The 71,911-nt window shown below is 45.6% G+C and overlaps 5 long non-coding RNA genes across 6 annotated transcripts in view; 2 read left to right on the plus strand and 3 right to left on the minus strand.

Moving 5' to 3' along the window:
* Nucleotides 1-28,458: 28,458 nt before the first annotated feature.
* LOC309520757 lies at nucleotides 28,459-36,526 on the minus strand. 2 transcript variants are annotated; one of them, XR_014214381.1, is made up of 3 exons: nucleotides 36,485-36,526; nucleotides 31,358-31,628; nucleotides 28,459-29,361 (listed from the first exon to the last, which is right to left on the minus strand). It is a non-coding gene; the product is annotated as an uncharacterized lncRNA (long non-coding RNA). The 2 variants fall into 2 exon arrangements; XR_014214382.1 differs by having other exon boundaries at nucleotides 31,358-31,622; nucleotides 36,485-36,523.
* Nucleotides 36,527-40,318: 3,792 nt separating this feature from the next.
* LOC309520729 lies at nucleotides 40,319-41,181 on the plus strand. The gene is made up of 2 exons (XR_014214346.1): nucleotides 40,319-40,438; nucleotides 40,696-41,181. It is a non-coding gene; the product is annotated as an uncharacterized lncRNA (long non-coding RNA).
* Nucleotides 41,182-46,036: 4,855 nt separating this feature from the next.
* On the plus strand, nucleotides 46,037-50,367 carry LOC309521404. Its single transcript, XR_014214661.1, has 2 exons — nucleotides 46,037-48,410; nucleotides 49,674-50,367. It is a non-coding gene; the product is annotated as an uncharacterized lncRNA (long non-coding RNA).
* Nucleotides 50,368-54,753: 4,386 nt separating this feature from the next.
* LOC309520741 lies at nucleotides 54,754-57,167 on the minus strand. Its single transcript, XR_014214362.1, has 2 exons — nucleotides 56,567-57,167; nucleotides 54,754-55,079 (listed from the first exon to the last, which is right to left on the minus strand). It is a non-coding gene; the product is annotated as an uncharacterized lncRNA (long non-coding RNA).
* A 13,927-nt stretch (nucleotides 57,168-71,094) lies between these two features.
* The window catches only part of LOC309521288, a 2,447-nt gene continuing 1,630 nt past the window's right edge, over nucleotides 71,095-71,911 (minus strand). Inside the window, exon 2 of the long non-coding RNA XR_014214605.1 lies at nucleotides 71,095-71,638. This is a non-coding gene — a long non-coding RNA (uncharacterized lncRNA). The remainder of the gene's footprint in view (nucleotides 71,639-71,911) is intronic.

A 71,911-nucleotide genomic window follows, 5' to 3' on the forward strand; every position in this document is an offset into this window, starting at 1 on the left:
GGATGGCTTGGTGAATATGAGCATGGCGTGAATGGAGCGGAACGTCTCATGTGGTTGAACATCATAATCATCACTCAAAAGCGCATGACTGTTCACTCTTTGGTTGGCTGGAGGTCATTCTTTTTAACACAATCACTGCAAAGAGCAAAAGCACATGCATACCCCTATACCACAGTGAGAAAGGTGAGGTCAACAGTCCAGAATAATAATAATAATAATAATAATAATAATAATAATAATAATAATAATTTATTTATGCCCCAGCCATCTGGCTGGGCTTCCCCAGCCACTCTGGGCAGCTTCCAAAAAAATATTAAAATACTGTAATACATATTAAAAGTTTCCCTAAACAAGTACTACTACTTCTTCTTACAACAACTTCTTACAACAAGTACTACTACTACCTAGTTTTTTGGGGGGCGCAGGTTCCTCTCCACTAAATAGCCTAAGAATGCCATGTTCCTACCACAAAAAATGATGCCTCTGAAGTTGTTGACATCGCTCAACCTAAGAGCCATAGGCCTGCCACCTAAATCCACCACTATCTAGAACAAGAGTGCAGAGCCTGTGGCCCTCCAAATGTTCCTGGACTCCAGCTCCAACCATTCATGACAATCAGGCCTGCTTGTTGGAGTTGATGGGAGTCGGAGTTCAGCAACATCTTGAGGGTCACAGGTTTCACATCCCAGTCAATAATGCAGAAGTTGTGCTTTTTTTCTTTTTCTTTTTTGGTAAATTGTCCCCGCTTATGGCAATTCCTCTCAAGGGGGACTCAGCTTGACCCTTTCCTTCTCTCCTTTTGAAGACTGGTTAGGAAGCTGCCTTGTAGTAAGTCAGACACATTGGTCCATCTGAGTACTGACTACATTGACTGGCAATGGCTCTCCAAGGTTTCAAGTAGGGAGTCTCTCCCAGCCCTATCTACAGATGCCATTGGGGACTGAACAGGGGATGTATGGTGTGCAAGGCAGATGTTCTACCGTGGCAAATATGACCACTTCTGCAACCTCATCCGTACCTATTTTGGCTACTTTGGAACAGGCCCTGTAGCTGATTTTCCTTATCCCAATGCAACAAAATCAAACTTTTACAAATGGGAATGAAATGCATATTTCTAATTTTGCAGCATTTTTTTTGGAGACAGGCCAGTGGCACATACTAGACTGGTACATCATTACTAGTGATTTCCTATCTTGAACCAATCCCCTTGTCAGGGGATGATTAGCTGCTTGTGCTTAAAATTGTGCCCCTTCAGAGTTTGTGCGGCCCCACAAACCTCTGTGTGTGACAGAGCTCCTCAGACATGTCTGCTCTAGTCACTAGTAGAGTCTGACAGTGGCTGCCTGCGGAAGCGCTTCCAGCAAAGAAGTTCCTTAACGGAAACGCGTCTCCTGGACTCACGACGTGGCAGCTTCCGGCGAAGCATGGGTCTCCCTGCAGTTGCTTCTGACACCTCCCCGCTATTTTCGCTGGATGTGTCTCTCACCCCTTTCTCTCCCCTGCTGTTTCCTGCCTGGGCTGCTGCGTCTCTCTCAGCATTACTGAGATCCTCCTCCAGAGACCCCTCGCTCCCCCTCCTTGTCCCTGCTTTGGCTGCTGACTCTCTCCCAGTCTCTGGGAGCCCTACCAACTCCCTTTCCTCTGATGTCAGTTCCCTGACATCCACCTCCCCTCCAGGGCCCCCTTCTCCCCCGCCCCTACTCTCTCCTCTGGGCGGTGAGGAGCTGAAACCCCGAAAAGAATCCTCTTCATCTTCAGACGTCTCGAACATTTCCCTCCATCGGTCTTCGTTCCGACTCGCTGAATCCTCCTCCACCTCGGAATCAGAGAACCCCTCCAACTCTTCTTCTTCGTCGGTGGTGGCGAAGTATTCCCTCCGGAACCTCGCCACTGGCTGGGGTTTACGAGGGAATCTCTGATGAAAAGTTTCAATCAAAACCTCGTCATCTACATCCTCTGCCCTGACCCAGGTGTTTTCCGACTCCGGCTCCCCTTCCCACATTACCAAATACTCTACTTGCTCTCCCTTCCACCTGGAATCGAGAATCTCCGCTACATGGTAGCTGTGTTCTTTTTCCTCCATAGCTGGTCCCCTATTGACCCTCCCCTCTCTGTCCCCTTTATACGGTGACAGCAACGACCTGTGGAACACTGGGTGCAACTTCATGTGGTTCGGTAACCGGAGTCTGAAAGCCACTGGGTTGACCTGTTGCGTGACTTCAAATGGGCCCAACCTTTTGGGTCTTAACTTCTTACAACCTCCTTTGAATGGTAACCCTTGGGTGGACAGCCACACCTGGTCCCCCACCCTAATGCTTTCCCCTTCCCTTCTGGTTTTGTCTGCCTGCCTCTTATATTCCTCCTTCGCCCTGTTTAAATTAAGTTGGAGCTGGCGATGGATCGCTTCCATTTCTTCAACGAACTGTTCTGCGGCTGGAACGCTCCAGTTCTCCCCTTCCCCCCCTGGGAAGGCTCGGGGATGACACCCGTGATTAGCCAAAAAGGGGCTCATCCCCGTGGACACGTTCTCTGCATTGTTGTAGGCAAATTCTGCCAACGCCAGCTTCTCCACCCAATCATTCTCTCTGTCATTCACATAACACCTCAAATATTGCTGGAGGACACCATTAGCTCTTTCCGCCTGCCCGTTGGTTTCTGGATGACGGGCAGTTGAAAAATTCACCTCTACATGCAATAAGCTCATGAGCTTCCTCCAGAACCTGGAAGTAAATTGTTTCCCTCGGTCAGAAACCACCCTCAAGGGGGCGCCATGCAGCCTAAACACATTTTCCACAAACAATTTAGCGGTTTCTTCCGCTGTGACCGCATGTGAGCAGGCTATAAAGTGGGCCATCTTGGTTAACAGGTCTACCACAACCATGATGGCTGTTTTCCCTTTGGACCTGGGCAGATCAGTCATGAAATCTATTGCCACTGCCTCCCATGGCCTTTCCGGCGTGGGTAGTGGTTCTAATAAACCTGCCGGTGCCCGCCTCTCCCCCTTGGCTCGTTGGCATTGGTCACACCCTCTCACATACTCCCGCACATCTTCCCTGACCTTGGGCCACCAGAATTCCCTGGTAACCAGCCACATGGTTTTGTGTTGCCCAAAATGCCCTGCTGTGGGGCTATCGTGCAGTTGCTTGAGTACCTTTTCCCTCAATTCCCCTTCAGGTATGTATAACGCTCCCTTGTAGTACAACGCCCCGTTTCTCTCCTCAAAACCCCCGGGTTTGTCTCCCTCCCTCCTGAGACCCCTGAGTTTGTCCTGGGCGTATTCATCCTGCACCGTTCCCTCTACCAGTTCCCTTTGCCCCACCAATGCCGCCCCACACACCCAGCGGTCCTCGGGAATGACATGGGTCTCTTCGGGTGCACCCTCTCCCTCCAAATATTCAGGTTTGCGTGAGAGAGCGTCCGCCCTAACGTTCTCTGGGCCTGGTACGTAACAAATCTCAAAGTTAAATTTGGAGAACTCCTGGGCCCATCTCAACTGCCGTTGGTTGAGCACTCGCGCAGTTCTCCAATACTCTAGATTCTTATGGTCCGTGCACACTTGCACCTTCTGTTGTGCACCAATTAGCAGGTGCCTCCATCTCCGGAAGGCCTCATGAATCGCAAGAAGTTCCCGGTCGTACACCGTGTAGTTCCTCTCAGATTTGTTCAGCTTTCGCGAAAAGAAGGCACACGGTCGCCACTCTGACCCCTCCTTCCCCGGCTGCAGAAGAAGCACCGCCCCTATGGCTCTGTCAGAAGCGTCTGTTTCGACCCTCAGCTTTTTTTGTAAATCCACATGTAGAAGTTGTTCATCAGAAGCGAAGGCCCTTTTCAGTTCCTCAAACGCTCGCTCCGCCTCCCCCGTCCAAACAAACTTCTTTTTACTGCTGAGACAGTCCGTGATGGGCGCCGTCAGGTGGGCGAAGTTTCGGATGAACTTACGATAAAAGTTTCCAAACCCTAGGAACCTCTGCACATCCTTCTTGGTCTTGGGTGTTTTCCATTCCAGCACCGCTTGAACCTTGCCGGGGTCCATGGCCAACCCCTTGTCTGACAAGCGGTACCCCAGGAATTCCACCTCCTTGGTATGAAACTGACACTTCTCCAGTTTCACCCACAGCCTGTTGGCTTGCAGCCTGCTCAACACTTCTCTGACGTCTCTCACATGTTGCTCCTCATTCTCCGAATACACCAACACGTCATCTAAGAAGGCCACGCAATTCTTGTAGAGCAAAGGCCCCAGTACGTGGTTCATGAAGGCTTGAAAACACGCGGAGCCTGTTTGTAATCCAAAAGGCATAACGAGGTATTCAAATGCCCCCAAAGGGGTGAACATGGTGGTCTCCCATTCATCCCCTTTCCTTATACGTATCAGGTTGTACGCCCCCCTTAGGTCCAGCTTTGTAAAAATCTTTCCTTTCCGCACCCTGGTCAAAATATCATCAATCCTGGGCATAGGAAAAGCCGCCGGCTCTGTCACTGCATTTAACCGCCTAAAGTCACATACCAGTCTCGGCTTGTCCGTGTTTTTTTTATCCACAAAAAACACTGGGCTACCCCCCGCAGCCTTGGACTCTCTGATGAAGCCTCTCTTCAGGTTCTTGTCAATGAACGCTCGCAACTCCTGCAATTCCCTGTCTGACATGGCATACAACTTGCCTACAGGAAGCTGTGCTCCAGGGAGTAAATTGATCTGGCAATCAAAGGGCCTATGCGGGGGTAGTTGGTCAGCTTCCTTCTCGCTGAACACGTCGCTGAGATCAGCATACTGTGGTGGCACCTTCCCCTTCCCCATTACTTCAGTCCCTGCCAGGGTGGCTTGGGCCCCTGCTGACCCCTTTTCCCCCCTGCAGTGTTCTAAGCAATGTGCTGAACCGAAGGAAACCACTCTTTGATGCCAGCCCACCAGCGGATCATGTAAGGCTAGCCAGCTCATTCCCAAAATAATGGGAGCGCCTCCCAAGGTGGCCACATTAAACGCTATCAGTTCTGTGTGCCTTGCCACCCTCATTATCATTGGGACGGTCTGCAAGCTAACTCCTCCTCCCAACAGTTCCCTGCCATCGATCGTGGTCACCTGCAGGGGGTTGCTTAAAGGGATAGTCTGTATCTGATGTTCAGCAGCAAACTCCTTGCTCATAAAATTGCAGGAGCTGCCTGAGTCCAACAGCGCCTTTATTTTTAGGGGGTGTCCATTTTGCAGCTCTAGCGACACTTCAATCACTAGAGCAGGTCGAGGAGCTTCTGGCACGGGCACTTTCACTGCTCTTTGGCCTGGCTGCAGTGCCCTGACGGTGGCAACCAGGCGTTGGCTTTTACCTGCTCCGTTTCTCCCTGCTCTCCCCCCTCAACTGCTCCCACCATCCCTTGCCATTCCTTCCTCTGGGGGCAGACTCTGGCAAAGTGGCCTGGCTGTTGGCAGAGATAGCATTTCCGGGCTCCCTTTCCCTCCTTCTTCGCCCCCTCACTGGGCTTTGAAACTGCGCGCGCGCGGGCTGTTCCGATTTCCATCGGCTCTGCCGGCGGGAAAGCTGGCTCAGGAATGTCTGGAATGCGTAACTCCTTCCAACGTTCCCCTCTCCCTTCCCGCCTCTCCAAAGCTCTTGCCTCCTGGCGCGCTCCAATGGTCAGCGCAGATTTGGTCAGCTGATCCATAGACACCGCCCTGGGGCTCCTGGACAGCTCGTCCTTCACAGCCGAAGAAAGACCTTCTTCAAATAGCATCTGAATGGGTGCTGCCGATAAATCCCACCCCATCTGTGAATCAGCATGGTAAATTCAGTCCAGTACTCACGGACAGATCTGCTTCCCTGCTTGCAAGCCATTAGCTGTCTGCGCACCACCCCTTCCTCAATATCGCTGGAAAACATGATATCCATTGCACGAAAGAATTTCATAGTGTCCTTTAGGATATCGTTGTGCGTTGCCATCAGGGGTCGAACCCAGTCCCGCGCCCCCTTCTCAAGATGCCCAATTACGAAAGCAACTCGCGATTCCTCATCAGGGAACTCATCAAACTGCACATTCAGGGCATATTGCATCTCGGTCCTAAAGGCATGGTAATCCTTGGGGTCCCCCCCAAACTTCTGCACCAATCCTGGTACCTTTCTGGGGAACTGAGTGGTTCTCCCCTTTTTGTCAGCATCCTGAGCCCTTCTCTCCTCGAGCCTCGCCGTCTGCAGCGCAAGTTGGACCTCCAGAGCTTGATACCTTTCTTCCAAGCTTGGACCAGCTCCAACCCCTGCCTCTCCGGTTCCGGCTGGGTTGCTCATGATGCTTTCTCCTGCACAGGCAGCGTACAAAGACTGTCAGACTGCTGTCAGGGGATGATTAGCTGCTTGTGCTTAAAATTGTGCCCCTTCAGAGTTTGTGTGGCCCCACAAACCTCTGTGTGTGACAGAGCTCCTCAGACATGTCTGCTCTAGTCACTAGTAGAGTCTGACAGTGGCTGCCTGCGGAAGCGCTTCCAGCAAAGAAGTTCCTTAACGGAAACGCGTCTCCTGGACTCACGACGTGGCAGCTTCCGGCGAAGCATGGGTCTCCCTGCAGTTGCTTCTGACACCTCCCCGCTATTTTCGCTGGATGTGTCTCTCACCCCTTTCTCTCCCCTGCTGTTTCCTGCCTGGGCTGCTGCGTCTCTCTCAGCATTACTGAGATCCTCCTCCAGAGACCCCTCGCTCCCCCTCCTTGTCCCTGCTTTGGCTGCTGACTCTCTCCCAGTCTCTGGGAGCCCTACCAACTCCCTTTCCTCTGATGTCAGTTCCCTGACACCCCTTATGTCTCCTATTAAAAAAACAAAACTCTTTAATTGGCCTTACATAAGCAATCCACCTTTATAGATTAGCTAAAACAAGTTGTGTTCACAGAGAATGCTATTTTGAACATTAATCCTATTAGTGTGCTCAAATGTGAGCCAAACATATTCTTGTATAACTTGTATAACTTAGGTTTTTGATAAGCTGTTTGTGTAACTTGCATCCAGAAACTCCCTTTCAAAATATAAATGGTTTTATTAGATGTTTTCTTAAATCATTTTGCTTCGATGACAGTAAGCTATGTTTAATCAGAGGATTGTTATGATATCAACCTCTTTTATATTCTTTTCTGTAATGCTTGATTAAGTTCAACTAAGTAAAATAAATGAATTTGTTATGTGCCTGAAGACCAATATCTGAACACTAAATTTTCTGTCTGCTAATATGCCAGGTGGCTAGTGTTTCCCATCAATGTGGTGGTTGTTACAGAGGGAACTAACTTCACTGCAAAATTTGGTGTCTGCTACACAGAGATTTCCCTCTGAACAGAACTAAATTGTCACAGATGATGACCAATGTGTAAGGCTGAGTCTTTAGATCATAGTTCTGTTTTTAATAATGTGCTGAAACCCTCTCAGCAGGAGAATTTGTGTTGTAAATGCTTATATTAAAAGGGAAATGTACAAGGCCCAGAAATGGCTTAGAATATTATTGACAATTCATGGAATTGTATTCAACTTTAAGTTTCTGTGCGCTGCTCTGCTTTCACTAGAAGCAGCTTAGTCACGCTGGCCACATGACCCAGAAAAACTGTATGCGGACAAACGCTGGCTCCCTCAGCCAGTAAAGCGAGATGAGCTCCGCAACCCCAGAGTTGTTGACGACTAGACTTAACTGTCAGGGGCCCTTTACCTTTACCTTTAAGTTAGCAAAAATGTATAGGGCAAGTACAAATATCTGCTGGAAATGTAAACAAAAAGAAGGTACCTTTTATCATATGTGGTGGACTTGTATTGTAAGGTAATAAAAGCTTTCTGGGAGATGATATATAATGAAATGGAAAAAAATGTTTAAAATAACCTTTATTAAAACCCCCCCAGAAACTTTCCTATTAGGAATTATGGGTACAGACATTCCAAAGGAGCAGAAAGGACTGTTTATGTATGGAACAGCCACCCAGATGTTATTAGCCCAGAAATGGAAAGAAGACAAGGTCCTACCAGAGAGGAATGGCAAACCAAGCTGATGGACTATGCCAAAATGTCAAAACTGACTGGAAAACTCAGAAACCAAGAGGACAAAAACTTTATAAAAGAATGGGAAAAAATATAAATTATTTAGGAGACCACTGTAAGCAGATGGAAACAATGGCAGGATTTTGATTTCACTTGTAGTTTAACAAATACCATGGACAATACAGATTGATATAAAAGATAGAGTATGGAAATATATACAGTTGTAAATGTTTAAAACTGCAAGATCAAATGATCCATTCTTAAGGAAATCAGCCCTGAGTGCTCACTGGAAGGACAGATCCTGAAGCTGAGGCTCCAAGACTTTGGCCACCTCATGAGAAGAGAAGACTCCTTGGAAAAGACCCTGATGTTGGGAAAGATTGAAGGCACAAGGAGAAGGGGGCAACAGAGGAAGAGATGGTTGGACAGTGTTCTCGAAGCTACCAGCATGAGTTTGAGCAAGCTGCGGGAGGCAGTGGAAGACAGGAGTGCCTGGCATGCTCTGGTCCATGGGGTCATGAAGAGTCAGACACGACTAAATGACTAAACAAACAACAAAATGTTTAAAATGGGACCCCATGGAGGGGGTGGGGGTAAGTCGTGAGATTCGGAGGAATCTCTGTGTATGGACTTATATTTGGATTTTTGTAACTTTGTATTTGAAAAATCAAATAAAAATGATTAAAAATAAAAATAAAAAATTGACTTGACTAATGTTGGTCCATTAATGTCAATGAGTCTGCTATGAGTAGAACATAGTTTGATACCACTCATGGTTTTGCTCCAGACACACTCAAGTGATTATTATATCACACACATACTGTACCAGAGGGCACTTGGTTTTCTGAATATGAACGTTAGGGAGAATGGAACTGAACTTCTCATGTGATTGAACATCATAATTGTGAGTTAGGAGGTCTAATTATATGAAGTGGTGGGAAGATGGCCTCTGGTCTGAGAAACCAATTTGTCTGTGCATATCGCCAACAGCCAGAAGCCTCTGGGTGCTGGTAACAGCCTCTCTAGCCAACAATTCCCATTGACTTTCTTTTCTCGCAGACCTAAATCACAGACTCAGTCATCCCACACGGGTGTACCCCAGTGTGCTTATTTGAAGATTAATCCTCTAACAACCTTCTGATGAAGTCTGTCATTAGCTGAAGGTAGCCTTACAAATCCACAGTCTGAGGACATCTTCCAAATGAGGGGTATGAACTGAGTCAAAAAACCCACGTGTCGTATGGCTCTTATTTACCGTTCTATAGTGGTGCCTCACTTCCTATGAGAAGGGTTCGAGGAGCTGTATAAAAGACGCCTGGCTCTCCAGAGGTCTCCATTCACTTCGTTGGATTCAATCTTCCTTCCTCCTTCCATCACTTTGACAAGGTAAGATCGTGTTCCAGTAGAGTAAGCTGGGACAACAGCGGCAAAATTGTGGGATAGCTTTTGGGCTCTGTTTCCAACTGGATTCTTGCTTTAATAATTGAGTGGGTCACTGTACTTAAGAAGGCTGTCCAGCTTTTCCATTTTAAAACAGAAAATGTTTGATGCCTTTTATATATATATTCTAGAGATAAACAATTGTTTCTCTACTAAGTTTTTTTCATTTCAGTATTTTGGTGCATGGGTATATTTGAAGTCTTCCAAAACAATTTCACTGGATTTTTTTGAGGGTGGGTTGGGATATCTCCAGTAGCCTCTTTCAGCATAAATAATTTTTTTTAATTTTCTGTACAATGTACCAGAAGTAGCATCCTTTTGGTGGTTTTCCGGGAAAATGTTGATGATCCCTTGTGGACATCCCCAGGCTTTCAGAAGAGCTAAGGTCTTGGGCTATTGCTTCAACTAAACAGTATTTGCACTGAACTAAGTTTGGGCTATGCTTCGACTAAAGTTTTGCAATGCATTTCTTAAGTTATTTTGCAGAGTAGCTGAGGTCTTGCAAAGAGCTGTGCTCCGAGTAACAGGCATAATAAAAATAATAACTTCATTATTTATACCCCACCCATCTGGCTGGGTTCTCCAGCCACTCTGGGCAGCTTACAGAATATAATAAATAATAATAAAGCATGTCGCATAATTTGCCCATTCCACATTTGTAAGAACTTAATCCTTTCGTGTGGCAGCCGCTACAGTTTGGAGCTCCTTGCCTACTGATATCAGGCGGACACTCTTTGCAACATCTGCTAAAAACTTTTTTGTTTAGACAAGCCTATCCTGGTTGGTTAGACAGCTGATGCGAGTTTTAATCTGTTTTTATTCTATTGCTATTTTAACTTTTTGGAAAGCCTTATTGCTTGCATTCTTCCTAATGATAATTTTATTGTTTTATCTTTTTTTGCAAACTGCTTTGAGGCGTGTGTGTGTGTGTGTATTAACAATCTAGCCATGCATGCACTTTGTAAAATGCATAGATATATAAGCAGCCACCACCAAACTTTTCGAACTCACTTGTTGCATTATATTAATGAACATGGAGTGAATGTTATATTTGATAAGCTGCCAAATCCTGTTCTTCATAGATTCTATCTTCTGAGTTGCCAATGAGAAACCTTAGGTATAACTTTATTTATATACAGTATATGGACACGGCACTCATTCAGACAAGTGATTTGGCTTTTACCAATGTCAGACACAAATAAAGCAGTATCAGATACTTTGGAGTGGTCCCACAAGATGTTTCTCTCTTTCCTATAGCTTTATCTCTACTCTGAAAAAATGAGCTGTTCTAACTGCTGTGGCCAAAGTAGCTCCTCCTCCTGCGGCTGTTCCCAGGGCTGCTGCACCCCCTGTTGCTGCAACCAGGGCTCTTGCAGCCAGGGCTGCGGCTGCTCCTGCTGCAACCAGTCTGGCTGTTCCAGAGGCTGCTGCTGCCCCTGCCAGTGCCAGCAGTGCTGCTGTCCCTCCTGCTGCTGTCCCAAGTGCTGCTCCTCTTGCTGTAACCAGTGTGGCTGTTCCAACTGTGGCTGCTCCTCCTGCGGCAGCCAGTGTGGCTGTTCCCCTTGTTGCTGCCAGAAGCCTTCCTGCTGTTCCAAGTGTGGCTGTAGCCCCTGCTGCTGCCAGAAGCCTTGCTGCTGTTCCAAGTGTGGCTGTTCCCCTTGTTGCTGCCAGAAGCCTTCCTGCTGTTCCAAGTGTGGCTGTTCCCCCTGTTGCTGCCAGAAGCCTTCCTGCTGTTCCAAGTGTGGCTGTTCCCCTTGCTGCTGTCAGAAGCCTTCCTGCTGTTCCAAGTGTGGCTGTAGCCCCTGTTGCTGCCCCAAATCCTCCTGCTGTTCCAAGTGTGGCTGTTCCCCTTGCTGCTGTCAGAAGCCTTCCTGCTGTTCCAAGTGTGGCTGTTCCCCTTGCTGCTGTCAGAAGCCTTCTTGCTGTTCCAAGTGTGGCTGTTCCCCTTGCTGCTGTCAGAAGCCTTCCTGCTGTTCCAAGTGTGGCTGTTCCCCTTGCTGCTGCCAGAAGCCTTCCTGCTGTTCCAAGTGTGGCTGTTCCCCCTGTTGCTGCCAGAAGCCTTCCTGCTGTTCCAAGTGTGGCTGTTCCCCTTGCTGCTGTCAGAAGCCTTCCTGCTGTTCCAAGTGTGGCTGTAGCCCCTGCTGCTGCCAGAAGCCTTCTTGCTGTTCCAAGTGTGGCTGTTCCCCTTGCTGCTGCCAGAAGCCTTCTTGCTGTTCCAAGTGTGGCTGTTCCCCTTGCTGCTGCCCCAAATCCTCCTGCTGTTCCAAGTGTGGCTGTTCCCCTTGCTGCTGTCAGAAGCCTTCCTGCTGTTCCAAGTGTGGCTGTTCCCCTTGCTGCTGTCAGAAGCCTTCCTGCTGTTCCAAGTGTGGCTGTAGCCCCTGCTGCTGCCAGAAGCCTTCCTGCTGTTCCAAGTGTGGCTGTTCCCCTTGCTGCTGCCAGAAGCCTTCTTGCTGTTCCAAGTGTGGCTGTTCCCCCTGCTGCTGTTCCAAGAGCAGCTGCTCCGTACCCTGTTGCCAGCAGGTTTGCTGCAAGCCCTGCTGCCCCCCCTGCTGCAGCACCAAATCTCCCTGCTGTTCCAAGTGTGGCTGCTCTCCCTGCTGTTGCTCAAAAGGCTCTTCTCAGCAATCAAAGTCCTGCTAAAAGCTGAAGAGCAGATCAGTTTCCTCCATGCCATCTGCCTGCCAATCAACTCCATGTGACCTCACCAGCCCTACCAAAGCTGATTCCAAGTCCTCTTGATTAACCGCTCGCTTTCACAGCAACTCCTTCAATGCTTCATGATTTGCACCTCATTCGATCATTAACATCAAAACTTTGGTTTAAAAAAATCTAATAGTTTGTATTTGTCCTCTTTTAAAGCTGAAATGATCCTTGCACAGCCTCTTGGGTGTGCAGGATGGTTTTTGCTTCAGATAATTGGCCAGTCTTCTGTTGTCCCTTTCCTTGATTGTCAACACAGGAGTCAATAAAATCTTGAAATCAAAGATGTTACTAAAGTCTTGGTGTGCTTTTTCTCCATTCATCTTTGAACACTCAGTTATCAACATTCTCCTATGTTCTATGGAAGCAGTGGGGAGCCCTTTTCAGCTCAAGGGTCATATTGCCTTTGGGGTTTTCTTCCGGGGACCGCATTCTAGTGGGGGGCAGCACCAGAGGCCAATGGAGGTGGTGCAAGGAAGGTGAATTTTACCTGTGTGCCATAGACTATTTTCTATGCACATTGACACACACCCTCTATATTCTCCACCTGGTGAATTAAGAGGCATGATCAGAGTTCAGAGGCATGGTAGAGCCAGGTGGATAAAAACTGGGTGCCAAACAAGGCCAGGGTTGAGGACATTAGTTTAATGGCAAACGCATCAGTCGCTTCTTGATAGCCACAGCCGCAAAGTGAGTTGGGGTGAGTCTTCAGGGCTGAATAGAGAGGGCCATATTCAACCCTGAGATTCCCATTCCCTCTTCTACAAAATAAGTGCTTGGAGAATTTCACTTCACATAGAAAGGAGGAGGAGGAGGAAAGAGAGGGAAGAGGGTGGACACTTTTATATTCAACCTCACACACTGCAAGCAAGCAACCGCCAACAGATTATTCCCCAAGATCATGTGGCCATCAACAGGGGAGAAAATTGTAGCCCCATCCATCATTTAGCCCAAGGTCAGTGTGTGTGTGTGTGTGTGAGTGTGTGTGATGGAGAACAATCTGAAGTATTTTGCCTAAAGACCTTCTCATTCCACCAAAAAGTAGGAAACAATTTTTGCAGAAAATAAGCTCTTTGCACCAAAAATAATTGCTGGACAGTTGAAAGCCACACACATTTTTCTTCTTTTTCTTCAAGACACTACTACTAAGCACAATGGCTTTGCTCAGCCTCCACAGCTGGAAACAGCTGGAAGCTACAGGAAGGGAGAGGGCTCTTGTGGTCAGGTCTTGTTTTTGGGCTTCCCGCTTGTATCTGGTTGGCCACTGTGAGAACAGGATGCTGGGCTGGATGAATCATTGGCCTCATCCAGAAGCCAAGCTCTCCTTATGTTCTTATGATTGCGTCTTAGAGGAATCATCAAATGCCAAGGTTTTGTTTTACAAAGGCACTAAACCTAGATCCCCGGCATCGCTGGCAGAGACACTCACCTTCAAACCATGACTGCTATTGTTGATCCTGCCCTGCCGGTGGAGTTTTCTGCCCTCTGGCTCCCGACATTTCTAATGTCTATTTCTGTAAACCACCAGGTCCTTCAAGTTTCCTGGGAATGGCCTTAGGATGGGAGGCTGCTTGATGAGAGACCTGCCGTAATGGCAGTGATTAGGGAGATTCCATGGGATTCCATGAGATTCCTCATCGACAGTCATATTTGGGAAAAGGGTGTAGCTCTGTGGCAGATCACCTGCTTTTCATGCAGTAGGTCCCTGGCAACTCCGATTAAAGAGTCTAATGTCATGTCACGTTGCCGGCACTGGGATAGACCTAATTCTAAGACTCTGGAGAGCTTCTCCCAAACAGTATGGGTGCTGCTGAATTAAATGCACCAGTGTGAGACAGGAACATAAGAAACGCCTGCTGGATTAGGCCAATGGCATCCTATTCTCACAGTGGCCAACCAGATACCTAGGAGAAATACATCTGTGGTTTCCAGCAAGTGGTATTCAGAAGAATTGCAGCCTCTAACTGTGGAAGCAGAACACACCCATCATGGTTGTTGTTGTTTAGTCGCTAGGCGTGTCTGACTCTTCGTGACCCCCTGGACCAGAGCATGCCAGGCACTCCTGTCTTCCATTGCCTCCCGCAGTTTGGTCAAACTCATGCTGGTAGCTTCGAGAACACTGTCCAACCATCTCGTCCTCTGTCGTCCCCTTCTCCTTGTGCCCTCCATCTTCCCCAACATCAGGGTCTTTTCCAGGGAGTCTTCTCTTCTCATGAGGTAGCCAAAGTATTGGAGCCTCAGCTTCAGGATCTGTCCTTCCAGTGAGCACTCAGGGCTGATTTCCTTAAGAATGGAGAGGTTTGATCTTCTTGCAGTCCATGGGACTCTCAAGAGTCTCCTCCAGCACCATAATTCAAAATTCTTCATGGATCACTGCCTCAGAGAAGCTATGAACTATGCCGAGCAGGGTACCCAAAATGAACAGGTCATAGTGGAGAGTTTTGACCAAACGTGATCCACCTGGAGGAGGAACCGGCAAGCCACTCCAGTATCCCTGCCAAGAAAACTCCATGGACAAAGACAACAATCCATCATGGTTAGTAGCTGTCAATAGCCCTCTCCTCTCCTAATCTTAAAAAAATGCCTGCTTCTTGGGAGAAAAGTGATGGCAAACCTAGACAGCATCTTAAAAAGCAGAGACATCACCTTGCCAACAAAGGTCTATATAGTTAAAGCTATGGTTTTCCCAGTAGTGATGTCTGGAAGTGAGAGCTGGACTATAAAGAAGGCTGATCGCCGAAGAATTGATGCTTTTGAATTATAGTTGGGCTCCCTCTTTGCTATCCTTCTACCAGCAGGCTATCCTTCTACCTTCCTGTCCAAACAGGCCTTTGAAGTGCAGATGATGTTAATCACTGGCATGCTGTCAGGGCAAACTATTTTAATTGGTGGTTCTAGATGTGTTCTTATATATTTTGACTATCATTTTTAACTAGCTTGCTTTTATGACTTTGTATTTTATAATGATGTTTAAAAACGATGTTGGAAGCTGCCATAGGTGCCATTGAGAAGGGGCCCAGGTCTAGGCTAGTCATACGTCCAGAAAACTTGGGACATATACGGAAATAAGATGTCTAAAATTGCGACCGGGGGGGGGGGATTTTTTGAATTTTAACAGGATGTTGGGTGAGTCCTCCTTGGCTTCTTCCTCCCTGCCCAGCAGCTCTCAGTTCTGCTCCCCCATGTACATGCCCTCTCCAAGTACACTGGTACCTTAGTTCTCAAACACCTTGGTATTCAAACAACTTGGAACCCAAACACTGCAAACCCAGAAGTAAGTGTTCCGGTTTGCGAACTTTTATGGAAGCCAAACGTGCTCCGTTTTGAGTGTTATGCTTCCGATTTAAGTGTTGTGCTTCTGATTTGAGTGTTATGCTTCCGATTTGAGTGCCACACTTCCGTTTTGAGTGTTACGCTGAGGTCTGTCTGTTTTTGCTATTTATTTTGTGGTTTTGTTTTTGCGGCTTCCTTGTTTTGTTTTTGTGACTGTGTGCAACCCAGTTCAGCTACTGATTGACTGACTGTGTGACTGCAGTACATTGTTTATTGCTTTCATTTTATGGATCAGTGGTCTCATTAGATAGTAAAATTCATGTTGAACTGCTGTTTTAGGGGTTGTTTTTAAAAGTCTGGAAAGGATTAATCCATTTTGCATTAATTTCTATGGGAAAGCGCACCTTGGTTTTGGAACGCTTTGATTTTGGAATGGACTTCCAGAATGGATTAAGTCTGAAAACTAAGTTACCACTGTATTCTGAATATGCTGGCGTGCCTTCCACTCCACTTCCAGCCCTTCCCTTGGGGGGGGTGAGGTGTCCCCAGTTTTCCTTCATACAGTTTTGGCTCAACAACTTTGGGGTTGTTGTTGTTATTTAAAGTTCAACAATTTCAGTAGATTCCATAGCTAGCTAGCTAGCTAGCTAGATAGATAGAGTGGTATCTCGGTTTACAGATGCTTCAGGTTACAGACTCCGCTAACCCAGAAATAGTACCTCAGGTTAAGAACTTTGCTTCAGGATGAGAACAGAAATCATGTGGCGGCAGCGGGAGACCCCATTAGCTAAAGTGGTGCTTCAAGTTAAGAACAGTTTCAGGTTAAAAACGGACCTCCAGAACGAATTAAGTTCTTAACCCGAGGTACCACTGTAGAAAGATAGATAGATGATAGCTAGATGATAGATAGATAGATAGATAGATAGATAGATAGATAGATAGATGATAGATAGATGGATAGATAATTTATTACGGTCAAAGTCCAGCTCGTATGACACAATAAAAACAGCGTTCATAAAGATAAAAAATACAATCGGAGCAGATTGCCTCAATAGCTCATGAGTTAAAATTGAGATATATACATGCACCCGTGCAACTGAGATTTGGGCTACCATAAAAAATTGACCCTGAGGCACCCCAAAGGGCGATTTCAGCATTTCCCTAGTAAGCTATTTTATTCCAGAGGATGATCTGTGCCTACAAATCTGTGCACAGAATCTGGCTACCAGCCAGGTTGTCTGGTGATCTTTGCCTAAGAGGAGAGAATTAAGTTTAGACTTGTCTGAAAGATCGGCAAGCCTCTTAAGCAAAGGATCAATCTGGATGCGAAGAAATAGAGATATGTTGCTGGAGCGGCTATGTATCTCCCGTTTACTATGATTTTATAATTGGGGATGCCTTGTACAGTCCTGTTGTCTCTCTATGTCCATGATTCAGTGGTTTCCTTAAAAAAAGCTCATCCAACAACTTTGAGGATGTCAGGAATTTAATTTTTTGAAAACATGGCAAGCCTACCCAGGTCTTTTCAGCAACTCCTAATAAAATATTTGGGAGGGAGGGCCCCATGTTGAGAACAATCAGATGTGGAGGGGACCAATCACAGAACCAAGCATAGCCCAGCTTTGATGGCTGGCAACTCCTGCTACTGTGGAGACGCAGGAGGGGGCAGCAGCCCTGGGCCAGTGGCAGCAGCAGCAGGAAGAGGCTGAATGCCAGAGAGGAGGAGCTGCCAACCATTGAAGCCACACTGCCACCACATTTGACTCTACCCCCTGGCTACTCCCGGCACCATGTGCATGTCATGTGTGCATCATTGGGCCCCTCAATCTTCTGCTCAAGTTTGTACCTCTGGAAGCTGCTGGAACCCTAATGTGGGAAGGAAGGAAGGAAGTGTTCTGATGGTGTTTCCTGCTTGGCAGGGGGTTGGACTTGATGGCCCTTGTGGTCTCTTCCAACTCTATGATTCTATGATTCTATGATTCTAAGGAAGGAGGGAAGGAAGGAAGGAAGGAAGGAAGGAAGGAAGGAAGGAAGGAAGGAAGGAAGGAGATGACTCAAGCATGGTAGAGATAAGTAGTCCTGGAGTTCTAAACTGGATTTAAGACAGCGTAAGGGTGGTGCTGTGGGTTAAACCACCAGCGCCTAGGACTTGCCGATCAGAAGGTTGGTGGTTCAAATCCCCATGACGGGGTGAGCTCCCATTGCTCAGTCCCTGCTCCTGCCAACCTAGCAGTTCGAAAGCACGTCAAAGTGCAAGTAGATAAATAGGTGCCACTCCAGTGGGAAGATAAACAGTGTTTCTGTGCGCTGCTCTGGTTTGCCAGAAGCAGCTTAGTCATGTTGGCCACATGACCCGGAAGCTGTACACCGGCTTCCTCGGCCAATAAAGTGAGAAGAGTGCCGCAACCCCAGAGTCGGTCATGACTGGACCTAATGGTCAGGGGTCCCTTTACCTTTACTATTAAATGGTGATTATTAGACTACATAACTAGGGGTTAAATTTCTGAAGGTGAAGTATTTTCCTAATTTGTTCATCTGAGAAGTGGAAACCCTTTTGGATTTAAAATGTAATTGTGGAAAGGACAGCTTCAGGATCAAGGACACCAACACAGTGGATTGCTGCAGAAAAGTCTATTTTTTATTGCATTCTACACATACAATAAAAGCAAGTTAAGAGGAGTTTCAGAAGTTGGGATCTGGGGATTTGTTCCCCTCTACCAAGAAAGCATTTGAAAACAGTGCGATAGACTCAAAATGTGATCCTCTCAAATTCATCTCCCCCACCTCCTCTCAGAAGGATTCCAGCAGTTAAAGCAATAGGACAACCTGCGGTAAGATTACGGTAATCAGGTAGAGAGAGAGTTGGACATTTTGCTGAGCAGTTTGTTGGAAGGGAAAACAAAACAGCAGGCCTTGAATTGAGTGTTATTGGCAGCAATGTTGATTCTGCTGGGTGGATGCTCCTTTAGCAATTGCAGGTGAAGTGGGGGGACAGGCACACTCCCCTTAGCAGCATTTCTTGCTTGGGACACAACACTGCTGAATTTGAGCACAGCAGCCATGGGACTTGGGAGCACAGCAGGACTGCATGGATTGCATGGGTGAACGGCAAGAACAGCAGCAGGAGTGCATGGACTGGACACTGCTGTATGGCACGCAGCAGTAGACTACTCTGGTTCCTCCATGTCCATGGCAACCACAAGAGTCAGAATGGCCACAGCAGCCCATCTTTGTGGAGTGGAAGCAAAGCTGGGGAAAAGAGGAAGAAGAATGGGGCATGTCAGTGAGCGGCAACAGCATCCATTTCTCAGTGAAATTAGAAGTGCACTGAGAATACAACTAGGGCTCTCCTGAATGAGACAGAATGTCAGAACATAGGAAGCTGTCTTAAATGGAGACAGCTCTCCAGTGTTTAAAACAGATGTCTTTTCTAGCCCCACCTGGAGATGTCGAGAATCAAACCTAAGACCTTCTGTGTGCAAAGCAGATGCTATCCTACTGAGCTATGGTCCTTGTCATATGAATAAAGTAAAATGCCTGCTGTATACAGTGGTACCTCGGGTTACAGACACTTCAGGTTACAGATGCTTCAGGTTACAGACTCCCAGAAATAGTACCTAAGGTTAAGAACTTTGCTTCAGGATGAGAACAGAAATTGCACAGCAGTAGCACGTCGGCAGTGGGAGGCCCCATTAGCTAAAGTGGTGCTTCAGGTTAAGAACAGTTTCAGGTTAAGGACGGACCTCCAGAATGAATTAAGTTCTTAACCCGAGTTACCACTGTAGTTGCATAGTTACTTATCTCCTTGACATCTGATGGGAGTGCATTCCCACTACCAAGAAGGCCCTCTACCTTGTTTCTTGTACCTTCACTTATTGCACTGAGGGAACTGCCAGAAGGCCCTTGGATCTGGACTTCAGTGTCTGAGCTGGACGATGGGGGTAGAGACGCTCCTTCAGGTATACAAGGCCAAGGCCATTGAGGGCTTTAAAGCTCAGCACCAACACTTTGAATTGTGCTCAGAAATGTACTGGGAGCAAATGTAGATCCTTCAGGACTGGTGTTATATGGTCCTGGTGGCTACTCCCAGCCTAGCTGCTGCATTCTGGATTAGTTGTAATTTCCGAGTCACCTTCAAAGTTAGCTAGCTCAGTACTAGTAGCGTCGGTCCAGGGTTTCAAGTTGGTGGTATCTCCCAGCCTTACCTGGAGATGCTGGGGATCAAAGCTTTGTAAATCAGATACACTATCTCTGAGAAATCTACTCCAGGAGGCTGCTTGCTATGTAGGGCAATTAGCTGCCTCTAAGGAGATAAGGAAAAACCTTGTGGATAAGGCCATTGAGTCCACAGAGAGGCCTTTTCAAAATGGCCAACCCAAAGGGCAAGCCCAGAAGTCAATGAAATACAACTTAGGTTTCTTAGCTTTCTAGGGTGAGAAGGGGACCTTCAATCTCATCGATCCTGTACCAAATCCCTCCGCAGTGCAGGATCTGTTCAACCAGGATGTGATGGCAGCATCCCTCATGATTCTAGCACCACCTCTGCTTAAATCTCTCCAGTAAAGGAGAAAATAATATTATAAGAAAATACTCCTGCTAGACCAGGCCAAGGCCTCATCCAATCCAGCATCCTGTTCTCACAGCAACCAACTAAATGCCTCTGAGAGAGTCCACTCACCTCGTTCACAGGTGGGAGATGGTGATTCTGGTGAATCCAAGTGTATGACTAGAGATCGCTGGGACAAGGGGAGCTTTATATATGCTGCCCGGAACACTTATCACCTAGGAAGTGTGAGGCTCCACCCAAGCATCGCAAACTCTTCATGAACCATGAGGGCACATGTCACATTGCTGTCACCACACCGTCTTCCGGTTTATGCTTCTTGTCTTTAATAGACATGAATTGTCTATTAAAAAATGATTGTAATCGCTGGCTTAATGACAACCTAATGCACAGGCCAGCCCAAGAAAAGAGTTTATTGGGGTGTGTGGAATTTAATGGCGGTAAATCATGGGTCTTGCCTGGGGCGTTATGGAAGCTGGTTCAATCCTTCCTAGTCGAATTCCAATAAGTGTCTACCAGTGCCTCAACGTTTCCATTGCTTGGTGCTTTAGGATTTATGTAACCTAAGTTTCCAGATCTCTCTGATGCATTTGTCCAGGGTAGCAAATATCAAATTGGCATAACTGTACAATTAAAAATCAAATTGATAAAAAAACACATTTTTTTAAAAAAATCTAAAACATTTGAAAACATTCAGAATATCTAAAACCAAACCAAACCAAACCAAATCAAACCCATACCCTCATTGTTTCACAGTCGTCACCACTGGCACCTGTCAACCACTCAATGGTTATGTGTTGATTGCTACATCAGAAAGTTCTGACCAATATCTTGAGTTGAGGCACCTGTTTGGCCACTAAAAAGGTAAAGGTAAAGGGCCCCTGACAGTTAAGTCCAGTCGCGAACGACTCTGGGGAACAGAATTCTGAATCAAGGCTTCTTTGGTATTATCCAGCAGTACTCTCCTTATGCCATTCATGAATATGAGGACCAATGCAGTTTTAATATAGAGTGGAACCTCGGCTTTCAAACTTAATCCATTCCGGAAGACTGTTTGACTTCCGAAACGTTCAAAAACTGAAGCCTGCATTTCCGGAAGCATTTGTGTCTGGAAAACTCAGTACAGAAGCCATGTAGCATGTTCAGCTTCCGAGAAGCATTCAGAAACCGAAGCAATTACATCCGGGTTCTTGAGTTCGAAAGACGAAACATTCGACTTCCGAGATGCTCAAAAAACGAGGTACCATTGTAGTTGGATATGTTGTTAATTTTGTTGAAGGAAGTGATGGGCTTAGAAACCTACTCTTAGTCCATTGCTTCCTTCACCCAATAACATGAACTAGCAATGTAGTCTCTTTCTGTGCTAAGGCCATCCATAACTTTGCCATTATACCAGTTACAGATAGGTAGCTGTGTTGGTCTGCCATAGTCAAAATTAAAAAATTCCTTCCAGTAGCACCTTAAAGACCAACTAAGTTAGTTCTTGGTATGAGCTTTCGTGTGCATGCACACTTCTTCAGATACACTGAAACAGAAGTTGTCAGATCCTTCTATATAGTGAGATCCTTCTATATCCTTCTATATATACTGTCATCAGGCTCATCTCAGCTATCTGCCAATCTCCCATTCCCACCACCCTTCTGAGTAATACCCCTCCCCACCTTCTCACTATATAGAAGGATCTGGCAACTTCTGTTTCAGTGTATCTGAAGAAGTGTGCATGCACACGAAAGCTCATACCAAGAACTAACTTAGTTGGTCTTTAAGGTGCTACTGGAAGGATTTTTTTAAATTTTGCCATTATAGCAGTAGAATCTTAAGAGATGGCCAGAGCACTGTCTGGTCCTGTTTTGTTGGATGAATTTCAGTTGGTGTAGTTTGAGGATGTGGAAAAGGCGCTTGGATCAGTTCAAGGAACTACCTGCACTCTGGGCCCTTGCCCTTCTTGGCTGATAAAACCTAGCAGGTTGTAAACAGCTGTCTGGGCCAGGAAGGTGGGGCATGCCTTTTTACAAGAGGGGTGGTTCCCACCTGTTTGAAAGAGGCAATGATAAGACTGCTCCTTAAGAAACCACCCCTAGATTCTGAGATCCTAAGCAACTACTGGTCACTTGCCAGCCTACCTTTTGGGGGCAAGGTTCTTAAGTGGGTGGTCACTGACCAGATCCAGGCACTCTTGGAGGAGACTGATTTTCTAGATCCATTTCAGTCAGGGTTTTGGGTTGGTTTTCCCATCCAAACTACCCTGGGGATAGGGGTAATATATCCCTGTTAACCCCCCTTGACTTCTCAGCAGCTATTGATACCATTGACCATAGTATCCTCCTGGAGAGGCTATCCAAGTTGGAGGCGAGTGGCACCACTTTGCAGTGGTTCCAGTCATACTGCGATGGTTGTCTTCAATAGGTGATGCTTGGGGAAGAGTTATTCAGCACCATGGGGCCTTCATTGGGGGTTCCCCTCAAAGGTTCAAATCAATTGCCCTGTGTTGTGTATATATATAGTCATCCAGAGGTTTTCTAGTGTGTTGTCAGCTGTATGCTGAACTCTGGGAATTATAGTTTTGAAAGGGGAATCAGGGACCTACGGACAACTCTCAGCCACCTTAGCAAAGTGCAGTTTCCTAAGATTATAGTTAACAAACTATAGTTCTGAGCCACTTTCATTTCCCTTGTCTTTCAAGTTGTCTCAGATGGTATCAGGCATCTGCCAGCAACTCCCACAGCTGGTTGTCCAAGAATGGACAAAGACAATGAAATGTTTCTTACCACCTGCTTTTTGTTCAGTATTTACAGAGAGAGGCTTTGGAACCCAGCCTCTTGGATAATGGCGTTGTCCTGAGTGAATCTGCCCCACCCCCGCCATCTCTCCCACTTCCTCATTTGTCATCTCTACGAGTGCTGATAAGTGCCATCTGCCTTTGAGCTATTTGCTCTTCTATTTTCAAGGCTCACCAGGTTCTGGGAGGGGGAGGTCTGGAATGCTTTCTATGTGTCCATCAGCTGTCATCCTCCTGGTGCTTCTTTTTCCTTCTCCTTCTCTCCCATTATTTCCCAAGTTTCCCCCTCATCTGCCTCTGAGCTGTGACCTCCCTCAAACCCCTGTTGTGATTCTGAACTGTCTTCCTCTTCTCTGGAAAAATCAGGCTGGGAAGACGGTTTCCACCATTCCACCTCTGCCCTGTCCCTAACATCCAGTAAGGTCCTTTTTGTTTTGTGCTTCTCTTAAGACCATTGTGTCTTTTGATGGTGTTATCATTATGGTTCATAACCAAACTAGGACTGGGGAGTGTCAAACCTTGTTTCGTACTGTTTGAGCACAGACTAATCTCTCAGACTAATCTTATCTCTCAGACTCATCTACCTCAGATGATTGTTAGGAGAAAGGTGGGAGGCATTCCCGCTACCTTGAGGTCCTTAGAAGAATGGTGAATCATAAATTAAATAAGAAAAAATAGGGCTCTTCTATATTGGTCTAATCCAGCACTTAGGTGTGGCCCCAACCCCATGTGATCTGTAGCAGATCCAACCTGATTTGACAGCCCTTGATCACTGTAAGTAGGCCTGATCCAATCTGGGTGAATCAGGATCACCTCAACTTGCTCTGGCTGAATCCCTGGTTGATCCAAATTGACCACAGACCTAATAAATATACACCAACCACATGTTTATTGATCATATCAATTGCATCCCAGACATGAACCCCAGAAGTCTTGTCATAGAATCATCTTCTGGTGTTATGGCTCTCTGACTCAGCTTTCAGGGAAGAAAGAATTAGTTTTGCCCTGTAGATGATTAAAAACTATGCGTGGAAAATAATAACGATGTCATTCTGACCCTATCCCCAAAGGCAGTTTAGAGGCCTGTTGTTAAAAGAAGATTGCTAGGTTGTTGTGACCTCAGGTGATTTGCTGACTAGGTTCAAGATGAATTATGATACCTGGGACCAACCTGCCTTGTATTTTCCTGCCACATTCTCCAACCATTCCACAGTAAAGATAGCACAACTTAATCCACACAATTTGTGTGAGTCATAGAAGTTGGGAGGACCAGCTGAACCATCTAGTTCAACCTACTTTCTTAAGGAATGTCTATAAAACACAAGAAGATGCTTTTGGCTGAGTCAAAGCATTGACCGACCTTACCTGAGCATTGTCTACTAAGGTAGCATAGCACCTTTTCAAGGTGTCAGTCAGAGAGAGGATATTCATTTCCTTCTTTCTTTCTGGAAAGAAGCTGAAGTCCCAGCAAACGAAGATTGGATACAAAAACTTATGGAATATGCAGAAATGGCGAAACTTACCAGAAGAATAAGAAATCAAGATAACAAATTTTTCATATAAGAATAGAAATGGTTTATTGAACATTTACAGATAAATTGTAAACAGATTAAAACATTGGTGGGATTATAGTACTAACCTGCAGTTTCATGAGTATATATTTAAAGGAGATAAACAAATGAGGAAATTAAGTTAATTTGGATAGGTAGAAGATATTAAAAATAAATTTAAGGAACCGTAGAAAGAGGGGGAAGGAAGTCAATTTTTGAAATGTCAAAATGGTTGTAAAATTAGTGAAATGTATAAACTTTAAAAGTATAAATATTATTATTATAAAGGAGGACATTCCTATCACAAGTTAATCAATCATGGCCTGTAGACATATTAGGCTGCCATCTTGCTGAAACTTAGTGGGTCAATTCCTGGGAGGTTGATTACCTGTATGACACAAATATGGTGCCTTTTGGTTTCATGATGAAAGGAAGATGAGATATGAACGGTCCTTTTTGTGGGAGGGGGAAATACAGTTGATATCTATCTAATCTTAGCCCAACTCACAGTAGATCCACAGAAACCAATGGAACTCAGTTAACCATGGTCATTCATTTCAAAGGGTTCTACTCTGAGTAGGACATAGCTGGATACAACTTAAATGTCACAAAAAGGGGGTAAAACAAGTGGGAATTTCAAAAATCTTGAAATCCAGGGAGAAATGGTCTTGCTTTGTTTTATGCACAATCACAAGACAGAAACATCACAAGACTAGACACACATCAGAGGATGGCAGCCATGCTCACTCTGCTAGACATCCTTCTTACCTCTTTGCCATTCCCCCCACACCTGACCAACCCCACCACCCTTTACACACCACCCACCCCTCACTTTTCTCCCCACAGCTTACCCCAATCACCTCCCACTCCAAGTTCCACTCCTTTTTAAAAGAGGGGCAGGTACTTCACTGAGATGCTTGCTAAACCACTGTGTGAAGGCCCTCCCCTTTAGAAGAGACTAGGGCATGACAACAATACACCCCCCACCAATATTACCCCCCACCCCACCCCGTATACTTCAACTATCTTAACAAAACACTTCAATGTTTCTCTGATACTTCATGTAAGAAGGAATTCTTCAGTTTGCTTTGGGTTGATTTTGGATAGCTCCCCTTTTCGCAACAGAAGCGGGCAGAGGCTAGATTGGGATTCGGATAGATTTCTGGGTAATCTGATCACCAAGGATTTATAACTGCCAGCTGCTTAACCTGTTGAATTGTCTCTTTAAATCTGAAGGTTCATTATTGTTCCACAAGATGTGTATTTCTTTAAAGGCCAGAGCAAATAACGTGACCTAGTTTTACAGCTGTGAAGCAGTATAGCAGGTGCTGTTAAATTGTGGTAATTAAGCTGTTGAGTATAGTATATAAAGAGCAGTATGAAGCTCTCTCAGTACCCTGGTGAATGGGTTATGCTTACTGTAATTTAGTGTAAAAGGAATTTGTGTTTGTTTTTGTTATTAAAACCTAGCAAATGTTATTTTGCGTTTTTTGAATACAGTGGTGCCCCGCAAGACGAATGCCTCGCAAGACGGAAAACTCGCTAGACGAAAGAGTTTTCCGTTTTGGAGGTGCTTCGCAAAACGAATTTCCTATGGGCTTGCTTCGCAAGACGACAATGTCTTGCGAGTTCCTACTGGTTTTTTTCCCTCCCCCCCTTTCTAAGCCGCTAAGTCGCTTATCAGCTGATCCAATCAGCAGATAAGCCGCTAAAAGCCGCTAAAAGCGCTAATCCGCTAATCCGTCAATGGGCTTGCTTCGCAAGACGAAAAAACCGCTAGATGAAGAGAATCACAGAATGGATTCTTTTCGTCTTGCGAGGCACCACTGTATGTGGTCTCCCCAGCACGCCTTCTGCAGCACAACTAATCAGCAAGTAGCCAACATAACCATGTGCCCCCAGTCCCTATAAATTATACTGCAGAAAGGGGGGGAGTAGGGGGGAGTAGAAGTAACTACCAGCAAGTTTCCCCCTGGAAGAGCTGTGAACTCAGTTCAACTTTGATACTCAAAATTCCCAGGCTCAGGATCCTGTGTGTGTGTGTGACCTGACTCAAAGTCTGCCCATTCCCACCGGCGGAGGAAGAGGAGTGCGGGGGGAGCACACCGCCCCTGGCAGCACAATCCTGGTGGGGTGCCATCATGACTGCCCCCCCACGCTGGGCATCATACCCCTGCAGGCGGCATGCCTCACCCCCAGGACACACACACCACCCCTAGGATGCATGCCCCACCCCTGTCTGCTCTCCGTGCCCCAGTGCCGAAGCATGAAGGTCCGCCACTGCCCGTTCCTGCTTAATATTTGGAGTAGCAAACATGTCCTCCAGGAGCTGCTACACTTCCTAACCTTTGGCCATGTAGACTGGCACTGATGAGAGTTTGAATCCAGCGGCATCTACAGAGGACTGCACTGGCCTCCAGTGCTTTAGATATCTCATGTAGGAAGGGGTGTTAAATTTCATAGTGCAATTTGCCTTGGTACATGAATGAAGATAGAGAACGCAGCCCGCTCCAAAGAAAAGATCCCTAGGGAGACTGAATCCCAAAAGGTATTACTTGCCCTTATGTCGATTTGAAGATTGAAAAACCAAAATATAAACCCAAAGAAATCAAGGGTGATCTCCAGGGGAGCAGAGAGGCGGTGTATTCCCTTTGCTCCTCAGAAGCTATTAGAGGAGATAGTCTTACTGTTCAATTAGAGGAGGAAGCAAAAAGCTTTAGGCCTTTAATTTTGCAAGATGAGCATGGGAAGGGCAGGCAGCCGGTGTTCAACTCTCTTTCAAGGACATTAACTCAGTTTAGGCTGCACAGCTGTAATTCTGTCCTGAGTTTCTCTTACCACTCCTTCATTCCACAGCAATTCAGTTTCATCACCCACCAGCAAGTGGATTGGATACAATTTGACAAAACTACAGAATAGGATGCAAATGGTTAAGCAGCAGCAGGATTAAGAAAGGCTGGAGGGAGGTGGGAAAGGAAGTCAGGTCTGGTTGTGATGGAATGGCAACGAGGAAGGAGAAGAGAAGACTTAAGAGGCTACAGGAGAGGCAGGTCTGGTGGTATCAATGTCTTCAACACCAACACACTAAGGGACAAGTACCTCTGGTCAATCATTGTATGGAAACTAAGGTGTATGAAATGTTCATAACTGCAAAAAAGAGAAAGAAGAAAAGCTGCAAAACCCCCAAGAGGTCCAACTTCTATGAGTTTAGAACTTTATTGGAGAACTGCATAAGAATGGGCCCTAGACACCAAGGTAAATATGGGAACACCATTTACGCAAGCTTCACATATTTTGTCGAATGAAAGAAGAGGAAAATCTTTCAATAGCGTGACGCAGGGAAGTTGAAAGCTTTGCACTGCAAGATTAGGCACATCTACTCAGAAGTAACTCCCACTGAGCTTAATGGGGATTGCACCCAGGTAAGTAAGCTTAAGGGACGCGGGTGGCGCTGTGGGCTAAAGCCTCAACGCCTAGGGCTTGCCGATCGAAAGGTCGGCGGTTCGAATCCCCGCGGCGGGGTGCGCTCCCGCTGTTCGGTCCCAGCGCCTGCCCACCTAGCAGTTCGAAAGCACCCCCGGGTGCAAGTAGATAAATAGGTACCGCTTACCAGCGGGAAGGTAAACGGCGTTCCGTGTGCGGCTCTGGCTTGCCAGAGCAGCGATGTCACGCTGGCCACGTGACCCGGAAGTGTCCCCGGACAGCGCTGGCCCCCGGCCAATAAATGTGAGATGGGCGCACAAACCCCACAGTCTGTCAAGACTGGCCCGTTCGGGCAGGGGTACCTTTACCTTTACCTTTAAGTAAGCTTAGGGCTGCTGCTTTAGGTAGCTAATTCACAGTGGAAAGAGATTATGCAAAGAAAACATTGTGGCCATGAAATCAGTGCTGCTGCTGGAGATGTTCTTCTGTCTTCTTAAAGGTTCTAGGCTTGCTTGAACATCCAGATTTTTTTTAGCAGCATTTCTTGGAGCAAGGGTTCCTGCAGCATTTGGTCTGCGAGCAGCTAGGGAAGTGGTAAGACTTGGCACAGCCACAAGAGGGAGCACAACAGCAGGGGACGCAGTAACCCAAATACTGGCCACTGCAAAGGGGAGCGGCAGGGGGCAGAGCAGCTCATAACTGCAAGAAAAGGTGAACCAAAAGCAACCGAGGACAAGATCAATTTGAATGCTTTTAGAATTTTATTGGAGGCCTCCAAAAGGACCCTACACCCCAAGACAAACATGGGCACCATCTACCCAATATTTACTTTATATTTCATTTGTTAAGAGGTAAAAGGAAAGAAGGGAATGACCCAACACTGGAGTGAAAGAGGGAGGTTCAAAAGCTTTGCATTGCAAGATTATCATATTTACAGTGGTACCTCGGGTTACAGACGCTTCAGGTTACAGACACTTCAGGTTACAGACTCTGCTAACCCAGAAATAGTACCTCAGGTTAAGAACTTTGCTTCAGGATGAGAACAGAAACTGCGCAGCGGCAACGGGAGGCTCCATTAGCTAAAGTGGTACCTCAGGTTAAGAACAGTTTCAGGTTAGGAACGGACCTCCAGAACGGATTAAGTTCTTCACCTGAGGTACTACTGTACTTGTAAGTAACTCCAGTTGAGCTGAATTGCTCTTAACCTGGATTAAGCGTGTAGTTTAGGTAGTTAATGTCCTGATGGGGACATTGGATGGGCAGAGAAAACTTGTGGCCACAAGAGCATCGCAGCTGGCGGTGGAGATGTCGTTCCGGTTTCCATAACGTTCTGACCTAGACTTGCTTGTAATTCCGGGATTTCCTTAGCAGCATTTCTTGACCTGAGCGCAGCAGGGGGTGCAGCAAGACTTGGAGCAGCAGCAGGGGGCGCAGCAGCAGGCAGGCTTGGGGCAGCAGCAAGGGGTGCAGCAACAGCAGGGGGCACAGCAGGGGGTGCAGCGGGGGGTGCAGCAACAGCAGGGGGCACAGCAGGGGGTGCAGCAGGAGTTGCTGCCACCGGATGGGACACAGCAAATGATGGTTCCTGAATTAGATGAAGAGCCACAGCAATCACAGCCCATCTTGGTTGGAGAGAAGGCAAGCACTGAAAAAAAGAAATAGTGGTGTGTGGGTTTTTTGAGGATAGGTGACATATGGTTCAGTCCCTTATCTTCTTCTTTGTTCTTTGGCGATCCCTCGTAGCCGTGTAAGATTGTCTTCCATAAACACGGTTTTCACAATGAGTCCGTAAGCGACTGTGGAGGCCAATTCTGGATCCACACGTCCTTCCACAATGGGGACATTGGTTCCCGGGCGGGAGTATACAAATAGGGATGGACAAAAGTGCTTATTTTGAATTTTTGCTTTCTCGTTTACCCCATTTTAATATGCTGTTTACTGCATTTCTACATCAGCTTACCTCCCCCCCCCCGCTTTGAAATATAACCTACTTAAAAAAATATGGGACGCGGGTGGCGCTGTGGGTTAAAGCACAGAGCCTAGGACTTGCCAATCAGAAGGTCGGCGGTTCGAATCCCCACGACGGGGTGAGCTCCCGTTGCTCGGTCCCTGCTCCTGCCAACCTAGCAGTTTGAAAGCACGTCAAAGTGCAAGTAGATAAATAGGTACCACTCCGGTGAGAAGGTAAACGACGTTTCCATGCACTGTTCTGGTTTGCCAGAAGCGGCTTAGTCATGCTGGCCACATGACCCGGAAGCTGTACGCCGGCTCCCTCGGCCAATAAAGCGAGATGAGCGCCGCAACCCCAGAGTCGGTCGCGACTGGACCTAATGGTCAGGGGTCCCTTTACCTTTACCTTACTTTAAAAATGTTTTCGTTTATTTTTCTCCTAATATACCTTTTTGGTTGTTTGCAACCCCCCCCCAACCCTACACTAAACACCCCATATAATGCATTTTTCATGATATTAGCATTTTAATGTGCATTTCCCATGATATTTCATACAAGTTTGCCCAACACAGAGATACAATATATGCTCTGAGATGTAAAAAGTGGAGCTATTTCATTTCTGACAGCAGGCTGATGTTTTGGATAGACTTCGGGTTGCCTCCAACAAAATTATGCTCCACTGAAATTGATGGGCCTAAGTTAGCCGTGACATTTATTTTCAAGGGGTCAACTAACTTGGATCCATTTATCTCAGTAGATCACCTCTAAGTAGCATTTAGTTGCCGACCAGCCATTGTATATCTTCCATTTAGAACTAATCACAGCTCGTGCACCTAAGACAATGAGCTATCACTTAAGAAGCTCCAATTTCAATTTTTTCTTGGCCATGAAGTCCATAAGTGGATGTAGAAAAAACACAATATCTCAACCTCAATCCCTTATCCCCAACCTGCAAAACAACCCAGGGCTATTAATGGGTGGCTAACCTGAAGGCAGCCCTGTTTAGGGAAGTTTTTGATGTTTTATCATGTTTTTAATATTCTGTTGGGAGCCGCCCAGAGTGGCTGAGGAAACTCAGCCAGATGGGCAGGGTATAAATTATTATTATTATTATTATTATTATTATTATTATTATTATTATGGTTCGCCATATGCTGTTGGGACTCAGCCATCATGGCCAATAGTCAGGGATGAGAGCTTTAGTCCAGCGACAACTGAATGGTCAAAGCTTAGCCACTCAGGGATTACAACAGGTGTGGGTACCTTTTGGCCTTTCAGATGCTGCTAAACTAGAATTCCCATAATTGACTATTCCCGGTCATTGACTATGCAGGCTGGGACTGATGGGCGTTGTAGTTCAGCAACTGCTGGAAGGCCAAACGTTCCCTATATCTGACGTGACACTTTTAATGGGAGACGTCAGGGATTGAACCTGGGACTTTCAACATGCAAAGCAATGCCCTCTACCTTTTAGTTAATGGTCCCTCCTGTAAGATTGATAGTTTGGTTACAGGAAGGGTCCATAGACCAGATGTGGAGAACCTTCAGCCCTCCATCAGCTCCAGCAAGCATGGGCAATGGCCAGGGCTGGAATATGTAGTTCAGCAACATCCATCAGGCCATTCCTGCCATAGACTCCACCAAAGGAAATTCCCCCCTCCGTAATGAACAATTCGTGAAATTCTCCTTACCTTCTTAAACAGAGAGACGTCGAGTGGAACAGAAGCCAATGGATCAAATGAATGAGGAGCCAATGTCCTGAGACCTTTTATACAGCTCCTTGCAACCTCCCCCTTAGGAAGTGAGGCACCATGGAGGAACAGCGAGTTCTCCAATAACCACCTGCGGACATGCCCTCTTTCGGTTTGATTCAATTCACATTCCTCATTACAAATTGTTTTATGGCGGTGTCTTCTTCCGTGGATCCCTTGCCACCGTCACAGGGTCAATCCCAGGCTAGAACTCATGCAGAAGTTTAATTTTAAAATAAGTATCATTGTAGGGTTTCCTTAAGCCATTAAGTGCCTTTGTCACCGTCATCCTATAGCTAAAGACCATAATTATTACCCAAGTAGCCACTTGGGTATTATTATTTATTATTAAGTAACCATAGAGGGGACCTTTATTGCTAGAAGTCGATGTTGTCCCTTTGTGGCATGTAATTAGCAATAACGTGGTTATTTTGCAGAGACTGGGTAGGAGAAGCTCTTTTCACATGCAATCCCCGGTTTGTTATATTCTGGATTTGGCCCTCCTGACTTCAGTCTTATTAAGGAGGATTTAAGAAAATAAGAACAGGCCAATGGCCCATCTAATCCCTTGTCCTGTTCTTACAGTGGCCATTCAGATCCTTGTGGGAAACCCACATACAGAGCCCAAGCCCAAGAGGATCCTCCTGGTGTTCAGAAGAATTACTGACCATTGAGGCAGAGCACAACCATAGAAACTAGTAGCCATCATTAGCCTTATTCTTCCTGAATTTGTACAATCCTCTTTTACAGACATCCAAGCTGGTGGCCATTGCTGCCTTTTGTTAGAGCAAGTTCAATACAGTCATACCTCATGTTATGTCTGCTTCATGTTACATTCTTTCAGGTTACGTCCTGTGGTGACCCAGAAGTACCGGAAAGGGTTACTTCCAGGTTTCACTGCTCGCGCATGCGCAGAAGCTCAAAATGACGTCATGTGCATGTGCAGAAGCAGTGAATTGCAACCTGCGCGTGTGCAGACGTGCCGCTGCAGGTTGCGCTCTTTTCATGTTTTGAGTGGGTCTCTGGAACAGATCCCATTTGCAACCAGGGGTGTGTGAAAAAACTGCTTTCTTTGTTTCTGTCCTGAATAATAATTTCTTCAAAACAATTCTGGTATTGGACTTGTAAAAGAGTAAAAGAGTATTGGGAAATGATCCCATAATGAATTGGGGGGGAAATGTTTGAAAGTACTCCCCCCCCCCAAAAAAAAAAAACCAGAGTCCTTTCTGTTGGGGATAATTCAGACTGAAATTTCCAGGTGTCAGAAAAGGTTATTTATATACACCACAACTTCAGCCCTTGTTTGGTTAGCCCAAAAATGGAAAACGAGTGAGGTCCCAAACAAAAAAGAGTGGCAACAGAATATGTGCAACTTGCAGACTTCACATATAGAATAAGAGAACAAGAAGAACATACATTCAGAGAAGATTGGAAAACGTTTATTGAATACAGCGGTACCTCAGGTTAAGTAATTAATTTGTTCTGGAGGTCTGTTCTTAACCTGAAACTGTTCTTAACCTGAAGCACCACTTAAGCTAATGGGGCCTCCCACTGCCGCCGCGCCGCCAGAGCACAATTTCTGTTCTCATCCTGAAGCAAAGTTCTTAACCCGAGGTACTATTTCTGGGTTAGTGGAGTCTGTAACCTGAAACGTATGTAACCTGAAGTGTATGTAACCTGAGGTACCACTGTGTAGAGGAAATAACTGTACGGCTGAAAACTCTGACAGCATTGAGATAAATTCAGCAATGTAAATGAAGTTATGATGGATGTAATAATGGAATACTGAATGGTATAGTTTTTGTAAAATATGCAGGGATTTATGATATGTAAAATGAACCTTTACCTCACAACAGTGAACACGATGAACCAATTGATTGACTCTATGGAGGGCAGCTTCCTATGTGAACCTATTCAGAAGAACATCAGACAGGTTCAGGCCACCAACAAACCCTAATGGCTGTGTTCACACACCTCTTTCACAGGCATTGAGGGAGTTACATTCCAGGGATCATGCCCAAAGCCAAAAGCACATTGGATTTCTATTGCTCGATACTGGATTTAATTCAAATCACATTGTTCATTATGAAGTCTTTGAGGATGATGAAAGAGATCAGCATCCCCGCAGCAATGTAACCCATGCAGAAGATGCATTCTAAACTGTGGAAAGGTTGGAGTTCTTCAACCAATAAGAGCAACAGAAGCCCTATGTAATTATTATCCGAGTTGCTTGGATAATACCTTGCCCATCCTCTATCACCAGAGGACAGTATTTTCCCCCTTCATGCATATAATTAGCAGTGCATCTGGCATGCATATTGTCCTGCATTTTTAATATGTGCAGCACATAATTATGGGAGTCTACATAGGATGTTGTTGTTGCTGCTACTGCTGCTTTGCTTTTATTTGTTTATTCCATTTCAATCCCACTTTGCCCTCCAGGGGATCAAGGCGGGGTACATGGTTCTCATCTTCCTCATTTTATCCCCACAACTAGCAGAAACCTTTGTGCGGGATTCCACTAGAGCAGTGTTGGCCAAACTTGGTCCTCCAGCTGTTTTTGGACTACAACTTCCGTCATCCCTAGCTAACAGGACCAGTGGTCAGGGATGATGGGAATTGTAGTCTCAAAACAGTTGCAGACCCAAGTTTGGCCAACACTGCACTAGAGGAACTCATTAGTTGAATTCGTCTCACTGTCATTACGTTAGGCCACCCAATTAATTACAATGCAAAGGAAATACAATCCAAGTGTAGGGGACATGTAACCAATTACATATCATTTGTGGGCTGAAAGCAAAACCTGCTTTCTATCTTCAGGTGTTGGTAGTGGTCATGGCTTGATATCGGGTCACCATATGGGGTCAAGGGCAAAAAGGAATAAATCTAAATCAAATAAGTGTTGGAAATGAAAAGAAAAAGGAGGTTCTTTTTATCATATGTGGTGGTCTTGTAGTAAGGTTAATGCTTACTGAGAAATTATATACAGTGCTTCCTCGGGTTACAAATGCTTCGAGTTACAAACACTTTGAGTTACAGACTCCCCTCACCCGGAAGTAGTACCTCGGTTTGAGAACTTTGCCCCAGGATGAGAACGGAAATCGTGCGCCTGAAAACCCAGCTCACCCACTGAGATAATACGCAGGAGAGTTGCTGGTTGTTTCCTGAGTTGGCGAAACTCCTTTGATAATAAGAAACCAAGCCCTTAGCAACTTCTGTTTAAGCTTTTAAACACCCACTGAAAACTCTTCCATAATAGCTAGCTGACTTTGGATTTTATTTTTTTAATACGTGATTACATGCTTTTGTGTACAGTTGTAAACCACTCTGATTCCCCCCCCCATGAACAGCAGTATCTAAATATTTTTAAATAAATAAATAAAACCCATAATCGTTCACCTGGATTGGTGGGGCTGTTTTGTTCTGCATTCAAAGCAGGTACTCGACCTGTTGGACTGACTGCAACATTTCCAAACAAAGCAAGAGGAAAATCCTTCAAGATTTTGTATTATGGTTTTGGGATTTTCTTATCTCCTGTTCGGTAGATTTATTGCTTTATTGTTATGCGCCCAGCCACACTTCCCCTGGAAGCCTCTGTAGCTTCTGTTTACGCAGTGTGGCTTTCGAGCGGTCGTAAAGCAATTAGCAGAATTACACAGCGGTGTGTGTCGAAAGAGCAGTAAAAAAGTCCCACACGTTTCTTCTGTCCTAATATCCCTTTATTTGCTCAAAAGTAGCATATTTACAATCAATAACAGCCATCAGATTCAAGCTGCATCTTCTCCCTCTGTTAGCAGCGACACAACAAACTGCTTTCGCTTTCCACTCAGCTCACAGCATTCCATGTACTTCCCTTGTACGCGCCTCCTCTCAGGCTTGAGGCACAGAAGGCTAACCCTTCACTACACCCAACATCTCCCATACACATAGTTTGCACTGGGTCAACAGTGGAGTTACTCAAAGGGATGGAACAGAAGTAGGGAAACCCAGTTTCGAAAACAGCCATGCCTCCTCCATGAATTACAAAGCAAAGAGTAGAATGTGAGAATATGAAAGGTGATCTACCAATTAGTAGAGGAGGCAGGCGCAAAGCTTGAGGGAAGCAACTTGGAACACCGAACAAAAAGAGACAAGCAGAAGGGCAAGTCTGGGTTTGAGGGCAAGTTTCAGGTCCCCTACTTGCCCTCAAAGCTTCCCTTGAGGTTCTTCAGCAGCAGCTCTGCCTAGGATAGCAGCAACCAGAACTGCAGCCACAAGAGCCAGAACTACTGGGACCACAGCAAGGGTGGCAGCAGCAGTTGCAGCAGCAGGGAGAGCAGCGACAATTGGAACCATACAACATCTTTGAGATGAGGATGGAAAGAAGAGGGTTTTTTGTGAAATTGCCTCAAGAGACCCAAGGGAGCTTCTACTTGCAAAGGATGTGCTCTACCATTCAGCTGTGGCTTTCCATATTCCAACACCACCTCCCAGCAGGGGCGGAGGAAGGGGGTGTGGTGGGGGTGGGTCGCCCCGGGTGTCACCACTGAGGGGGGTGACAAAATGCCAGGCGGCACTCACCATGGGGCCTGCAGCGTGCTCGAGCCACGCGTCTTTCCTGGGAGAGACACGGTGGCTTATGTGCACAGGCTCCGCGCTGCCCCAAACGGTCCACCCGCCGCCTCCCCCTCAGCTGTAGGGTGGCTGATTGGGAGGAGGCAGGCAGATTCATTGGAGGCCCTGCAGAGTGTACTGCCCCGGCTCGCCCTGCCCCTGGGCACAGGGAATGCCCGGTGCCCAATCGGCTTGCTCCGCCGCTGCCTCCCAGGCCTTAGGTCATGGAAGGGGAAACTTCAGCCTCCCATATGTTGCTGGACTCCAGCAACCCATCAGCCACAGGCACTGGAGTTTGGGGGAATTGGGGCCCAACAGCATCAGGAGGGCCACAGCTTCTTTACCCCTGCTTTATATGAAGACGTCGGCTAATTCTATCACATTCTGTGTTAATCCCTTTACTGTGAACAAAGATCTGCTGAGCAAAACAGACCTTATTAAGCAGTTCACAAAGATTCCTCAAGCTAGACTTACCTTGTTAAGCAATGGGAAATGGCAAGGAGGGATGCATCCAATTGAGCAAATGAGGAGTTTTGCTGGGGGAGGGCAGCTTTTATACAGCTCTGTGACTCTCTCTTTGGAAGTGAGACACCACCACGAATCGGCAAGGTCTTCATTAAACATCAACATACATGGTCACCTGCCATGACGTCTAATGGTTCATGGCGCTTGACTCAACCCCCATACCCCATTCTTCTTTAGAAGTGTGTTTGTACTATGTATGATTAAAGCTTTGTTTAGATAATAGCACAGTGATTCTCAGGGCTTCCCAGGAGGCACAGAGAGGAGTATTTTCTTTTTTAAAGGACACACTGTGGAATTTATGGATGTTGTAGGGTCTGCTTATTGGGAACATGTGACTCTTGACTGCTGATTATTATCCAAGGTTTAATGAGGTCACACCTGACCCCTGGGCCAGAGGTTCCCACCACTGCTGTAAGGGGAAGAAACTTGGGTTTTGTTTGTTTTTAAGACTTGAATAGTAATTTAATCAATAACAATATTCACATAGTCAAATAGGGTTATGTCCAAACATGAACTGTTCATGGAAGAGTGGAGACAATTTTTGGAGTATTTGAAGAACTGTTATAATCAAATGAAAACATGGACAGGTTGAAATTATGAGCAGTGGAATGAAAACAATAATAAGTGAAATAGATGATAATTGTATTAGATAAAAGTATGTTATATAAAGCAGAGGGTATAAGGTGGAAATAAGAACATCACAGAGGTAAGGGTGGGAAGTCAAAATTTTAAGAAAAACATACACTGAAATTTAAGTAAATTTGTAAAACGTGTGAAAATCAATAAAAAATTATGAACCCCCCCCCAAAAAAAATCAGTTTGGTCTACTCTGAGTAGGGCTGATACTGGATACAACCAAGAAACAAAAAGCTAATGAAAACTTTAAAATAGGAACATAATCCAGATAATTGCAAAGCATTCCTAAAGCTAAGGGATGCATCCAATGTAAATCCTACTCAGAGTAGATCCAGTGGAATAGCTGGGCATGACTAACTCAGGTTCATTGTTTTTAATCGGCTTACTGTAAGTGGATGTTAGTTGGCTGCAGTCCTTAATTTTGACTGGAGCTACAACCCCTAAGCAATGTCCCACCGTGATTATCCAGTTGGAGTCCAATAACATACGAGGGCACCATGTTTTCCCACCTGCTTTAGACCTTGCTGCTTGCATTCATTATGGAAGCAAGAACCTTTGCCCCCCAGATGTTGGCCACTGGCCATGCTTATTGGGGTTGATGGAAGTTGTAGTTCAGCAACATCTGGAGGGCCAAGGCTCCCCACACCTGTGATAATCTGATGATGCATCAAGAGGACGCAGAGTCAAAAGAATTTGGGGAATAATGGATATTTAGTCATATGGTCCCCACAAGGAGAGCATTGGAGCACCAATCTTCCTCCTTAGGTTTCATATTTTAAACTTATTCATGTGCCTCCTGGTCTTGGAATTACCACGTTGCTAACTCAAAATCCCTTTAATCACACACCATGGGGAAGTGCTCTTTTAATGAGAAATGGGCATTCCTTCGAGGAGCATGAATTGGATGATGGCATCAGGGAAGGAAATGTGTTTTGATGATGAATGAAGGCTCTGCCGTTCCACGGCGGTGCCTCACTTCCTACAGGAAGGTTTGGGGAAAATATATAAAAGGTGCCCCCATCCCCAAAGATCTTCATTATCTCACTTGGGTTCATTGTCGCTATACCAGCTTCAACCTCTCCGAACGGTAAGTTGCATTTGACAGGTCATTACTGCAATGGGAAATGGTTTACTTTTAGATCAGGGGACAGTAACCTGTGGCTGTCTGCATTTTGTTGAACTCCAGCTCCCATCCAGTATGGAAAATACTCAGGGATGATGGGAGCTGTGGTCCTTCAACATCTGCAGAGCCGCAGGCTTCTAATGCTCAAAGCAGACTATACTAAAGATTAAACAGTAGTGAATGTGTTGCTTTCAAAATATGATGCTTTTAAAAATTACTACATACTGGATTAGGGTAAATAAAGTTAAACTCAATCCTGATAAGAAAACTGATTATGGTAGAGGTCTAAGTAAAATTGAGCAATGTATCAATAGGATCACATTCTCCTATAGGAACCAAATTAATTGCTAAGAGGGTACTATTGAAAGCACCCTTACTCCAGGAATCCTTGTTTGTATACTTGCTTGCTTGCCTTTTCATTTATTTCATGCAATTTATATAATGCTTATTTGTAAACAAAGAAACAAACCTCAGAGTGGTTTACAAGAAGTTGTTGGCTAAAGTCCAGGATACTTTTATCAGCATTGGCTTATTTGTTGGCTATGCCCAGCACTGAATAACAGAAGCCAGGCCAGTGTCATTCATGCTTGTTGACTTCCAGGTTAGACTACTGCTGTGTGCCTTATGTGGGGCTGCCCTTCGAGGCTATGTAGAAAGTTCATTTAGTGCAGGCAGCTGTGGCTCTCTTGAGCCACCTATATAAAAACAGAGCCATAGATTTCAATTCCACCCCCCCCAGTTGTTTAAATTTTCAAACCCTTAAAAGTAGATTTATTTTATTGTCTTAGAGAAGCACCTCTAACATGATTGTTCCCCTACCTCCCCACCCCCCAAAAAATGGCATTCCAGAAGGTTCCACCTTATGGACTTCAATAACGTAAAATGACCTTTTCTGTTGAAGCCCCAGAGGTCTGGGATTCTTTATTGTAGGAAATAGGAGCCTGCTTTTGTAAGGAAGTACTATCACATCTAACCAGTCTTCCCAGTTTGCTTAGGAGACCAATTGAACCTTGGTGCTTCCAACATATATTCAGTGGTTCATGGTTAATGTGCTCCTGACTTCAGCCAGGGTTCTGCAAAAGGTGCTGTCTCAAAAGCTACCTTCTTAAAGGTAAAGGGACCCCTGACCATTAGGTCCAGTCATGACCGACTCTGGGGTTGTGGCGCTCATCTCGCTTTACTGGCTGAGGGAGCTGGTATTTGTCCGCAGACAGCTTCTGGGTCATGTGACCAGCATGACTAAGCCACTTCTGGTGAACCAGAGCAGTACACGGAAACACCGTTTACCTTCCCGCCAGAGCGGTACCTATTTATCTGCTTGCACTTTGATGTGCTTTTGAACTGCTAGGTTGGCAGGAGCAGGGACTGAGCAACCGGAGCTCACCCCGTCATGGGGATTTGAACCGCTGAGCTTCTGATCAGCAAGCCCTAGGCTCTGTGGTTTAACCCACAGCCCCACCCGCGTCCCTACCTTCTTAAACATGGCTAAATTTCAAAGAGTAGTTGTCCCAAAAGCTCAGAGTCGCCTGATCTGTTTATCCATTTTTTTAAAACCACATCGTTCATCTCAAAAACCTGGCTACCCTACTAAATATGGGCTGGATTTTAAATAGTGCTTTTCTCAAAAGCTCAGAGTTTGCTAATCTAGTTTTTTAAACACACACACACACAAACAAACAAACCACAGACCGTTTTCTATCAATACCCCCCCTTTGCTTTACAGAAATGGGAAACGGTGGTTCTTCCTGCTGCGATTGCGGTGGTAGCGGCAGCAACGATACCATGATTGTCTGCACACCCTCCTCGGGTTGCCAGCCTTGCTGCACTCCCTGCTGCTGCGCCCCAATGTGCTGCACACCTTGCTGCGCACCTTGCTGCTCACCTTGCTGCTCACCTTGCTGCTCTCCCTGCTGCTGCTGCCGCCCAGCTTGCTGCACGCCCTGCTGTTCTCAGATGTGCTGTAAAAAATGCTGAGCCCAGCCCACAGCTGCACCACGAGGTGCCTTCTCCTGGGTAGCCATCTCCTCTCCCCATTACTACTCTACGGGTTGCCATCCCCCCCCCCACCAGCCTCCACCCTTGTCGCTTCCACTCCCCAGTTTCCATCTCAGGTTCCTCCACTCCCCCATTGCCAACCAAGGTGTGTCCACTCCCCCATTTCCATCCCAAGTGCAGCCACTCCCCCCCTGTTTCGACACCATGTGGAGCCTATTGTCCTTCCAGATGCAGCTACTCCCCCATTGCCATCTAGAGTGTAACAATTCCTCCTTGTTCCCACACCCTGGCTGCAGCAACTCCCCCCGTTGCTATGCTTAGGGTGACTACTCCCCATTCTGCCATACTGAAGGCAGACATTCTCCCCCCACATTGCTGTCCTAGATGAAGCCACTGCCACCTCCAGTTTCCATTCCCGGTGTTTACACTCCCCTTGCCCCTTGCTTCCATGGCCAATCTTCCCTGTCCCCTGTCCCTGTAACCAGCCATCCCCACTTTGAATATGGTTGCTCCCCGCTATCCCTAGTCTCGTCACTGTTCCTGCTGCTCCAGATGCTTCTCCAATGGCTGCAAATCCAAATGCTGAAATCCTCTTCAACTTGCAAGCCAACTTCAACAAAAGGGGAATCTGGCATGGAAGCTCAAGTCTGCCATCTGCCAGAATAACAGCGGGAATGAACTTCAGCAACTCTACATTCCATGGTGATTTGAAGACTAGGTGATTCACTTCCATGGCCTCCATCTTGCTAATTTGCCTGCCTGAAGCTCTTTCTTAAATTACAGATCCTTCTTTGGCCACAAAGACATCTTGGAATGATACAACCCCCCCCCCCCCCGATCTATTAGCTGTAATTTGAGAGGCTCAATACAATAAAATATTGGAATTATTGAACTCGTGTCTTGTCATAGAATTAAGGGGTCGTGTGGTGGTGAGGGCTGTTGGCAGCCAGATCCCACCAAAGCAACATTGGCTGGGCTTCCAAGGAGCTGGTGGCTGCCGTTGGATAAGCTCTTTTGATCCCCTAGGGTGGAGATAAGGGGCAAACAGAACGGCTTACAGCAGGGTTGGGAAACTTTTTTTCAGATCAAGGGCCGCATTCCCTTATGACCAACCTTCTGAGGTTCACATGCCAGTGGTAGACAGGGTGGAATAATGATTGGAAAATTCCTCTTTGTCTAGTAGCCTACTTTCTACAAACACAGACACCTCTCTCTAACCTCCATAAAGGCAAGCAAGAGGCATTACAAGAGTTCAAGTATACATTCTAGTCAGTCAGCCCCCCACAATGCGCACATACACACTTGGGAGTGTGAATTGGGGCCAGTGATGGATGTGGCCTGAGGGGAGAGGGGGTGGCTGAGGAGAATTCCTAGATTCAGGTCACAAAGCCTGAGATTCCTCACCTATGAGTGTACATGGGTTGGAGAATCCACACAAGGTGAAAAGCCGGAGGCTGAAAATGGGAAGAAGCCTAGCAAGTGTAGTATGGAGGAGTATGAATAAAAGGATAGAATGTGGAGGAATGAAAGGCAAAGGGAAGGAAATCAGTTTCCTCCTGTTGCTGCATTTTTTCTCCAGAGGTCTCCAAATCCACTTGCAAAAGGGCATTATCTATGGCTGTGTTCATCAACCTTGGGTCCTCTTATCTTGTTGGACTACATAAGAACATAAGAAGAACCTACTGGGTCAGGCCAATAGCCTATCTGGTCCAGGATCTTGTTCTCTCAGATGCATGTGGTAAACCTGAATCGGGACATGAGCTGAACAACACTGTGTCCACCTGTGATACTCAGAATCTTGAATTCAGAAACATTACTGCTTCCAAATCACTGAGTTCAGCTCCCATCACTTTCCCCCCACCCCCAGTTTAGCCAGTGTTCAAGTATAGTAGGAATTGTAGTCCAACAAACTCTGTGGACCCAAAGTTGAAGAACACTGACCTGTGGAATGACTACGCTGCAGATTCAGCCTCCAGGATGCAACCTTGTTCTCAGTGAGGGATAAACTACCTTGGCTTTATGAGTTCAGATCCCAGGTACTTATGCTTGTGGGTGTTGGAAAGAGGAAAGAGGAAATGAGGAAGGAGGACATCTGAAGTACTGCAAAATAGCATTTATCTGAGCCTAAGGCCCAGAAACTCCTGTGCTTAGATGTTTGAAAGGATGTTTCAGCAGGTTGTTGGGACAATGCTCCATTTAGGGAGCCCAAACCTGTCAGTTGTAGGACAATGCAAGAAGCAAATGGGAAATGATATGTGTGCCCTTGTAAAAAGGCTCTCCTCTGCCCTGGAAATGTGTTTGGCTTATAATAAAGGCCATTTTATTTTTAGCCTGCCAGTTGTGCTACCCCAATTTTGTGGTTGGAGTGAAGGCATTCTTTGGATGGAAAGCTCCTACATTCATAATAAAACCCACTACATGGAATATAACCATATTATGGGACTGAAAGTTCATATCCTCCAACATTTCTCTAATAAAGCAGGGACATCCTATTCCATAATAATAACTTTATTATTTATATCCTGCTCATTTGACTATGTTGCCCCAGCCACTCTGGGAGACTTCCAACATAAACAAAAACATAATAAAACATTAAACATTTAAAAAAAAAACCTTCCCTATACAGAGTTGCCTTCAGATGTCTTCTAAAGGTTGTATAGTTACTTATCTCCTTGGCTCGGGGTTGTGAACCATCATTTCTCTGATGAAAACAGGAACACCCTAAGGAAAAGAGGGACATTCCGGGATCAAATAAGAAACTGGGATGGGTTCTGTAAATCCAGAACTGTCCCTGGGAAATAGGGACATTTGGAGGGTTTGAAAGTCCTCTTTCTGACATGTACATTTTCTACTGCGTCCAGGTGGAAATTGCTAAAATGTTCAGTAAAATCCAGACATATGGCATCCCATTTTGGAAGTGTAGATTTTGGCTGTTTTCTTTAAAAAATAGCTCAAAAACTCAAACAACAACAACAACAACCAAACTCTCAACAACTTTTGCTTCCAGATTTTCACTTTTTGAAATACGGCAACCGTATTTTAGGCTACAGGTAGCCAATGTCCGGCCTCCACTGTAAGAGGCAATATGCCTCTGAATACCAGTAGCTGGGGATCACAAGTGATAGAGTGTTGTTGCAGTCAGGTCCTAATTTCTGGTTTCCCACAGGCATCTGGCTGGCCACTGTGAGAACAGGAAGGTGAACTAGATAGGCCATTGGTCTGATTCAGCAGGGCTGTTCTGGTGGGCAACTCCCCTTTGAGGAAAGAGTTGCAGCATTTGGAGTTTTCTCCAATCCAGAATGCGACAGCTAGACTGGTGAGTGGGAGCAGCAGCCGAGACCACATAACACCAGTCTTGAAAGACCTACATTGGCTCCCAGTACGTTTTTGGGCAGTTGTTTACCAGCTCCATCTGGTATGCAGGTTAGAGACCCTATCTGCCTGCGGACTGCCTCACCAGAATGGTGCATGCTCTGGTTATCTCCCGCTTGGATTACTGCAATGCGCTCTACGTGGGGCTACCTTTGAAGGTGACCCGGAAACTACAATTAATCCAGAACGTGGCAGCTAGACTGGTGACTGGGAGCGGTCACAGAGACCACATAACACCGGTCTTGAAAGACCTACATTGGCTCCCAGTACGTTTCCGAGCACAATTCAAAGTGTTGGTACTGACCTTTAAAGCCCCAAAAGGCCTCGGTCCAGTATACCTGAAGGAGCATCTCCACCCCCATCGTTCTGCCCAGACACTGAGGTCCAGCACCGAGGGCCTTCTGGCTGTTACCTCACTGTGAGAAGCCAAGTTACAGGGAACCAGGCAGAGGGCCTTCTCAGTAGTGGCACCCATCCTGTGGAAGCCCTCCCACCAGATCTCAAAGAGAAGAACTACCACCAGATTTTTAGAAGACATCTGAAGGCAGCCCTCTTTAGGGAAGCTTTTAATGTTTAACAGACTACTGTATTTTAATATTCTTTTGGAAGCCGCCCAGAGTGGCTGGGGAGGCCCAGCCAGATGGGCGGGGTATAAATAATAAATTTTATTATTATTATTATTATTATTATTATTATTATTATTATTATTTTGGTTTAGAGAAAGGGCACTTAAGAGGTGACATGATGGAAGTTCATTAAACTATGCATAGAACAGAGAGTGGTTTTTCTTCTCCTCCCAAAACACTAGAACCTGTAACCATCCAATGAAGCTGTGTGTGGGAAGATTCAAGACACATAAAAGAAAGTATTTCTTCACACCACAAAGTTCAGCTATGGAACTTGGTCCCACAGGAGGCAGTGATGGCCTACAACTTTGATGGCTTTAATTGGACAAATTAATGCAGGAGAAAGCTACGAACCATCACTATCCATTATGGTTATACTCTGTCCCCACAAACCAAGCCACCACTGCTTCTGAATTTCAGTTGCTGGTAACCACAGGAGGGAGTGATCCTGTTCTCAGGCCCTGTTTGTGAGTTTCCCACAGGTATCCAGTCAACCACTGGAAGAAGAGGATGCTAAACTTGATGGGCCATTGGCATGATTCAGCAGGTTCTTCTTATGAACAGAATTTGCTGACAGCTCTTGTTGGCCTCCAATTCCCACCAACTCCAGCCAATAGACAAGAAAGATGGTAGTTGGAGTCAAATAACATCTGGAGGGTCAACCCCCCCATTTATTAGCAGATCCTATGCTGGCAATCTGGGGTCAAACCTTTGCTGAAGCCCTTCTAACTCTGTGGTCCATGAAATGCAAATAAGAGAAGACTTTATACTTAACAAGAAAGCTGGAAGTATTGCAATGAAGGCCCAATGAAATTAAGCCACTCATAAGTCAGAATCACAAGCAACCTGAAGCACAGTCACCAAGACACTCAGAGTCAAAGCACCCCAATATTCACCTTTTAAACACAGACCTGTGACTGCCTTTGGGGCTAGCCTGAGAATAATACTGCTATTATCCAAAGATAGCTTAATTGCCTACCCTACCAAAACAAAAAGTAAATAAATATTTGCTTGGTGAGCTGTGAATTGAGTTAAAGAGCATGAACCGGAAGTTTGAGCTGAATTATCATGAATATGGGGCACGTGATTTTCCACCTGTTGTTTATATCTCTTTGGTTGTTTTATTTCTTGCTTAGCTTTGTTCTAACAATATAGTTGCAAATCGAGGTCCCCAAGACACCCCAATAAAACAAAATGACACTTGATTTTTGTTTAAGGTTTTTGGCATAATTTTTTGGCCACAACTTTATTAAATTACAGCAATGTGAGTGGTTGCTTAGGCATTGGTAGCGACTAACTGACCCCGCCCAGGGACAGTCTGACATTCACACCCACCACGAAGTCAGAAAGGGTAAGTCACCTGGGGAGAGAGACGGGACTGGGAACCATGCCTCACTTTTCCCCAGAATGCTCCCAGGGGCTCTTGCGTGACCCTAGCCCCTTGACAGGGGTTCGGACAAAAGCATGGCGAGCCCCTGGGTTCCTTTAACAGAAAACCCTTGCAGCAGCAGCAGCATGTTTGGAGGGGCAGGTACAGCCAATCAATGCCCCTCCACCAACCAATTCCCAAACCAATCCCCTAACCACAACCTTACAAGTTGTGACGATTTGCTACGCAGTAGGCAAAAACCAAATGGCACCAGCCAATCAGCGAGATGGACAAAATTCCTACCAGGCCCCTGCCCCCAAAGCAGATGATCCCATGTCAGGCATAGCAAGGTCAAGCAAGCAGCCTAACATCAAGGAGGGAGGGAGGGTGATCCGAAGCACGCAGCGAAAGAGAAAGCTCATCGCTGCATGCAGAGTATTTAACAAATAGGGATGTCAATCAATAAATGGCAACCTATAAATCTCCCCAGTATCAGCCCACCCCTGCTTAAAGATGGCCCAATTCTTTTGCCCAGCAACAGTGATGTGTCTTGTCAGCCCCCACCACAACACGACACGTGCTCCTCATGAGGGAGAACACGCTTTGTCCAATATTGCCTTGAAACATTTCATTCCACAATATTGTACACATGTAGCTCTTCACCACACATATTTAAAACACATGAACTTGTCCCAAAGACTCCTGGGACATGTAGCTCACTGCTCATTGAGCTACAATTCCTAGCATCCTTAACAGTTCCCAAGATTGTTTGGCTCAGTCATGCATTTTAGTTGTCCTTTGAACGTATTGTGTATCTACAACTTGCATAGGATCAGCCTGTAATATTTTGAGACCCACATCTGGACCTGGGGTAATCAAGAAGGTGCCTTGAAGGACAATGCCACCATTGAAAAGTTGCTGTAGCACTTCAAATGTCTATGAATTAACTCACCTCTCCTTTCCTTTTGAGGTGGTGTGGGTAGTACCTCCCCCCTCCCATTGAAAACTACTTACTGCTAAAGGAGGAAGTTGGGAAGGGAATGCTCTTCCATGCTTCCTGTTTCAGGGAATTAGGAATTGGATTAGACCAATAGTGGGTCCAATGGTCAAGAAGGCAGTTTCTGCCCATGTTGTTGAGGAAAGTGAGGGGCAGGTGGGGTTCAACCTAGGAAGGCAGTTGAAGGAAAACTTTGATCTTAAACCTCTGCTGCCTTGTGGGATATATTTGGGAGAAGAAAAGACTAAGGAGGAAACCCTACACAAATCCAGAGTGGAGTCCCTAAGACGGTTGGGTGGTGCCTTGTCTGCTTCTTTCCAGCCAAGCTGGTACCAAATGTATTGCTCTGCTTTCCTTTGGACCACATCAGTAAGGCAGACAGAAGAATCTTGTCATCTGGGCAGCCCAAGACCTCAATACACACTGCCCAGGCTTGCACCCCAGGGAGGTCACTTTGGTGCTGCTAGAACAGCAGATTAACTTCACCCCCAGACGTGCACTCTATTGTCTCTCAAGACAGACAGATGCCAACAACAACAAAGTCTGCCATTCACTGATCAGAAAATAAGGGTGCTTCGTTGTTCTTCCTGAATGAGCGTATGGAGAGGAGGCAACACAATCAGAAGAATACAAGCAGATTTCCCCATCTGCATTCTTACACAACCCTATAATTCTGTGGTGGTGAAACTTTTGCAAGCCTTAGAAAGCTATCACATAAATTGGGGAAATAACTGGCCATAGGAAAAAAAGCCAGCTATCCACTCAAATGGCAAATTTAAGAGAGAGTCTGTTTGATGGATTCTGTCCTAGATTTTGAGGTTATGCTTTGTCAAATATATTGCTGGCACCCATAAGCTTCATAGTATTCACCTATGGTGATCCTGATGAGCAAAGCCATCAGCAGACATTCACTCCAATAATCTGTAATTGAATTTTGGGCTAGTTTGAAAATTTTTATTTTTTAAAGATTTTTTATTAGTTTTTACAATTTAATATTCAACACATTCATCATATAAAATAAAAAAATCCAAATCCCCACTTCCCCCACCCCCACCCCATGACTTCCCTCAACTTCTCCTTCTGGTTCTTTAAATATTTGGTACTTCTCCTTAATTTGTTTTTCCTTAATTTTGTAATCTTTTAACTAAATGCTCTTATATTCTTATCATTTTATACCATGTCGTCTTTCAAATCACATCTTACACTTGACTAATTTCCAAATTATTATTTCTTAACCTTTACATTTGTTTTCTTAGTTGTATGTGTTTACTTAAACCCTGCTAGTGAGTCCATTTCTTTACAATGTTTCTGTAAATACAGCATGAACGGTTCCCAACCTTTTTAAAAGTCTCTATTGTCATTGTCTCTGAGTCATCCCGTAAGTTTCGCCATTTCTGCGTATTCCATAAGTTTAACTTGCCATTCTTCTTTCATTGGCATCTTGGCATCTTTCCATTTTGGGGCTAGTAGAATCCTAGCTGGGCTAGTTTGAAAATTACAATGTTAGCTGATGACCAGTCTCATCATCTGCACCATTAAAGGAGCATAATTTTTAATGGGAGTTGAATTGAGCCAGGAAATATAATCAGGAAGAAATAATGATGCCTTGGAGGTTGAAGAAGAATTTTCAACTATTCAATGATGTGTCACTTCCTCGAGGAAGGGCGACTTGAGATGTATAAATAAGGTCCACCATCCCGCAGAACTTCATCCAATCCACTTGGGTTCATCGTTACCGGTTGCTTCTGCTAACTAAGGTAGGAAATATTCCATTGATGTTCAACTTGGGGTGGACTTCTCATCAGTTATTTACTGATTGCATGGAAGGCTATTACCCTCGTGCCCTCCTTGCAGGCTCTGACTGCCATGGGAAACCTTTATGATGAGACTAGATGGAGCTTAGACACAGCAGGACTCTTCCTGTGTTCTAATGAAGGAGGGTGAGGTTAGGGAGGTGAGAGATTAAACCTTGCAAACCTCCCTCTCTCTGGTTGAAGAGCCATAGCTCACTGGAAAAGCACCGGATTTGCATGCAGAAGGACCCAGGTTCAATTCACAACATCTCCAGCAAGTATTGGGGATTGCCCTCTGCTAGAAACCCCAGAGAGCCACTACCAGCCAGTATCATAGACAGTACTGAGCTAGATGGATCAATGGTCTGACTCAAAATGAGGTAACTTCATATGTTCCTAGGAGACCAAAGTGTGTGTTGGGGGGAGAGGGGTGTGTGGATTCCACCCTCTTCCTTCTCCTCCAAACCCACTTGATCCCAGTCTCCCCATTTAGTCCCGGAGACTTTTCCCAGCCACACCCCATCTTCCCACAACACTCCTCACCAGTCCTATTTTGAATCCTTCTTGAGTGTTTATACCTGGCTGGAATGTGTCCTTGAACTCTGATTATGCCCCTTGATTGCTTGGATAGAGGACAAAGAAGGGTTGTTGGAGTGTGTGAGCAGAAATGGCGCTGTGGGTTAAACCACAGAGCCTAGGGCCTGCCAATCAGAAGGTTGGCAGTTCAAATCCCTGCAATGGGGTGAGCTCCCGTTGCTCAGTCCCTGCTCCTGCCAACCTAGCAGTTCGAAAGCAAGTCAAAGTGCAAGTAGATAAATAGGTACCGCTCTGCGGAAAGGTAAACGGCATTTCCCTGCGCTGCTCTGGTTCGCCAGAAGTGGCTTAGTCATGCTGGCCACATGACCCGGAAGCTGTACGCCAGCTCCCTCGGCCAATAAAGCAAGATGAGCACCGCAACCCCAGAGTTGGTCACGACTGGACCTAATGGTCAGGGGTCCCTTTAACTTACCTACAAAGCTAAAATTCACATGTGTTGCTCTATCCACTTTTCCCTTTCACCTACTGCCACGTGGCCCCCATAAGGTTTCTCAGAAGGGAATGTGGCCCTTGAAAAAAATATTTCACCATCCCTGGACCAGAAGGATACCCATTTTGAACCAGCAAGTGTCTATTTTTTGTTTCTTATGGTAACCATACCTAACTGAGGTGTTTTGATTTATCTTCCAGCTTTTCATTCGCTCAACAAAGATGAGCTGTTGTGGCTGTTGTGGTGGCTGCTGTGGTGGCAGCGGAAGTGGGTCAACCATCATTTATTGCCCAATGCCCATGGCACCCCAGCCATGCTATGCACCCCAGTGTATCCCTGTCCAAAGCTACTATCCTTCCATGCAATCTTGTTGCCAGTCTCTGCAATCCGCCTGTGCCCCTGCGAAGGCCTGCTGCCAGTCTCTGCAATCCGCCTGTGCCCCCGTGAAGGCCTGCTGCCAATCTCTGCAATCTGCCTGTGCACCCGTGAAATCCAAGGGTGGAGCCATTCCCCTTCAGCAGAGCTTGGGTTCGGCCAAGATTTGTTAATGGAACATCTGTGGATATAAAATCTGGCCTCCAAGTTACTCTATCATCAGACGGATTTGGAGTATCATCAGCTGAAGACTTCCTGGTGTATCTCCTGCCTGCAACTGGCAAAGGCTATCAGCTCTCTCTCACCCTCCTTTGCTAAACATCTCTTCTTCTCTTTGCTGGAATCAGTACAATATTTATCACAGCTGTTATTAAGAAACAGAAGCTTCGCTGCTGAATAGCCTTCTTGATATCTTCCCTTGATAGGTGAGCTAAATTGCTTTCAAATCCCTCTCCTCTATAGCTTCCTTCTTGGTCGAGGTACCTAGAGTACAATAAAGCTTACATGCAATTTGCACAAGTTCCTGTTTGTTTTGGTCTTTTGTTGCAAATCACTTTGCTTGAAATGGTCTCACTTTCCTTCCAGATGAATTTCTGCTACTTGGGGGAATGGGACAGGGTGGAGATAATTCTGGAGATAAAAGGCCCCTACAAACTAGTGTTTTATTACAGTGTATTCTACAACATGCTCTTGACATAACAGCATACACACAGTCTCTAATCTTGTGGATACAGTGGTACCTCAGGTTAAGTACTTAATTCGTTTTGGAGGTCCGTACTTAACCTGAAACTGTCTTAACCTGAACCACCACTTTAGCTAATGGGGCCTCCTGCTGCTGCCGTGCCGCCAGAGCACGATTTCTGTTCTCATTCTGAAGCTAAGTTCTTAACCCGAGGTAATATTTCTGGGTTAGCGGAGTCTGTAACCTGAAGCGTATGTAACCCGAGGTACCACTGTATTCTAAATGCATTGTGATTTACCAATGATAATCATTTTTTTTTTAAATAACAATGGATGCTGAGAGACCCAGCAACACCTAGAAGGCCTTGAATTGGGCCTGGAACTGAACTCGCAGCAGAGCATCAGTCATAGATTTATTCAGCTTTAGTTTCTTCTGTGATGCTTCCCCAATGCTGTACCGCATTATTGCTGCCTGGAAAGTCTACAGTGCAACAAAAGCTAGTCGGAAATAAACCAGGGTATTTGTGGCATAAAAAGTCTCAACAGCCAGTGTGGTATAGTGGTTAGAGTGTCGGACTAGGACCTGAGAAAGACCAGAGTTGAAATCCCCACTTGTCTGTGAAGCTCACTGAGTCAGTCACTACTTCTCAGCCTGATCTACCTCACATGGTTATGGTGAGGATTACACTAGGAAGGGGAGAGCTATGCACATTACCTTGAGCAATTTGAAAGGGGGGACATAGGATGTAAATGCAATACAGTGGTACCTCAGGTTAAATACTTAATTCGTTCCGGAGGTCCGTTCTTAACCTGAAACTGTTCTTAACCTGAAGCACCACTTTAGCTAATGTGGCCTCCCACTGCTGCCCCACGATTTCTGTTCTCATCCTGAAGCAAAGTTCTTAACCCGAGGTACTATTTCTGGGTTAGCAGAGTCTGTAACCTGAAGCGTATGTAACCTGAAGTGTACGTAACCCGAGGTACCACTGTAAATATGTAAAATAAATAAATGGCTTTAGCTTGACATTTGTGTCTAGGAAAGAATAAGGATTCTGTCTGAATAGTGCTTCTGTGATGGCTTGCACTTTCTGTGGGAGAAGAGCTAGAATTTCTAGTTGTCCAAATGATGTTCGTGTCCCTCAGGCCAGCTGGCTAATGGGCTCTTAATTTCCTCAAGCAATTACAACAATCAAAGGGGTGATCTAATTGGCCGAGGGTGTTCCTTGAACCCATTGGTCACAAATAAAATTATAAAGAATTCTCCACCAAGAATCAGGGAAGGCCTACAGGAAGGGTGGGGATGCTGTAGTTCTGCCCATTTTGCTAGACTGAAACTCCCATCATCCCTGATCATTGGGGCTAGGTTGGGAGAGCTGAGAGGGGAGAAAGAAAGACGTGACTGGGCCTGGAGGCTGCCTGCTCTCAGCACATGTTTGGCCACCCTAAGGCTTGCTTGGAAGGGCAGAGAGTTTAGGATGGTGTGGCCACCTGGGAAGGGCCATAGCTCAGTGGTAGAGTACTGGCTTTGCATGCAAGAAGTCCCACATTCAATCCCTGACATCTCCATTTGGGACTGGGTACGGTCCACTGCCTGAAACCCTGGAGAACTACTGACAGTGTGGACAATACTGAGCTAGATGCATCAATGACCTGACTCCGAATAAGGCAGCTTCCTACATTCCTGAGTCGTCTGGGATTGAAGGATGTTGGAATCTAGCAACATCTTAAGGGCTGCAAGTTCCCCATCCAAGACCAAAAAGGCCAATTGAAACATTTGTGAAAGTGTCTACCTTTAGTAGAGATGGAAAAATCTGTCAGTTTCACATCTCTCACCCCCCCCCCATTTTTGCAATCTTAATTTCAGCTCCCCACATTTCAGTCATAACCTCATTTATGTTAAAAATGTCTCCTGGGAGTTCATCAGCATATTAATGTAAATTTCTCATAATAAGCACATTCTGTATGCAGCTTGGACTAGTCCACTCACCCTCTCTGGTGGCCACCTTTGCGTAGTGGCATCCTCCCACACTCCGGGATCTGATGTGGGAAGTCCCAGGGATTGTTTCCCAGACAGCAAAGGAAGCCTGTGGGCTCAGCTTGCTACCTGGGTAAATTGGTCCTACCTGCTCACCTAATCAGCAAATCACAAGCAGGCTGGCTTGGCCCACTCCTCCTGTATATAACATAAGCCTCTGCCTTGCTCTGCAGCCACTTTTCATTGGGTCTCCCCCCTCCCACCCTTTATATATTGCTGCTACATGTTGTTCTCCTTGACCTTATTATGGTATAGTTGCTCAGTGTATTCAGGGCCAGGTTGGCACTTTCCCAGTTGACAAATTGGCTCCATCCCTCTGGTTTTCGTCATCCTCATAGCAATTGTTGCAACTTCAGCAGTTTAGGCACTGGATAGGCATAGTCTTGGTCAGAGGGTAGGTTGTAGCATATGCCTGGCCCATCCGAAATTGGGTATCTAGGGTTGATGCTTTTATCCAGATCCCCATGTGGGGGCGAGGTGCCACAGCACTCTCCAGGTGCAACACAGTGGAGGAATTACCTCTGGATGTAGGTCATTTCTGGTTGACCCCAAAATGCAAGTTCTTTGGGCAGGTGGGCAAGAAGGGGTAGGGCCTATCCAATGCCCATGCCAAATCTCTTGCATCTGTAATCAATAAAGTTGTGGTCTGATTTCTCCCAAATATTGGATGTCATGTGTCTTATTCTTGGTATTGGGGGAGGGGAACTGAAGAGTAGAGGGGGTGCCTTGCCACACAAATGCCATTTTTTTCTATATTCAATTTTGACAGATGTGCATATTTTTAAAAGCCATTTCCTCTAATGGAATGTTTTTTGTAGCTTATTTTCACTGATATATTCATTTTTATGCACACTTTCCCTTGTTATATGCATTTTTTTTGTAAATACTGTTTTTTTTGGGGGGGGAGAAGTGCACCACAAAATTCAGATGCGTGTGCATTTCGAAGGGTGTGTGTGTGTTTTGGTTCTAATATTGTTTTGGAAGGTGTGAATTTGACAGACTCACCTTTAAATGCAAACTGGGTTGAATTTTTCTCCCATCCCTAACCACTGGGCAAAGGAGGTATAACCAGTGTGAATGTAGACAGCAGAGAGCCAGTGTGGTGTAGTGGTTAAGAGCGGTAGACTTGTAATCTGGTGAACCAGGTTCAGTTCCCCGCTCCTCCACATGCAACTGCTGGGTGACCCTGGGCTAGTCACACTTCTCTGAAGTCTCTCAGCCCCACTCACCTCACAGAGTGTTTGTTGTGGGGGAGTAAGGGAAAGGAGAATGTTAGCCACTTTGAGACTCCTTAGGGTAGTGATAAAGCGGGACCTTCTGGCGGTTCTCTCACTACAAGAAGTGAGGTTGCAGGGAACCAGGCAGAGGGCCTTCTCGGTAGTGGCATCCGCCCTGTGTAATGCACCCTCCCATCAGATGTCAAAGGAAAAAACAACTACCAGACTTTTAGAAGACATCTGAAGGCAGCCCTGTTTAGGGAAGCTTTTAATATCTGAAGGACTATTGTATTTTAATATTTCGTTGGAAGCTGCCCAGAGTGGCTACTACTACTGGAGGCTGATTGGAGTTGGGGTCTGACAACATGTGGAGGACTGCAGATTCCCCCATCTTTCACAGAGGTGGGATTCCCAGAGTTCCCTGGGAAGAGGGATTGATTGTTCAACCACTCCAAGAGGGTAATCGGAGTCAGTGTAAGACGATGCTAAGCCAGGCAATCCAATAAGCTGATTCAATAGAAGGTGGCTTCCTTCAGTGATGCCTAATTAGCTCGATTTGCACAGTGCATTGGCCATACCAGTTAAACACACACACACACGAAAGCATTTCACCACAAACCAAACCACATCAGCTAAATCAGCTCATTATCCATTCAGCTGTCATTTCAATGATAGCATTATTAACATTCACATCCATATTTTTACTATAATTATTGGTATTATTTCTGGCATTCCTGTTGATCAAATTGTTGTAATTTATTAGATTTATGTTCTGCCCTTTCTCCCAAAGGATCCGCTTGTGGTATTTCAATGGCTGAAAAATCCAGACCTTGACAGTCAACTTCAGACTTCATGACAAATGAGAAATTTAAAATTTGTGGAATGTATGGTTTTTGTTATTTTTGTTTTAACAGAAGATGTTAAATCCTGGAGTTTTGAATTGAAGTCTTTGAATTTATGGTGTTGGGGTGCTGCAGTGCTTGAAATGGTAGTTTATTCAGCCTTTGGTATGAACAGCTTCTGGGGAATACATGTCATGGTGTTTATAATGCATGGGTGCTGAAGGGTAAGGTTGAACAGGGTAATTCTGCCTTGCTGGAGAAGGTCCAGAATGCTCCAACTCATGGTGGGCAGCTCGTGGTTTGCAGCAGCAGCAGCAGCAGCCACCACCACTATGATGGTCTCTGGGCTGCTTTGGCACACACGCTGCATGTCTACGAGTTTCATGCCATGTTCTTTCGTCATGCTTCCTCATACCACTTCCGCAACAGCCCATCTTTCCTGTAGCTGCGGTGATGCTGAAAAGGGATTAAAAGCATTTGAGAAAGGAGCAATTATGGCAATCAATATCTCCCACATGACTCTTTCCTGTCTCTGCAGAAGTTGTCATAAATTTCAAAACTGGCAAACAGAGGCTGGCTGGCCACTTTTGAGGGACCTTCCAACTCATGAGTAATGTAGATGCCTATCTGAATGCTTGAGCTGTTTCAGTTGGGTTTGCCACCCACAGCCTCACACATCTCCACTGGAGGTCAGTCTTGTCCACCTAAAGGCTTGAGACGTGGAAGGCTAATTGCAGCTTCCTCTTTCTCTGCCCTGTCTTGCTACTTCAGAGGTGAGGAATGGAGGTACCTCACCTCCTCAGCCACCTCCTACTAATAACCATATCTGACATAGCCAACATGGTGCCCTTCAGAATTTGTTACAGACTATCAGCTCCCATCAGCCCCAGCCAGCATGGCCAAAGGTCAAAAATGGTGTGAGCTATAGTCCAATGACATCTGGAGTGCACCACAGTAGGTACTCCTAAGCTAGATGAAGGTAGTATGAATAGGCAAGCCAGAGTCTTCCAGCCACTCAAGCCATCTTACAGAACTGCTCAGGAGTTTAAAAGCCACTCATTCTTTTACAGAAATGCCATTTTGAAACAACAACAGCCATTGTTTCCTGATACAGTAACACACCAAAACAAGTTCAGAAATGAACCTAGTGTTACCAGTTAAAGTCTTACACCTATTACTTTGAGCATTTAGCATGATGGTCTCTCAGAACCAAGCCAAACCCCTTGACTTTTCATGGGGCTTTCTGTCTGGATATAAGCCCAAACACAAATTTGCATTCATGGCTGACAGATGGAATCCAGCGCTTCCTTTTTTCCCCAACAGAAGGTGCTATTCCATTAGAACACAGTCAGTGCTTTTTTTCTAGAAAGAGAGGTACCGGAGCTCACCATGAAAGTCTCCCTTGTTCTCTTATATTGGCAATGGTGACCACCTAAGAGGTGCTAGAACTGAGTTCTGGTGAGTTTTGCCTTTAAAAAAGCCCTGGAACGCACATGCGGGAATTTCTGTCCTTCCAGATGCTGCTGGTCATCATCACTGGCCATGCTGGCTAGGGCTGATGAGAGCTACAACTACATCTGGAATGACAAAGGTCCCTTGCCCTAGTGAATGTTCAGAGATGTCTGATGAGAGTTGGAGCCCAGCTGCATCTGCAAGGTACGTCAGGTTCCCTGTCTCTGCATCAAAAGAAGACTCCTACCAGAAACAGAGAATATTTGGATCCAATCCAATGTACATTGGGTTGGATGCAAACACATGCAAGCGTGCGCACACATACATGGTAGGGGCTTCCACCCTTGCTTGGCAGACCATCTACCCCTCCCTTTACACCTCACCCAAACCCCATTTCCTCACAGCTTCTCCAAGCCTCTTACCCCCCAACAGCAACTTTGAGCCTCCCCCACCCCGTATCTTCAAATATAACAAAATCCATTCATGCTCACCCTTTATGGCAGCTGTGCAGCAGAAGGCCAAAGTGCTCCGAGTGAATTATTTGGACCATAGGACAGACATCATTTTATACGGTGCCATGTCCCTCCCCCAGGACGTGAGGCATAGCCCCAAATTGGGAAAAACATTAAGCACCTTAACCCAAACCACAACAGTCTTTTTGTGCCTTCATCCAACATCTGATCTTGGGCTCATTATTTTAAATGGAATGACAATTTAGAGCTTATTATGAACAAAGAGATGGTTTGTGCTACCTAGCACTGAGAATATTCATACTTCATGCTACAGAATGCTACTGGTTTTCTTTGTTTGTTTGGGTGTCTGTGAAACTTGCGAGAAGATATGGAATAGAATATCCTGGAAGAAGGCATGGCTTGTTGGGATACTGCTGGGAAGATGGGGGCATTTGGCAGGCCCCCAGCTGGCTCCAGCCACTGGCCGGCAGCTGGGCGATCTCTGGTACAGCATCAATCAGCAACACGAGCCTCAGAAACATTCAGAAGCTGTGCACACTCTTATCAGCAGAGTGAATAAATCCTCACAATGGAAGTGGCGGACAGAGACATGTGTATGCATTATTTACAGGTATTTATTCAGCATAGTTCAGGAACAAAGGAAAAACATGTCTGCTTCCCTTTGTGTCTAGCAAAACTGCAGTAAAGCCAAAGCAATATCCAAATGGAAGTTCCCAGCAGACTGTGCTGGAGGTAAACAGGCATGTGACACACAACAGTCATGCCTGTTCCTTTTAAGGTGGAACGGAACTATATCCTAACATGTCTGTAGTACTTAACATTCCATCCTGCAGCACCTATAGTTGGAGGCAGAATGCCTCTGAATGCCAGTTGTTGGAAATCACAATTTGGGAGAGTTGCTATTGACCTGCTATTGTTCCTGCTTGTGGGCTTCTCATTTGAACGCCTGGCTTGCTGCTGTGAGAACAAGGTAATGAACTGCACAGTCCTATAGCCTAATTCAACAGGGATGCGAACATCACTTCTTGGGATTCACAAGTGGGAAGAGTTGCTGTTGTGCTTACATTCTGCTTGTAGTCTTCCCACTGGGACACTGGTTGGCCACTGTAAGAACAGAATCCTAGACTTGATAGGCCACCCTTGGTCTGATCCAGCAGAACCCTGCTTGTGTTCCTATGCTGAAAGCCCTATTTGTCTCAGATAATGCATCATTTGCAGGACTGTTGCCCAGAAGGGTTGGATTTGGGCAGGGCCGTCTTAAGCATACCCAATGCTGTGGTGCAAAGATCCCTTTGGCGCCCGCCCGGCAACTCCAAAACAAGGGAGGGGGTGGTGGAAAATGTCCTCTGCCTCCCCCACTGTCCCGATTCCTGATGTGGTGGTGGCAATCAAGCAGGAAAATGTGCTGGTGGACATGGTCTCAGGGGTTGGAGCGCCCGAGAAGACAGCCCGGTAAGGCTGCACGCCACCTTTCGCCAGGAAGCAGGAGGAGGACAACGACTGTTTTTAGCAGACGCAGATGCTTGGGAGGCCTCTGCGGGGATCGCTCTCTTCCTGTGGAGGCTTGGGAAGGAAGCTGCATGCCCGCCTTCCATATAGTTGGCGGGGCACAGCTGGTGGGCGTGCAGGGAAAGGGGAGGCTGCTGGCAAAGCTGCGCAGCTCCCCAACTCGCTAGGGCACCCCTGAGAGGCCGGCACCCTGGCGCAACGAACCACTAACACTAATGGGAAAGACGGCTCTGGATTTGGGGGCGATCTCATCACATGTGGAGGTATGTGCCTGTAGAGGTGCAGTCTACCCAGCATTTTGGTGAGCTTCCTGGGCGTATCAGCACCAATTTTCATGGTGTTGGGTACCAGCTATAGGTAAGTTTCAATACACCCTCCTCTGCCCCCCTCTCTCCCCACCTCTCTCTCCCCCCCTACCTTATACAGTATACAACATCCGTGTCTCACACAGAATGTTAGTGATCTGTAGAAAAAAACTCCACAACCTGAAAATAGAGACAATGCATGTATGTTTAATAAAAACTATTTTGGAAAAAAATAATACGTTATTTGAAGAAGAAGAAAATCATTCCTAGGTACAAATCACAAAAGGTCCCTGCTTCAGTTCCTGGCATCTCTAGATCAGGCAGGAAAGACCTCTGTCTAAAATCCAGGAGAGTCATTTCAATTTAGTGTTGACAAGGCTGAACCAGAAGGACCAGTGGTCTATCTTGGAATAAGGCAACTTCCTGTGTTTGCTATTAATAAGAATGAAGTCATTGTCCTGTTCATAAGCCCAGCAAACATTATATTGGAATTCAGGAATTTATCACATCATTCTACTACCAACTCACTTCTTGATCATGCTTGGATGAGTCCACATGCCTTCTAAAAATTTATAGAAAAGCACCTGAACTTCTTAAGTAACCACACACACATGGCAAACACACACACACACCTGTTCTATTTTCTAATATTACATAATGAGATAAATGGTGTGAGAAAAGGAACACGACAGAACAGTCGGTTTACCACAAAGGCACAAGCCAGGAATGGTTGGATTCTAAACATGGTCACCACATCATCACCCAGTCACGAGAGGTGGTTCTGAAACAGATGTGCCTCAAATTTGATCACCTCCAGTGCTAAACAAACATAGTTGCTCCCAGTATCACTGTGGAATAAAACACACATAAAAAGACAATGTAGGTTAGCTCAGTTGTAAAACTCTGGTTTTTTATGGTGCTCAGGTTGTCATTATGTAGGAATGGAAGCAGACTGAAAATGTGCGAGTCAATGTGTTGAATGTTGTATCAAGGGAACACCAAATTACCAGGGCTGACATGTGGAATGAAAAGCCCATATACAGCAGAGTCTCTCATTATTGAGGATCTCCTGAGCTTTATAAAAAGGCCATGGGTCCCTCATACCTTCGCCCTTGCATCGCCTCACAGAGCCTTGACTATCCACAGGGTAAGTCAGACCACACCAAGAAAGCTTTAATCCAACGACAGGGAGTCTTTTTGGACTCCAACTTCCATTAGCTTCAGTCAGTGGTCAGGGATGATGGCATTTGGATGTTCCATAAATTCCCCACCCCTGTCCTACAAGCATGTCCCAATCAATCAGGGAGCACATTTAATGCACTTGCATAGTTTGGGAACCCATAGCTCTCCAGAAAGTCTGGCACACTAACCAAGCTGAGTTTCCTATGGGAACAACTGAAGTAAATGGTCAGGGACAGCAGTGGCTGTCTGGAGAAATGAGGAGAGATATCGAGAATCTCTGCAGTTTGCAGATTCTGGGTTTCCTGGACATGTGGCAGGATGTAAGATAGAGAAGGAAAGCTTGTGGCTCTTCAAGATATAGTCTGGAGGGTCCTTATACAGGAGTTCCATAACAAGATCGAGCATCTATGTGGGATCTTCCCTCCCAAATTCTCCAAGTCCTGATTCTAAATTTCATCTCATAACATGCAAACATGTCTTCCAGTGAGGTTTAAACTGCTTGGAGAGGTTCACAACAGAGTGGTTATAATCCAATGGGTGTGCAGAAATCCAAGTGGATTGTTTTGCCAGAGAAATAAGACAATGGCTTCTGAGTGTCAGAAAAAGCTCTTCCAGAAGGGAGAAGGTAGGGTTAACTTTCAGCTATGCTCAGAATGTTGGCGAATGGAAATCATTTTAAGACACTTCTTGAAAGTAGCATCACAATTAACTTTCCACACATCAAAGTGTTGCTGGTAATTGTTCTAGCAGCTGTGAGTCATGTGCAGTTGTAACAATCCATGGGAGATGAGGATAGCTTGGACTTCATGATTCAGGCATAAGGAAGCTTTTTCTCCCTTTCTCATAAAACTAGAAGTGCTTTCAGATTACCTGTTTATTGAGGAATATTGTTTAATGAGTCATTGCATTCTTTAAAAAATGGACACTATATATTATAGTTCGTTGATTTTATTGTTGGCATTTGTTGATCTCTCTGGCCATGGGATAGAAGATTTTTTTATCAATCATCTCTCTCTCTCTCTCTCTTTCTCTTTCTCTCTCTTTAATCAAACTTGTCACCACCAATATGTGTTTCTTTCTTAATGGAGAGGGGAGAGCACATCACAGAACAGCTTAGCATGCCATTCTGTGAAGCACTCCTCCTCAATCAAGTGTTACTGCAGCGAGGTTAAATGGAGGGAGGGAGACACTTCACACAGCGGTTTAGCAAGCCACTGTGAGAAGCATCTCCTCCCTCCTTGAAAAGGGGCTGGGAGTTGAAGTGAGCTGGGAGAGGAGGGGCAGAGGCTTGGGGGAACTGTGGGTGGAAGGGGTGGGACTAGGTGTAATGGGAGGAGGGCTGGTGTCGGGGAAGGCACATTGGCAAAAATGTTGGCAGGTAGAGAGGGTTGGCAAGTGATGAGAGCAAGGGTAGTAGCTCCTAGTATGTGTACATATAGATATATGGTGTAGAAATATGTGGTATTGAGTTTATTTTTTTGCACTTACTAGTTCAACTTATCTTCAAGGTTCAGTGTGTCTATTGAGCACTCAACCAGATTTGTTTGAAAGGAGATTAGATGCTATGTTGGCTAGTTGCTGTTGGGACAAGGGATGATGGAGAAATTTGCTTCAGTTTGCATTGAAAAATCAACTTACCAAATTTGCACTTTCATAATTGATACGTGAACTGAAGCACTGCCATACTTTGAAATTTGCACTTTCACTTTTCTGAATTTTGTAATGCCATTCTCTATTCAAGTACAGTGGTACCTCGGTTTACATACACTTCCGGTTACAGACTCTGCTAACCCAGAAATAGTACCTCGGGTTAAGAACTTTGCTTCAGGATGAGAACAGAAATTGAGAACAGGCCCCATTAGCTAAAGTGGTGCTTCAGGTTAAGAACAGTTTCAGGTTAAGAACGGACCTCCGGAACGAATTAAGTACTTAACCTGAGGTACCACTGTAATGTGCACCAGAAAAGGGGGCATATGCTGGGGAAAGTGTTTCTATATCAGAGGTGCCAACTTGAATCAAATATTTTTTTGGGGGGCAGGGAAGCCCCACCTAGCATAATTGGTCACATGATGCGGTGCAAGCACACCATTTGAATGATAATGCCAATCAAATTTGCCCCCCCTCAAATATTTCATTGGGGGGGCAAAGACCCCCTCAGCCCCCAGGGGTTGGATCCTATGTTCTACACATTTATATATTATTAAAAAAAAAATTGTATATGGGGGAAAATTGCTTTGCAAATATGTACGTATTAGGGGGAAATGCATTAAGAATTTGTAATTTAGCAGAAATTCGCACTAGAATGCTGATGAATTTTCAGGAGGATTCTTTTTTTTTTAAGAAAATGAAAATGGAGGTTACCAATTTACCCTAATAAAAAGTGTTTTGGTATGTTATTTTCACCAATACATGCATTTTTATGTACACTGCAGTCTATGCATTTTTACGAACTGCATTGCAAAGTTCAGAGTTGTGCAAATTTCAAAGGATCGCTGTCATTTGGTTTGCATATTGTTTCAGAAAATGCAGATTTGCAGCTTTGCCTTTAAAGACAAACTGAAATCAATTTCTTTCCCATCCCTACATCAGCCACATGTCCACCAGTGCCTTGTGGGGGCAGAGGCATTGTAAAATATGAAGTGGAGGGAGGCATTGACCATGCAATAAATATGTTGGCCACTCTGAAAACATGATGCTGGACTAGGTAGGACTCTGGCCTGATCCAGATCTTAGATATACAGTGATCTATCATTTAAATACTTCTGGGGTTTGTGGAAGCAAAGCTATGCTGGACTATCTTTTAGACCACTTGCCAATTTGTTTTCTATTCTTCCAGCCCCTCCTCCTCTTCTGGATACATAATGACCTGCTCTTCTGGGAGAGAGTCATACTTCAACTTGAACTCAGTATGGTACGACCCTGCAGGTTCTTGGCTGGATACCCGCCGCACGCCATTTTGCTATGGCAATAACACTTGTTGTATGACTTGTTGTGACAAAGATCTGCCCATCAGAGGAGGCCACAATTACCGCTGCTATGGCAGCCGATATCTTTGCACTGGTACAGCCACAGAGTACTGCTGCCAAAGAGGGCCGTGCTGTGTCCGCAGGCCTTCGGGAGGCTGTCGGGATTATTGGGGCCGTCCTGCTGGACAATGTCAAAATGGTGGGGGATTGGCTTGTGCCAAGAGCTGCCATGGAGGAGGATGCAGCACTGAAGGACCAGTCTGCAAAGAAGAATGCAACAAACAGTAGGGCAATAAGAAGAGACCTTCTGAATCAGGCCAAAGGCTCAACATAGTCCAACATGTCATGGAATTCTACTCAATATTGATCCAGGGTAGATTCCAATGTGGAGTTAGAAAATAACAACTTAAACACGTTGCAAGATTCCCAAAAAATAGACCAGATGCAATTAATATTCCATCCAGCAGAGCTTTAATGCTACTGAAGGCAAATGAGCATGATGGTCACAAATCCAATACATTCAGGATTGGCACTGTCCATAAGAAATCCATTTGCAGCAGACTTAAACTTACAAACACTTATAACAAGTCTAAACCTTAACACTAAGCATACTATGTACAGAACACCACGCCAGAAAGAAAAGGCATAGACAGAGAGTGAAATCTAGGCTCCTTCTGGTCTGACTTTTATAGTCAGCATGACCTTGAAGAAGAGATAACAGAAACAGAACCAGTTTCAGCCAGCTGTACTCAGCTTCTCTGAAGGAATAACCCAAACATCATGAACCTTCTGCTTGTTTCTTTCACACAGAGAACCTTCCAGAACCCTTTTGAATTAGTTAGAATAGGAAAGATCTCTACACATCATATCAATACTTTCTGCACTAAGAAATGCAAACTGACATCTCATCCAGCTTTGTGTTCTCACAGAGGAACTGTGCGAGAACTATGGGAACTCTGCAAGCACAATCTGAACGCAACAGTCCTCTCCCCACATGTGATTCCCAATAACTGGCTTCACATTCAGAGGCTTCTTGCTTCTGACAGTGGAAATAGAACGTAGCCATTGTGTCTAGTAGGAACTTATAGCTTTATATGCCATCTTTAAAGCCTCTTTAAAGCCAAGTTGGTGACCATTACTATCTTTTGTGGGAATAAATTCCATAGTTTCACTGTGTACTGCACAGTTTGTTATTGTTTGTTAATTTTTGTGTGTTTATATTGTAAGCCACCCTGTGATCCTCAGAGAAAGGGCAGTATAGAAACATTAGCAGCAGCAGCAATAATAATCCATTCTTAATGGATGACTAATCCTGCTTAAAGATATCCAACAAGGGAGAATCCCCTATAGGCCACTGATTGCATTGCCAAACTGCTGTGTCTGACAATAGGTTTCCCTTAATGTTCAAATGGAATCTACCCTCCTGTCCATTGTGCCAATCAGACCTAGTCTCCGCCCTCTGGGGGCAATAGAAAATATATATTTGCCTTGTATTCACCATGTATTTCTATGGATTGAAAAAGTTTCACTGCCACTGAAGCATAGGGGATGCCGAAGAGGAAACCCACTTGTATTCTTCTTATTGTGTTTCCTCTTCTCCTTATACCATTCAGGAACAGAAGCAAAGCATTGTTCTTTCCTGATCAGTGAATGGCAGACTGCATATAGGCAGTGCTGCGAGTGACACGCAAATGCTGTCAATGCCTCAGGGTGACTGCAAGCGGCTCAGGGTTATTACAAGCAACCAAAGGTTATAGGCAACTTGCTATACAGGCTGGAGCCTGCAACACTTGGATATCAGCAGGCCAGGCCAGATCTCTGGCCCTGTTTCCAGTGGTGCTGATTTTACCATTCCTGGGTTCATGCTTGGCCCAGAAGGGAAATAGGACTCTATGTACAAGGTATGATTTTGCACCCCAAGAGATTATATCGAATAACCATGAGGCCCACTTAAATGCGGATGGGGAAGACTATGTATGTCACCTTGGGTTCCTTGCAGAAAAGGTGGGATATAGATGATATACAGCGGTACCTCGGGTTACAGACGCTTCAGGTTACAGACTCCGCAAACGCAGAAATAGTACCTCGGGTTAAGAACTTTGCTTCAGGATGAGAACAGAAATTGGGCTCCGGTGGCACGGCAGCAGCAGGAGGCCCCATTAGCTAAAGTGGTGCTTCAGGTTAAGAACAGTTTCAGGTTAAGAACGGAGCTCCAGAACGAATTAAGTTCTTAACCCGAGGTACCACTGTACTACTACTAATAATCACAATCACAATAATAAATATAGAGAGAGGCCCACTCCAATTGTGTCTACGAATTGTTTTAAGCTGTTTTAATGCTGTATTTTATATGGCAGTGACCCACCCCAGGACTTTCTAGTTTTTACTAGGTAATAAATCATAATCATCTCACCAGTATTATTTTTCTAGCATCTGAGAATGAAGTGTTGATTAGAGAAGATTTCTGGCAAACTTCCAGGAAACAGCATAAGCAAACATCAGGGGCACAGGAGTTGCAAGATGGGAAATTCAGCATTGCTGGCATCCACAAATGCCATATATTGTAGGGGTTGAGTCCATCTATTCTTCTTGAGTATACTGGAGGTACAAACAGTCATCCTGGCTACATTATTTTACAGTATATTCCTTCTCACCATAGGCAAGTGGCGATATGCAATATTCTAAAGCTCCTGCCAACCTGGCAGTTCGAAAGCATGTCAAAGTGCAAGTAGATAAATAGGTACTGCTCTGGAGGGAAGGTAAACAGTGTTTCCGTGCTCTGCTATGGCTCGTCAGAAGCAGCTTAGTCATGCTGGCCACATGACCCGGAAGCTGTACGCCCGCTCCCTCGGCCAATAAAGTGAGATGAGCGCCGCAACCCCAGAGTTGGTCACGACTGGACCTAATGGTCAGGGGTCCCTTTACCTTTACTAAAGCCACAGGGCTTTGGAGATGCATGATGAGATGTGTGGCTAGATAGCACATCCTTCTTGCATGGTTTATGGCTCCCTCTCCTCCATACTTCATAGTGCTGCCCCCTCACTTTACATGGCACCCATGCATATGGATGGATTTTTAATTATGTTGAATGTAATGGATTGGTTTACATGTTTTCTAATTTTCTTGGAAGCAATCTTGGCATTAAACAGAGCAACAACAAACAATGCCCTGTGAAAGGCTAAATTGCAGGGTTATTCTCCTTGAAATCCAACCACTTAAATAGTTCAACATTTCCTAGAGCAGCAGTTCTCAACCTGTGGGTCCCCAGATGTTGTTGGACTAGAACTCACATCATCCCTGAGCTCTGGCCTTGCTAGCTAGTGATGATGGGAGTTGTAGTCCAACATCTGGGGACCCACAGAAGAAGAAGAAGAGAAGAGTTTGGATTTGATATCCTGACTTTCACTCCCCTTCAGGAGTCTCAAAGCGGCTAACATTCTCCTTTCCCTTCCTCCCCCACAACAAACACTCTGTGAGGTGAGTGGGGCTGAGAGACTTCACAGAAGTGTGACTGGCCCAAGGTCACCCAGCAGCTGCATGTGGAGGAGCGGAGACACGAACCCGGTTCCCCAGATTACGTAACTGCCGCTCTTAACCACTACACCACACTGGCTCTCACAGGTTGAGAACCGCTGTCCTAGAGTCTTCATGTGATGACTGACCCATCTTCAGGGTACAACCAAGGTTAACAGGTCCAGGAGCTCAAACGAAAAGCCATTACACTTACACACACACACACCCTTTATTTCAAAAGGCAAGGTTCATTAGAGAAAGAGAATTTAAAAGGACAACACAAGTTAAAGCAACTCAGAAGCAAAGAAAACAACAAAGCTGTCTTATCTAGCTAAAGACTAACAACACACAAAATACTGGAAGTTGAGCAGGAAGGCAAGCAACTACACCTTCATGATGAACATTTAAGGGAACACTGGTCCAAGTCTCATATCCAGAGGCAGCCAATCAGGAAGTGCAGTTGGTTAAGCCTTCGAGAAAATGGGCATCCAGTCCTTCTATCATAAAGGAGCGAACACCTGTTTGCACCACAAGTTCTTAATTAACTAATTTTCCTTAGAGCTGGCCTTGAGAGCCTAATAAAGAACACCTGCAATCAGATTCAATACGCTGGGATTTCTAGCAGCTTCTAACACAAATTAATAAATTAGGCTGGGGGGGGGAGGGAGAGACTGTTTCTCCACACTTAATTGGAATGTTCTCCCCATCTCTGAAAGTTGAGCTGGCCTGTTTCCCCTGTGGTGCAACAATTTGTGTTCACTGCATCTGTGATTGGGTTTAACAAGGCAAGGTAAATTTATTCATTTGTTTCCTTGCATTAGAAACTTCCAGACCAGGTTGAAAGCTGTTTGCAATCAAATACAACATTTTTAAACACACACACACACACACACACACACACACACACACAGAGAGAGAGAGAGAGAGAGAGAGAGACATTTATAATCTCCTATTATGCCTGCTAAATAGAAAAACTATTAAAGGCCAGGTGGCCTGCTGTACTCTACCGCATTATACCCAGCTGACTTCACCACTGGGGGGAGAACAAGGAACTGGAGTCAAATTCATTTGCAGGAGCATTCCGAGGTGGGGTGGCGGTCCGCCCTGGGTGTCATTCCAAAGGAGGGGGTGACGAAATGCTGACCCCCATTGGTGGTACCCCCAGGGCATGCAACGCATCCCCCAGATGTGTGCCAAGCCCCTGGGACACGTGCCAGGCCCCCCAGGATGCACACCATGCCCCCCATGGGTGGTGTGCCACGCCCTTCGGGATGCACACCCCACCCCACACCCCAGGACGAGTGTCGCTCCAGGTACCAGAGCAGGTTGCTTCGCCTCTGTCCATTTGTAAGAAAGGTATCTGGCTGAATGGTTAAATAAAGAAAAGAAAAATGAAATGGGGGGGGGAAAGGCTTACTGTAAACACTGAGAAGGCACCTCTGTGGCTGGAATCAACTGAATGGAGAGCACAGTGGTGGGATAGATTTATATACCACCTGCCAAGCCCTGTTCCTCTTCTGATATCTAGTTATGACCAGCATCTTTACAAAGAAATGCTTCCACTTAATGTTTTCATCACTCACAGCAATTATCCTCTGAGTCACCTCTTCTGTTTATCTTATCTTGTATCTCATTTGTCCTCTGCATGTTAGTCCAAAACTAATTAAAGGGCGGTCCCCGCCTTTGACACTTTTAATAGCACTCTAAATGAATTTTCTGGAAATGGTAGCCTTGCACTGCAGAGCTTTCCATCAATAGGGCATGGAAACAAGGGGCCCAGAGCAGCAAAGAGATAAAATGAAACAAAGGAGAATCAGTCTAAAGCAGAATGAACCATCCTCAAAACAACCGCAAACATCTAAAAGCAGTTGCAGTTAAAATAATTTTAAGTGCAATTGCAATTAGAAACATGCTCCCATCCAGTGATCTGGAGGTTTGCCAGGAACAGCCCAAAAAATGCCTGCTTAAACAGGAATATTTTAAAATTCTTCCTGAAAGGTAATAATCATGTGGACGGGAGCACGTTACTGGGGAGGGCATTCCACAACGAGAAGGACTATATGGCAATATAATTGCTGCATGATCGTATCAGCTTCATTGCTAATGAGAACATTCCATTAGAATGAAGAAGCCGACTCTAAGTCTGTCTATTTGTTCCTCCCTCCCAGCCTGCTTTCCTTTTATGAGCCTGTCAGGATCCTGAGATCATAACCACAGACCCTTCTCTTTATGCTTAACCTCCAAGAGAGGTCCAGGAGTTGGCAATGGGAGAATGGGCTATCTCTGCAGAAGCTCCCTGTCTGCATAATGCTCTCCCCAGGGAGACCCACCTGGCGCTACGCCTGTCATCAATTCAGTGCCAGGTGAATACCCATTTGTATTTAATAAATAATAATAATAATAATTTTTTATTTATATCCCGCCCTCCCCAGCCGAAGCCAGGCTCAGGGCGGCTAACAACAATAAAATAATACAACATGCTAAAATCATTTCATTATAAAATTAATTCAAAACAAACTGATGGCAACCATTGGGCTAGAGTTCTGTGAAGATTACTAAAAGAGGGAGTCAGGCTGTGCTCTGGCCAAAGGCTTGGTGGAACAGCTGTGTCTTGCAGGCCCTGCGGAAAGATGTCAAGTCCCACAGGGCCCTAGTCTCTTGTGGCAGAGCATTCCACCAGATCGGAGCCACAGCCGAAAAAGCCCTGGCTCTGGTTGAGGCCAGCCTAACCTCTCTGTGGCCTGGGACCTCCAAGATGTTTTTGTTTGAAGATCGTAAGTTCCTCCGTGGGACATACCAGGAGAGGTGGTCCCGTAGGTACGAGGGTCCTAGGCCGTATAGGGCTTTAAAGGTTAAAACCAGCACCTTAAACCTGATCCTGTACTCCACCGGGAGCCAGTGCAGCTGCTATAGCATCGGGTGAATGTGATCTCGTAGCAAGGAGTCTTGCCGTGGCATTCTGTTTCCACACACTTTATACCTGAAGGAGCGTCTCCACCCACATCGTCCAGCCAGGACACTGAGGTCCATCTCTGAGGGTCTTCTGCTGGTTCCCTCACTGCGAGAAGTGAGGTTGCGGGGAACCAGGCAGAGGGCCTTCTTGGTGGTCGCACCCACCCTGTGGAACATCCTCCCAGCCTTCAGATATCTTCTAAAAGTCAGATGGTTGTTTGTCTCCTTGACGACAAACAACCATCTGACTTTTAGAAGATATCTGAAGGCAACCCTGTTTAGAGAAGAATACATCACAGGGTTGTCATAAGCCAGTGTAAAGCCATCTCCCCATCTCTCAGCCTCATCTCCTCCACCCTGCAATATGTGGATAATGAGCTCCATTAGCATTGGAATCCACAGACACACAGGGCTTTCTCAGCGCCTGAAGTGCAATCTCTAACGACAAAATCATATTGCATGCCAATGTAAATATTTCTGTTCCCATCTCTCCAAATCCATTGCAGCACCAAGGAGGATATTGGCATATACCACGAAGAGAGCCATCATTCCTGTTCTTCACAGAAAAGATAGATAGAGGCATGACATCATCCTCATGAGAGATTATTGGATGAGGAGACACCTCAGTTCATTTCCAGTTACAGACGCTTTTCGAATTTAGGTATTGGTCCCAATGTGCAGATACCATGATATTTTGTGTGCAGGTTGCCTTGCTCGATCTCCTTTATTTGTAAAAAGAGTAAAAAGAGTTTAGTTTTGGTTGTCTCTTGAATTTGGGGAGCAAGGCTCTCAGTTCTAGGGTTGCCATACGTCCGGAGTCATACCTTAACAGTGTCTGGGTGGAAATCAGCCAAATGTCCAGAAGAATCTGGACATATGGCAGCTCATGTCGGAAATGCCAATTTCCCCTTAAAATAGCTCAAAAACAGCTCAAAAAAATGCTCAGCAACTCCCCCCCCCAAAAAAAAAACCTCAACAAATTTTCTGTCCAGATTTTCACTGTTCGAAATATGGTGACCCTATGCAGCTAGCCACTATGGATGGACTCTGCCTCTACTGTCAAAGGCAGTAGCCCTTTGAATGCCATTTGGTGGAAATTTGCTGGGCAGAATGCTCTGGTACCCATATCTTGCTTGTAGGCTCACCCCAAACATCAGGATGCTGGAGTAGATGGGCCATTGGCCTGATCCAGCAGGGGGCTTCTTATGTTCTTTTCACCGTGGATTAGCTTTCACCCCATCTGCACCTTACCTTTAAAGCAATCGTGATCCAACTTTAACCGCTCGTGGTTCCCGTCAAAGAATCCTGGGGACTTAAGTTTGTCAAGGCTCCGGAGAGTTGTTAGGGAATCCCTTGTTCCCCCTGTACAGAGTTATATTTTCACACATCTCCACATACCAGGAGGTTCTGCTCATTCCTCTGGCACCCAGAGATGTCTTCAGACACTGTCTGCTGGTCTTCAAATACAAATCATAGCCACATTGACTAGGCACTTGATTTTATCTCATTTTTAGGGTTCCCTCAAGATGCTAAGGGGTGCAGGTAGAACTGTGGGCTAAACCACAGAGCCTAGGACTTACGGATCAGAAGGTCGGCCGTTTGAATCCCCGCAATGGGGTGAGCTCCCCTTGCTTGGTCCCTGCTCCTGCCAACCTAGCAGTTCAAAAGCACGTCAAAGTGCAAGTAGATAAATAGGTACCGTTCTGGCGGGAAGGTAAACAGCATTTCCATGCACTGCTCTGGTTTGCCAGAAGCGGCTTAGTCCTGCTGGCCACATGACCCGGAAGCTGTACGCTGGCTCCCTTGGCCAATAAAGCGAGATGAGTGCCGCAACCCCAGAGTCGGCCACGACTGGACCTAATGGTCAGGGGTCCCTTTACCTTTACAAGATGTTAACATAGGTCTGGGGAAATGTTGGCCCTTGAGATGTTGCAGAATGACATGCCCCAGCATTCCTGGCCATGCTGCAAGGGGTTGATGGAATCTGTCATTCAGCAACATCTGGAGTGCCAATGGTTCCCCTTTAGCTCACAAATGCATGCACAAAGAAAATGTTGAGGTGCACCAGATGTAAAAAGGAACACCAGTGTAAAGAATAATTGAACTGCAGCATACAGTCTTAGCTTAGCATATGATTTTATTGATTACTGTTGTCCAAATAGGGACCAAAGCAGCAAAGGGATATATATATATATATTTCTTTTTCAGATCACATTTCAGGATGAATGAAAGACGCTGGGATTTCCATTCCAGATGGAGAAAATATGTGATACATTTTTATGCAGGGAGTAAGACATGCAATAGGTTCGGGGGGAGGGTGTTCCGCTTCTTTCAGCCAGAGGCGACTCAAGAGAACTTGTTGACCCTTCAGACACCAAACAGGCCTTCCTTGGGAGACATGTCTCCTTTACTTCTGCTGGCCTGGCCACTGGGGAGTTTGCTTCGTCTGCTGCTGGCAAGGGGGTGGGATGACCACAGGAGGAATGCATGGAGGTGTGATGACTACGGGAGGTTGTTTTGGGCACCGTGGTGGGACAACCTGAGGAGGGTTGCATGGAGGTGGGGTGACCACAGGAGGTTGCTGTTGGCAGGAGTCCTGTGGTTTGTTGCAGCATCCTCTATCTCTGCGGGAGCACATCTTGATATCGGTCAAATTTGGAGTCCTGTGAGAAATGAAGAAATAGCCTTTCAACGAAGGTCATGCACAAGCATAGTCTTCCACTCAAAGCAGCTCACAATATGGTGGCCTTCCCTCCCTGTAGGAGGCATCTATAATGTTCTGTTTGTGTTAGAAGCTGAAATAGATTTCTAAATGGAGCCAGTGTGGCTTAGCACCAGACTAAGATCTAGGAGACTTGAGTTTAAATCCCTACCCAGCCACCAATCTTACTGGGCAACCTTGAGCCAGTCAAGTCCTCTCAGGCCAACCTACTGCA

Source organism: Podarcis vaucheri (genome assembly GCF_965113315.1).
Source record: "Podarcis vaucheri genome assembly, chromosome: 16".
NCBI classification, from domain to species: domain Eukaryota; kingdom Metazoa; phylum Chordata; class Lepidosauria; order Squamata; family Lacertidae; genus Podarcis; species Podarcis vaucheri.